General features: G+C 40.0%; 2 protein-coding genes across 3 annotated transcripts; both read right to left on the bottom strand.

The window, feature by feature from the left end:
• Positions 1-18,703: 18,703 nt before the first annotated feature.
• Positions 18,704-19,981, bottom strand: LOC107813236 (LOB domain-containing protein 12-like). The gene is made up of 2 exons (XM_016638476.2): positions 19,733-19,981; positions 18,704-19,177 (listed from the first exon to the last, which is right to left on the bottom strand). The coding sequence occupies exons 1-2, from the start codon at positions 19,889-19,891 to the stop codon at positions 18,806-18,808; spliced, it is 531 nt and encodes a 176-aa protein (XP_016493962.1). The 5' UTR covers positions 19,892-19,981; the 3' UTR covers positions 18,704-18,805.
• A 4,365-nt stretch (positions 19,982-24,346) lies between these two features.
• Positions 24,347-28,778, bottom strand: LOC107813235 (protein DOUBLE-STRAND BREAK FORMATION-like). Of its 2 annotated transcripts, none has more exons than XM_075245147.1 (6): positions 28,594-28,778; positions 28,281-28,488; positions 27,047-27,190; positions 26,158-26,284; positions 24,762-24,961; positions 24,347-24,672 (listed from the first exon to the last, which is right to left on the bottom strand). In XM_075245147.1, exons 1-5 carry the CDS (start codon positions 28,650-28,652, stop codon positions 24,780-24,782), a joined length of 720 nt encoding a protein of 239 aa, XP_075101248.1. In that variant the 5' UTR covers positions 28,653-28,778; the 3' UTR covers positions 24,347-24,672; positions 24,762-24,779. The 2 variants fall into 2 exon arrangements, with proteins under 2 accessions (XP_075101248.1, XP_016493961.1); XM_016638475.2 differs by having other exon boundaries at positions 24,347-24,667; positions 28,594-28,777.
• Positions 28,779-72,089: the final 43,311 nt, after the last annotated feature.

Below are 72,089 nucleotides of genomic sequence, written 5' to 3'. Positions count from 1 at the left end.
AAATAAACGAGGCCGACCGCCTCAAGACAACATTCCCGTTCCTCCCCCAAATCCACCAAGAACGGCTCCACACCGGGTGTTGTCGAATGAAGGGTACGCAAGTGCCATAATCCCGCCCCGTATTAGGGCGGTCAACATTCAAATCACAAATGTTATAGCAACGGGGATTCTTCACCGGGGCTCCGAATCAAAATGCGTACAAGCACTTGAAAGGATTTGTGAACACCTGCTGGGGGAGTAAATAGACCAACGTTTCCGAGGATGCTTTAAGGTTGAGACTATTTCCCTTTTCTCTACGGGGGAAAGCCTTGGGCTGGTTAGAAAGATTGCCAAACCATTCTATCCATATATGGGATGAATTGGCGGAAAAATTCATTGCCAAGTTCTTTTCTCCCGAGTATATGGCTAATCTTAGAGACGAGATTCTAGCATTCAAACAAGAATCCAATGAGCCTTTGCACGAGATATGGGAGAGGTACCGCACTATGGTAAAAGAGTGCCCGAATAATGACATGACCGAGGCTATGATTCAACAAACCTTCTATAGGGGGATCAATACTACCAATCAATGCATGGTCAACCAACTTGCCGGTGGAAATTTCATGACAACACCATATGCCGAAGCTTGTGAAATCTTAGATGAAATGGCAGATACTTCATCGGCATGGAAAAGTAGAGCAAATGTTCCTCAAGGTGATCCAAATGTGATTCACCTACACAAAGAATTGCATGATCATGGAAAAGCAATTGCCAGGTTGACCACTACAATGAATCAATTGGCCAAAACTCAACTTCAACAGGTTCAAGGTCCTAAGCAAGTAAATGCAATGGAAGGTGTCAATATGATAGTGAACAAGTGAAGGCAAAAGGGTCAACAAGTGCAAAACCGTGTGGAACAATTTGTGCAAGATGATAGTGGGTTCGACCAAGACGAATCATACAATGAGCAAGAGGAAGAAGTGCAATATGTGAATAACTACCAAGGGAAAGGAAAAACTCTCAAGGCCCGAATCACTAACAATGGCGATCTCAAGGAAATTGGAACAATCAAAACCACAAAGGCAATTGGAGTGGTGGTACCAACAATCAAGGTAATTGGAACAATAATAATAATCAAGGCAATTGGAACAATTAAGGCAACCAAGGAAATTGGGGTGGCAACAACCAAGGATATTGGGGAGGAAACAACCAAGGGAGTTGGAACGGTAACCAAGGGAATCGGGGGCTGGGCTCTCAAAGGCCCCCGATGTATCAACAACCAAACAACACGCCTCCTTATCTGTCTCAAGGTTCTAGTTCTTCAAACAATAAGATGGGACGGATTGAAAATATGTTCAAACAAATGATGGAGAAAAATGCCGACTCCGATGCTCAAGTAGCCTCTCACAATACTTCAATCCGCAATTTGGAAGTTCAATTGGGGCAAATCTCGCAAGCTTTTAACACTCATCCTAAGGGGGCACTACCTAGTGATACGGTGGTGAACCCGAAGAGTGGGAACAACACGGGACATGCCATGGCCGTAACAACAAGGAGTGGAAGAGGTGAAGATGCAACCACCTCAAATCAAAGAAGAATTGTAGATGATGATGTAGTGGTTCAATAAGATGAGATTCCAAGCAATGTGGTTCAGGCTAATGAAGAAGTGAGAATTGATATTGATGAGAATATGGAGAAGACCCAAGAGAAGCGAACCCGTCTAGGGAACACGTGATTGACATACCGGAACCGGTAGTGCCAAAGGCCAAGGAACCAATGGCAAGGCCTCCTCCTCCATACCCTCAAATGCTCACCAATAAAAATAGTGAGAACCAATTCAAGAAGTTTATTGATACGATGAAGAGCTTATCCATTAATGTGCCATTGGTTGAGGCATTGGAACAAATGCCCGGTTATGCAAAGTTCATGAAAGATTTGGTGACAAAGAAAAGATCAATGAATTGTGAGACTATCAAGATGACACATCAAGTGAGTGCTATTGTGCACTCAATGGCTCCAAAATTGGAAGATCCCAGCGCTTTCACAATCCCTTGCACTATTGAAAGCGTCGACTTTGCCAAAGCTCTATGTGATCTAGGAGCGAGTATCAAATTGATGCCCTACTCAGTGTTCAAAACCTTGGGAATTGGGAAACCAAGGCCCACTTCTATGAGGTTACAAATGGAGGATCGTACTATGAAGAGACCATTGGGTATTATTGATGATGTGTTGGTTCGTGTTGATAAGTTCATCCTCCCGACAGACTTTGTGATTCTTGATTGCGAAGTGGACTATAAGGTGCCTATTATCTTGGGTAGACCTTTCCTTGCTATGGGGAAGGCTCTTGTTGATGTGGAAGCCGGTGAGCTCACCTTTTAGGTGGGTGATGAAAAGGTGGTTTTCCATGTGTGCAAATCTATGAGGCAACCGAATAGCAACGAAGTTTGTTCGTTTGTGAACTTAGTGACTGAGGTGATTGTTGATGATGCTAGTGCAATGATGAATGTTGATGATACTTTGGAGGCCGTATTGCTTTATCATGATGATGATGAGAAGGATGGCTATGTGGAATGTGTAAATGCATTACAAGGAATGGGGTCGTATACTTATGAACCCCGAAAATTGTCCTTAGATCTTGAGAACCGGAAGACTCCTCCAACAAAGACCTCAATCGAGTATCCTCCCACTTTGGAGTTAAAGCCATTGCCTTCACATCTCAGGTATGAGTTTCTTAGCCCATGTTCTATTTTACCTGTTATTATTCCCTCTTGCTTCACTAACGTGTAGGTAGATTCTACTTTGGCGGTGCTTCAAAAGAGGAAGAAAGCTATAGGATGGGCACTGGCGGATATTCGGGGTATAAGCCCCGCCTTTTACATGCACAAGATTATTTTGGAGGAGGATGCTAAAACCTCCATTGAATATCAAAGAAGATTAAATGAAGCAATACAAGACGTGGTGAAGAAGGAGATCATAAAGTGGTTGGATGCCGGGGTAGTTTACCCCATTTTCGATAGCTCGTGGACCTCTCCGGTGCAATGTGTCCCAAAGAAAGGGGGCATGACTGTGGTCACCAATGACAAGAACGAATTGATTCCTACAAGAACGGTGACCGGGTGAAGAGTGTGCATGAACTATCGGAATCTCAACAAAGTCAATTGGAAAGATCACTTTCCGCTTCCATTTCTTGATCAAATGCTTGATAGGTTGGCCGAACGAGCTTTTTATTATTTCTTTGATGGATATTCCGGTTAAAATCAAATTCTCATTGCTACTGAGGAGCAAGATAAAACTACTTTCACTTGTCCCTATGGTACTTTCGCATTCTCACGGATGCCTTTTGGGTTATGCAATGCACCGACGACTTTTCAACGGTGTATGATGGCCATCTTCACCGACATGGTGCATGATTTTCTTTAGGTCTTTATGGATGATTTCTCTGTGCTTTGGAATTCTTTCAATGATTGCTTGAACAACTTGGATAAGGTCTTGGCAAGATATGAGGAGACAAACTTGGTTTTGAATTGAGAGAAATGTCACTTCATGGTCGAAGAAGGCATAGTCCTCGGCCACAAAATTTCAAAGAATGGTATTGAGGTCAACAAGTCCAAAATTGAGGTGATCTCCAAACTCCCTCCCCCTACATCCGTGAAGGGAGTGAGGAGCTTCTTGGGTCATGCGGGGTTCTATCGTTGATTCATCAAGGACTTTTCTAAGGTGGTGAACCCTTTGTGTAAACTTTTGGAGAAAGATACCAAGTTCCATTTCAATGAGGGAATTGCTCAAGTTCAAGTTGACTACTACTCTTATTATCACCACACTGGATTGGAGCTTGCCTTTTGAGCTCATGTGTGACGCAAGTGATGTGGCGGTCAGAGCAGTTTTGGGGCAACGTATCAACAAAATCTTCCATCCGGTCTATTATGCTAGTAAGACCATGAATGATGCCCAAGTCAACTACACAGTGACTGAAAAAGAGCTCATTGCTATTGTCTTTGCTATGGAGAAGTTTCGCCCGTACTTGATGGGTACAAAGGTGATTGTACACACCGACCATGTGGCGCTTTGATATTTGATGAGCTAGAAAGATTCTAAAGCAAGATTAATGCGGTGGGTGCTTCTATTGCAAGAGTTTGATCTAGAGATTCAAGACCGCAAGGATAGTGACAACCAAGTGGCGAACCACTTGTCTTGTTTGGAAGAGGAGGGGAGGCCACATGACGGCCTTGAGATAAATGATTCCTTCCCCGACGAGCAACTTCTAGCCATTTCAATGACTGGGATGCCATGGTTCCACGATTTAGCCAATTATCTTGTGAGTGGTATCGTACCGAATGAGTTCTCTTCAAACCAAAGGAAGAAGTTCAAACGGGATTGCCTTGACTATTATTGGGATGAGTCGTATCTCTTCCAGATTTGTACCGATGGTGTGATTCGATGATATGTGCCGGAGGAGGAACAAAGGGAAATTCTTGAGGTTTGCCACTCTTCACTATATGGTGGTCACCATGGTGGAGCTAGAACGGAAACAAAAGTGTTTAGTTGTGGATTCTATTGGCCTACTCTTTAGAAGGACGCAAGCGATCTCGTCAAGTGTTGTGATGAATGTCAAAGGGCCAGTGGGATTTATAAGAAGAATGAGATACCCCTCACCACCATCTTGGAGATTGACATTTTTGATGTGTGGGGAATTGATTTCATGGGTCCGTTCGTGAGCTTTTGTGGGAACACTTACATATTGGTAGCTATGGATTATGTGCCAAAATAGGTTGAAGCCGTGGCTTTACCCAACAATGAAGCTTGAAGTGTGGTGGCATTTTTTAAATAGAACATCTTCACAAGATTTGGTACTCCAAGGGCCATTATTAGTGATGGGGGATCACACTTTTGTAACAAAGGTTTTTGATACCTTACTCACAAAGTATGGTGTCACTCACAAAGTGTCGACTCCCTATCATCCTCAAGTAAGTGGGTAAGTCGAAGTCTCCAACTGGGAGATCAAGAGTATTTTGTCGAAGACTGTGAATGCCAACCGGACGGATTGGTCAAAGAAACTTGATGATGCTCTTTGGGCTTATAGGACGGCTTACAAAACACCGATTGGTATGTCTTCGTATCGGTTAATATTCGGGAAAGCTTGTCACCTACTAGTGGAACTTGAGCACAAGGCTATGTGGGCATTGAAGAAGCTTAATCTTGAATGGGATGTCTCCACCAACTTAAGGGTGGCACAATTGAATGAGCTTAATGAATTCTAATACTATGCATATTCAAGTTCGTCCTTATACAAGGACAAGATGAAGTACCTCCATGACAAGTACATCCGAAACAAGGAGTTCAAAGAAGGTGATCTTGTGCTAATGTTCAATTCTCAGTTGTGGATGTTTCCGGAAAAGTTGAAGTCCAAGTGGAGTGGTCCATTTGAGGTTGTGCATGTGACACCCTTTGGTGCATTAGACTTGAAGAATAAAAATGATGAAGTGTTTAAAGTCAATGGTCACCGGGTGAAACATTATCTTGGCAAAGTTGATGATGGCCACGTTGTGGCGTTAATTCATTTCAAGTGATTGATGGTAACCTGCGTCGTGCCACAATGTTAAATCACGCACTTTTTGGGAGGCAACCCATTTATCTTTTTGTTTTTTATTAGATAGGCTTTGTTTTATGCTAACTAGTTTTGAACTGTATGCAAGAATGGATGTGCATTGCAGGGATTGAGTCATAAAATAATTGGCTAAGTGTTGAAAAAGTACGGTCCGCACATTAATTGTGCGGACCACACAATTCTAAAGGCAGCAACAGAAATCACTCTGTTGCCGCACAATTCTGTATGCGGACGCACAACTGGAAGACCAAAATTGCAAGTTCTCTGAAGTTGGTCTGTCAAAATTCATAGCCAATCTGCGACCGCACACAAAATTGTGCGATTCGCACAAATTCTGTGGCCGCACTCACTTTTGTGTGGACCGTAGAGTTGCATCAAGGTTTAGGTAAAGAGTGCGGTCCACACTCAAAATTGTGTGGCCGCACTCACCTTAGGTTTGGGGCGACTTGGTCAACCTATAAATAAAACCTCAATGCACTATTCACAACTTTACCACTCTGAGTTCTTGAACCCTAAGCAAACACAGTGCACGTTCAATTAGTTCACAATCTTCCTTCATTTCATCAGTGTAGATTCTTACATGCATCCTTCATAACTGGTATGTTCAATACATCTTTAGATTTTGCAATTTCTTTAGTTTTTGTTCTTTTGTGGTAGAGTTATTGTTAGACCTAAAATGTCAATTGTTAGTCATGTGTGCTTAAAATCATGTGGGTAATATCATATATGTTCATTGGGGCCAGGGTATATCATTAATCGTGTTTAATTGCAAATACCATGTCTAAATTGTGCAAAACTTGCAAAACACAGAGTCAGTGCTGCGTAATCTCAAATTGTGCGGTCGCACACAAATTTGTGTGGTCCCCAGATCTTAAAATTAGGGCTAAAATGTTGCATGACAAGTGCGGACCATACTCAAAATTATGCGGCCCGCAGAAAAATTGTGCGGTCCGCAGAAAAATTATGCGGCCACAGAAAAATGTGTGTGACCGCACTTTGGAACTTCAGAGAACCAGCGTTCTGGAATTAGGATTGTGCGGCCTCATTCGAAATTGTGCGGTCCGCACTTCAGAATGTGCGACCGCATTTTAAAATTGTGCGGTCCACACATGGCAGTCTGCGGCCGCACTCAAAATTGTGCGGTCCGCACTACCTCTTGTCTGTTTTCCTACAACTGTTATGCATCTGTGTACACTGTTTTGAGCTCTAACTGATTTATGTGCCTCATATTGCAGACAATGGTTCGTTCACGAGGAAGAGGAGATACATCTAAAGGGAGAGGTGAACCCACCCGAGGCCGGGGCAAAGGCACTCAACCTTTGGGGGTGCAAAAGAAAACTTTGACAAAAAAGAAAACCCCGTGGAGAGGCAGGGCCACAGAACCTTCTGAATCAAGCTCATATGTCCCATCTAGGGAAGTCTCCGAAGGTCACACAAAGGGAGAACAACCTGAGGCCCAGTCCCAACCATCACAGTTTGCAGGGAGATACCAACTCTGTGACGAACCCTCCACCTCAGCAAGTTCTTCTGAGGGTTCAGGGTTCAGAGATCTCCTCTACACCTACTCCTTCGGCAACAGTGGCAATAGATGATGATGATGATGATGTCCCAGATGATGGTAGAGGAGGTGACACTCGAGTGGGCGGCCTAGAGAGGTCGAAGAAGAAGGAAGCATGGGAGGATCGGTTTGTGAGTTTGACAGCCTTCAACAGGTTCAGAGAGTGGTAGCCCCAGAGATCGCTCACACTTGAGCGGTAAATCTTACTGAACGATTTGGATAAATACATCCAAATATCCTTAGGTAGTTCAGGGAGCGCCAGGGGTGGATGTGGTTCACCCAGATTGTCAAGGATGCCAAGGAGCACTTGGTACGAGAATTCTATGCCAATGTGGCACACATCAAGAAGGGTACCAAAGTTACCAAAGTGCGGAATTTGAAAGTTAGATTTGATCAGGGCACTCTGAACCAATACTTGGGATTCGAGGAGTTAGAACCAGTCCAGTACTTGGAAAAGCTATCAGAGGGTGATGCAATTTTCCCTTGGCTAGCAGAGATATTGACAGCTCCAGGACCACCACCACGTGGATCATAGCGGGGGTTCCCATTGCTCGGGCCACCCTCAATTTTGAAGCAAAAGGGTGGCAAACTTTTGTGTGTAGCCGCTTAGACCCGAGCAGGAATGAAAACAATCTTCCCCTCCCCCAAGAACTTTTGGTGGCATCCATCATGGCCGAGTACCAAATAAATGTGGGTGCCATCATGTCGGCTAATATGTCGTTGGTGATCCAAAGAGGTGAAAGTTCCTATCCATATCCCAACACACTCACAACATATCTTACGGATACAAATATGGAGCCAATGAGTTTTGATCAAAAGGTGCGGGCTAAACAGCCCTTCTCATGGTACTCTTTACAAGGTCCGGGAAACCCAAAGTTCAAGGGTAAGGCAACTACCACTGGTGGCCAGTCTGATGAGCCAACGGTGGTGGTTACAGATTTAGCTGCCATGCCTTCCACAGCAGCCGACCCTTCCACCGAGACAGCTGACATGCCACCACCTCCACCTTCTAGACCATCTATATCAGTGCCAGTGCCTGCCTCTTCCACATATCCACTTACTGCACTGCGAGTCTCCCAGACATTGGCGAGTATCAACAACTGGATGCAAACAGCTACTTCAAAGCTGTCTGACATATCCAGTGATGTTACAGCACAATCCTCTACCCCAGCAACACCTCAGGTACCTCCGTCAGTGGAGAAAACTTTGAAGAAGATCCTGGAAAATCAGAAGACTATCATGGGTACAGTGGTGGCTCACGGGAGAGCAATTGAGGAGTTGGGCAAACAGGTGAAGAAGATGTGGAAATCTCAGGCATCAAAGAAATCAGTGGAAAGATTGTGCACCGAGGTGGCCAAGCTTGCATCAGCTGGGGATCTTCCCCTTGACCTTCTGATGGAGACAACACGATCAACACCAGCAGTTCCACTAGTACCTGAGGCATCAGAGACAACAACTGGCTAGTCTGAGGAGCCAGACCCTGCTGCCCACACCGCTGAGGAGATGCTCCAGATGTTTACCCACCCCATTATTTCCCGACCGGAGGACGATAAAATCCAGTTGGAGGATCCATAGGTTGCTAATGACGCCATGCACACTGATACCACATAGGGAGTTCTCTTCACTCTCTATTCTTATTTTTGTTAAGCATTGAGGATAATGCTTATTTTCTTTTGGGGGGGGTGGTCTATTTTGGATAGTTTATTATGACATTGACATTGGCCTGTAATAAATTTAATACTCCTTTTCTTTTATCTTTATTCTCTCTTTCGTTATGTATATATTCCTCCCTTTCCCTTGATGTATATATTCATTTCTCCTCGGTTTGTATATTCATTTGTCTTACTTTCAGTAGTTTATTTTATAGCTTCTGTAGTTTATTTTTCTTAGTAGTATAACTTCTTATTTACTTCAATAGCTTCTTTTTTGATTTGGTAGCTTCTTGTTATGTTTAAGTGAGCAATAAACCTTTAGTTTTCTTAATGCCACGGTTCTTTCCAAAGGTAGGTTTTGTGCGAACCGGGTGGCTCTTCCCAACGATGGATGGCGTGACAACCTTCTTAAGAGATTGAGTCCATTTTTTTATGATTAGGTAAAAAACAGTAGTAATGAATAAAAGGGTCTCAAGCATGCTTCACTTGATACTAACACGTTTACCTACGGCCTTATGATTATAAACAAGTTTTTGGCAGAAAATAGCTCTAGTTGTGACCTTTTGACTCTTGTGTTGACTTAAGCATTCATCGAGTGGTTCAGTCGAGCCATTTGTGATTTTCAATCTTAAATAGGGTTGTTGTGGGACCTCGACTCCATTCCCCTTAGCAATCCAGCAGCGTGAGAGGTGAGATATTTAGTTGCAAGTCCAAGTACCCATGCCAATAGTCTAGAACTTGCCCCAAATATTTTTCTAGGTGAAATTCTAAGTTTGGCTTGAGAAATGATTGTAGGCTCTCCTTGATCCAATTTGAAATTTTCTGTAGCCCACCAATGTGATATCCCTAGTCAACCCATTTGAGCCTAAGCCCCTTTTCATTTAATAACCACGTTACAAGCCTATACCCATCTGTAATGTCCCTCTCTTGGCACCCGATCTTTCCTTGGCATTCTTGAGAAATAATTGGCTAAAGCATAAGTTTGGGGGAGAGATGAGGAGTTTGAAAGTGATATAAAGGTACAAAGAAGAGGAAAGAAATGAAGAAAAGGGAAGGCAAAGAAAAGAAAGAAAGAACAAAAAGAAAAATGCCAAAAATAAAGTGAAAAAAGTAAAGAGTTGAAGGGATTCAAATAAAAACAAGGATGAAAGGCATAGAGTAAACAAAGAAGGAGAAAATAAATATCATAACCAAGAAAGAGTGACGTTAAGTCTCTCTAGTTCCCCCGAGGAAAAAGAACATGTGATGACCCAAAAGGTCATCTTATGTTTTAGAACTCGAATCTACGCTCTTAAGCCTTAAAAATTTCATTTTTACCCTTCTCGATTTGCGTGCACAGTCCGGGCAGGTTTTCGGAAAGCTTTTATGTTGAAAACTGATGAAAATAAGAATTTTTGCCTTAAAAGTTAATTTTAGTTGACTTCGGTCAATATTTTTGGTAAACAGGCTCGGATTCATACTTTAATGGTACCGGTAGGTCCGTATCGAATTATGGGACTTGGGCGTATGCCCGGAATCAAATTCGGAGGTCCCTAGCTCAAGTTATGAATTTTTGATAAAAATTAAAAGTCTGAAAATTAATTGTTTTTAAGAATTGATTGATGGTTGGCATTGATAGTACCGGGTCCGTATTTTAGATCCGGAGCCCGGTACAGGTTCATTATAATATTTAAGATATGTCTGTGAAATTTGGTGAGAAATGGAGTTGATTTGACGTGATTCGGACGTCCAATTGAGAAATTAGAAGTTTTAAAGTGTTCTTGAGAATTTCATTTGATTTGGTGCTAAATTTAGAGTTCTAGGTGTTATTTTGACGATTTGATCGTGCGAGCAAGTTCGTATGATATTTTTGTACTTGTGTGCATGTTTGGTTTAGAGCCCCGAGGGCTCGGGTGAGTTTCGAATAGGCCACGGGATGTTTTGGACTTGGGAAAAATCTAGTTTCTATAGATTATGGTGTCTGTCATATCCTTCTTTGCGTTCGCGAAGGTCCTCTCGCGAACGCGAAGAGTAATCTGATGAGGCTGAGACTTCTTCTTCGCGAACGCGAAAGCCTGGTCGCGAACACGAAGTGATGGGGGATTTACCCTTCACGAACGCGACCGACTCATCGCCAACGCAAAGCACTTGTGGGGACCTGGGGAGGGGAGGGGGGTTGGTCGTTCCTTCAGCGCGAACGCGAGCCATTCCTCGCGAACGCGAAGGCCAAAGGGGAGTGATCATCGTGAATGCGAGCTGGGTCTCACGAACGTGAAGGCTTGGCAGCCAGTAACCTTCGCGAACTCGGCAGTGCTCTCGCGAACGCGATGAACACTGTCGCCCAGCACTTAACAGAATCCAAAACGGGATTTTTGCCAAAAAAACTCATTTTTCTCAAAAACCAAACGGTGAGGGGTGATTTTTCAAGAGTCATTCCTTCCCCAAATTGTTGGTAAGTGATTCTAAACCATTTTCTTTTAATTACCCATTACATTTCTTGAATTTTCAACCTAAAATCTAGAGTTTTCATGGTAGAATTAGGGGTTAGGGTGGAAAATAGGGATTTCGGGAATTTTGGGATTTAGACCTCAATTTGAGGTCGGATTTCAAAACGAATTATATATTCGGGCTCGGGGGTGAATGGGTAAAAGGATTTTGGTCCGAACCTCGGGTTTTGACCAAGCGTGCTCGGGATCGATTTTTCGACTTTTTGGAGGAAAATTTGGGAAATTTAATTTATGCAATATAATTGATTCCTTTAGCAATATTTGATATTATTGAGTCATTTTTGAATAGATACGAGTGGTTTGGAGGTGAATTCCAAAGGAAAAGCTATGATTGAGAATTAAGTGGCCTTCGGAGCGAGGTAAGTATTGTGTCTAACCCTGACTTAAGGGAATTAGGAACTTTAGATTATTTGCTAAGTAAAATTCATGTGAGCGGTGTATATGTGAGGTAACGAATACCTATGCGCCACTAATTTACCTGTTTTTCCATGTTTCTCTATTTTTCTGATATTGTCTCATTCCTATGCCAAATTGCTATGTGTTATACTAGCGTTGTTCAAATTATCGTTCTTATCATGTTTACGGAATTTTCTGGTGATAATTGAGTTTTTATTTCAAAGTTAAGATTGATATTATGGAACCAAATGTTGAAGTAAGGTTTGTACTTGTTATTCTATCTCCCTGTTGTTATTTATGCATTGCATTATAGTAAGGGAGAGTGTTAATGCACGAAGGGTGATGCCGTGCCATATTGTGAGTGTTAATGCACGAAGGGTGATGTCGTGCCGTATTGTGAGTATTAATACATGAAGGGTTATGCCGTGCCGTATTGTGAGTATTAATGCACGAAGGGTGATGCCGTGCTGTATTGTGAGTATTCATTGCATTATGGTAAGGGAGAGTGTTAATGCATTAAGGGTGATGTCGTGCCATATTGTGAGTGTTAATGCACGAAGGGTGATGCCTTGCCATATTGTGAGTGTTAATGCACTAAGGGTGATGTCGTGCCATGATATGAGAGTAAAAGCACGAAGGGTGATGCCGTGCCGTTTCTATTAATTTTATGGTGAGATTGAGAGTAAAAGCACCAAGGGTGATGCCGTGCATTCTTCTTTACTGTATTCACTATTCCTGTTGATTCATGATATATTGACTGCTCCGGTGATCATTCTGTTATAGTTCTTTATCTTGTATTCCCCTCAGTATGTCTCCCCTCCCGACATTTCCTGTTTAGTTCTTCATTCCTGTTATTTGCGTATACACTGTTAAATTATACAGGTTGATTGTAGGTGCCTTGCCTTAGCCTCGTCACTACTTCATCGAGGTTAGGCTCGACACTTACCAGTACATGGGGCCGGTTATACTGATGATGCACTCTGCACTTTCTATGCAGATTTTGATACCGGCTCAGGTTGATCGAGATTTGCTATTGGTCCGCTATCCGGAGACTCAAGGTAGGTCTGTCGGCGTTCACAGACCTTGAAGTCCCCGTCTATCTTTTTATGTCCTACTATTTTCTTTCATTCAGATAGTTGTATTTCTTTCAGACTATTACTTGTAGTAAGTTCTAGAATGCTCGTGAATTGTGACTCCAGATCCGGGTGGTAGTAGTTAATACAGATTTATGATATTCCGCACTTGTTATATTTCATCGTAGTTAATTATTGCTAATTACTGAACGGAAATAAGGAATTGATAAATTATTCTCTAACGTTGGCTTGCCTAGTAAGTGAAATGTTAGGCGCCATCACGGTCCCGTCGATGGGAAATTTCGGGTCGTGACAGAACATGACTCAAAGAGTCGACAAAGTATGAGCCAAAAAGAGAAAATGGAATGCTTAAGGAAAGATGATATTCCAACAAATCCTACCTTAGTCCAAAAGCCTTCATTACATCCCGAAAAAGCCCTACATGATTACAAGTCGAGTGAGCTTACATTAGTGGTGATTTACATAAGGGGCAAGCATATGGTACTTCGAGCCATACTTGCGACATTCTTTTGAGAGAGATGAGCGAACTTTTCACAATCCTTGTATTGAGTATTACATTCTAAAGTGAGATATGCTAACGGAGAGTAGAGGAGGAGAAGTTTGGGATCCACAATGACCTACATGAAAGAGCGAGCTTCCTTGATGAATAAAGTCAACTCTTGATGCTCTAGTGTTACATTAGAACTATTGTACTTACAAAGTCAAATCACTGCATTGTTGATAATTCGTAAGTGTCATGGGTAACTGTTGGTCCCAATTGATGTGTGTTTGATTCACCTTAGGCCAGCTGAAATAGCTCTTTTCTTGTGGAGGTGGGAATTACCTTATTTGCTTGAGGACAAGCAAAAGCTTAAGTTTGGGGGAGTTGATAAGTAGGGATTTTGACTACTTATTTGCACTCTTTTACTTTCGTTCTAGCTCAAAATTGCTTAAAGATATTCCCGAAAATTGATGAAATGTGCTTTATTACAGGAGTGTTGGAATATGAGTCAAAGAGATAAAAATCAACTCAAGAAGGAGTAATTTTGGACAAGGATCAAAACAAAGCTAAAAGGGCAAAATGCGGACCACACAATATTGAGTGCGGCCGCAGAACATGAGGAAGCTTCTCACAAAATTTCCATGCAAAGTGCAGACCGCACAATTATTGTGCGGCCGCAGAAGATGAGGTTCAGAGAGATTGATTCTGGGGTCATGAAGAAGTATGGACCGCACTATTATTGTGCGGATGCAGAATCAAAAGTGCGATCGCACTCAGAAATGTGTGGTCCGCAGAAGTCTTGCATGTCCAAGCTAAAACTCGAGAGTGCGGCCGTACTCAGAAATGTGCGGACCGCTTGAAGAAGTGCGGTCGCAACCCAGAATTGTATGGCCGCCAACCCAGAATCGTGCGGCCACAAAAGTCCATCCTGTCAAGCTAGTGTCAAAGTGCGGACTACACACATAATTGTACGGCCGCAGAATCTCCGCAGGGGCAATTTTGTCCGATAATTTTAGCTGGGTATAAATAGATCTTTCTTTCATTTTTAGGTTAAGTTTGAACTCCAGAAAATAGATAGCCGTTTTTCTTTACTGTTTTGGGCAACTTTGTAATAGTTTATCATTTTAACATTAGATTTTCTTCCCTTAATCATCTATTATGAGATTTATCTTAGTTTTTTCTTTAATTTCTTTATTTTCTATGTGTAGCTAAACCCTTAGCTATGGTTGTGACCCAACCCTAGTATGGGTACTTAATGAGTGATTGAATTAGAGCTTATTTATGATTGGGTATATGATATTTAGCCTAGTTCTTGCTTGAATTTGAGAATTGATGGTTGCAAACATTGATTCATGCTTAATTGACTTAGTCTCTACTTGAGAAAGAGAGACTAAGTCTAGAAAAACTTGGCTAACAAGAAATTGGGGTAAACTCGAGAATTTGATAGCCCCAATTAAAGGGTCGAATCTAGAGATAGTAAGACCCGACTTGAGCACATATCACTTGTTTCGTGAGATACCCATTTGGATTTGAGAAAGCCAAATTGGGAAAAATCATTCAAACTACCAAGAGGTATAGAGTGAGTAATCGCGTGTGATTGCTATATTGTATCCTGACCAACCAAACATGCCCTAAAGCTCTCAATCCATTAGGTAACCAACTAGGAGGAAGTTACAACCCTAGATCTTTTATAACCTGAAAAACAACAATACCAAAAACATCGTCCTTTAGCTTTACAATTACAGCATTAGCATAAGATTTAGAAGTAGAAAAGAAACAACCGAATATGTGGAAGTGTAATCTTGGGCACGTCATATACTTAGACTAGGTATATACCTAATCCAACATAAAGCTCTCTGTGGAATCAACCTCGACTCGCATTGGGTAATTATAATTGCATCGACCGCCTCACAATCCCAATTAGTGGTGTGAGTTTGGGCGACATCAAATATGCAGGGAACAAATTTATCATCCAGCTTTGTTCTCTGCTCCTTTGGTACATGTGCAAAATCTTTGCAATCGAACACTTTTAGATGTGAGTAGGACACCTCATTGTTGGTCCAAACTCTCTCTGGGATGTCAAACTCCAATGGAACTGATGGACTCCTATTGATCAGGTAACAGACTGTCTGAACTGCTTCACCCCAGAATGACTTAGGCAGCTTAGCCATTCTGCGCATACTTCTCACATTCTCAACAATGGTGTGGTTCATCCTCTCAGCTACCCCATTGTGTTGTGGGGTTTCAGGAACTGTCTTTTCATGTCTGATCCCATGACTTAAACAGTACTCTTTAAATTCCCTTGAAGTGTACTCACCTCCATTGTCAGTTCGGATATGCTTTAGCTTTTGGCATGTCTCCCTTTTCACCAGAGCATGAAACTTCTGAAAAACTTGAAACATGTGATCTTTGGTTTTCAAGATATAAACCCACAATTTTCGTGAAGCATCATCAATAAAAGTAACAAAATATTTGTTACCACCCATAGATTCTATTTCCATTGAACCACAAACATCATAATATACTAAATCAAGTATATTCAATTTTCTTTCAGACGATGTCTGAAATCAGACTCTATGTTGCTTACCAAATAAATAGTAGTTACAAGGTTTTACCGTTGTACCTTTGGCAAAAGAGATGAGTGATTTCCTGAAAGAAATTGCAATCCCTTCTCGCTCATATGGCCCATTCTTTTGTTCCACACATCTGCAAAAATCTCATCTTGTGCCGCATTCAATTCACCTCGGTATATTTCTGTATTTGTCCTGTACAACGTGCCACGAGCAACTCCCTTTGCAATCACCAATGATCCCTTGGTGAGTCTCTATTTTTTATTTGTAAAATAGTTCTCGTATCTATTTCGGTCCAAAGCTATTCTCGAGATTAAGTTTATCTGCAAATTAGGTACATGTCGCACGTCCTTTAGAACTAATGTGCATCCGACATTTGTCTTGATATAAATGTGACCGATCCCCACAATCTTTGAGTAACTCGTGTTACCCATTCTCACATTGCCGAAATCACCTGCTACATATTTGCAAAAAAATTCTCTTACCGGTGTGGCATGGTAAGATGCAATTGTGTCAACTATCCATTCCGAATCTGGACCTGCCAAGTGCATGCATTCCTCTTTTTCATTTATAAAGAGGACAACATTATCAGTGTTTTGCACCATGGCGGTTGTGTTGTCATTATTCTTCTGGCCACTGCTTTCACCTTTGCCCTTTCTTAGATTTGGGCAATCTATTTTGATGTGACCCGGTTGATCGCAATTGTAGTAATTTCTGGCTTTTGATTTGGATCGGTTCTTGGACTTTCCACGACCTCCGGATCTACCATAGTTGCTTGAACTCCTTTGGTAACTCCTGCCTCTACCTTCTGTGATGAGAGCATGTCCTTAATTTTCAGGCTTCTTTCTCATCTTCTCATTGAGTAGAAGAGTCGATGTGACATCCTTCAACTCAATAGTGATTTTACCGTGCAGGATGGTTGTTGCCAAATTATCATATAAAGATGGCAATGAGTTCAAGAGTAAGATGACTTTATCCTCTTCCTCGATCTTTACTCCGAGGTTGGTAAGCTGCGTGATTAATCCATTAAACACATTTAAATGTAACAAAAAATGTGTACCTTCACCCATATGTAGGGCATATAACTGCTTCTTCAGGTACAATTTATTTGTCAGCGTTTGGATATGTATAGGCTTTCTAACCTTGTCCAAATGACACATGCAGTATCTTTGTCAATGATGTTATTTACCGCATTATCTGATAAGTACAACCTGATTGCACTAGCAGCATTTTCATCCAAGTCAGTCCAATCCTCAGCTTTCATGGTATTAGGCTTCTTGGCATCACTGTCTAATACGTTGTGTAATCCTTGTTGGATGAGTAGATCCCTCATCCTTTTTTGCCATGTTGAGAAACCGCTATCTCTGTTGAATTTTACTACCTCATACTTTACTCTGGACATTTTATTTTTCACCGAGTATAGTACTACCGATCGTGAACAGTATTTTTATGAATAAGCAGAATCTGTGCTCTGATACCAGTTATTGGGAATAAAACTCCCACATAAATAATATTTACGGTTATAACAACGGAATAATAATGTAGTACCGAGATACGGTAATCAACAAGAATAAAAAGAACAACAAAATTTTTAACGTAGAAAAACCCTTTTGAATAAGGAAAAAAATCACAGATCCGAAAGGAGCAAAGTAATCCACTATAATGAGGAATTTTACACCTAGTAGTCCCGAGTAAATTCTCCAAAAATCACTACACACTCAAAAAAAATAACCTTCTATTGAGATTCCCACCTCACTATAATATTGCTCACACTCTCTATTTTTTCTTCACAGACAATTTTTCTATGAGTGAAAACTTGAAGCTTCGTTGCTTCTGTGTGTCTAAAGAATGAAGCCGATGTATCTATTTGTAGGAAGAGTGGTCTCACTTCCAACCAATCAGAAGCTTGCCTCGTTGCAACTTGCCAATTTGATTCTTGCAAATTGATATCAAAAAGTTTGGCCAAAACTTGTTTTGGTTATATGGCAACCTTTTTTCCCTTTCTTTTTAATGGGTGTGGACCCCATCAATACGATCAGTTCTTGACAAAAGTTTTAATTTTTTTTTAAATTCCCGAAAAACTGGTTTATGGTAGTTTTTGGGTGAAAGTTTTTCTTCCACTCACTAAACTTTAACTTTTTTCAAATAAAATGAATGTCCAAACACACTTCAATTTTCAAAAATTATTTTTCAATACAATTTAAAAAAATCTTTTTTTAAGTTTCAACCAAATCTATGTTCAAACACTAGTTAGCTTAACAATTCATGAAAATGTCAAACCCCTACTTCACTCTTACTCCACAAAATTCCACATGCTAGGGACCTCGGTTTGAGCACATAAATACAAATTAAATAAGTTATACTACCCCTCTTCATCGCTTTATATTCTTTTCTTTCCTGTTTGAAATCTCTAGTCTTTCCATTTCATATTTGAAATTCAGTACGTCCTCTCTATCCCTCTCCATGATTGCAAAAACCCATTAGAAGAAGAAAAAAAGATAATTTCCACCCTCAGACATCGACCTTAGTCCTTAGATTCACAAAATGTTGGCGGAATCCGAGTGATCACCTCCTTCTATAATTTTGGACAAAGAAAGAAAGACTTGCAAATTGTACTTACTCCGTTTTATGTATGGTAGTGTTTCACTGAAAACTGAGTTTAAGAAAGAAATACAGATACTTTTACGCACAGAAAGTACCCTTAGAACTTGTAATTTTGAATATATTGTGACATTTCTACTATCCTTTAAGGAGGTGACATTTAAAATGAAAAATTTAAAGTTAAAGAAATTCTAAACATGAAAACATGTGTGTTTCATTCTAATTTTAAAGATTTTACTATCATATAAAATAGAAGAGAGAGAGAGTAGTAATATTCAACCGTAGAAACAGTCGAAATGCTAGCATTTCATTACTTAAGAAGTCCAAAACATCTAGCCAGCTACAAAACAAGATGACCAAATTAAACAAGAGCTGCCTAGTTTTTATGTCCAGAGAGACTCTCTCTTTACAGGGTCTTGCATTACATGACTAGTGCTAGAGGACGTAAAGCTGAGGTAAGATTGCAGATTATTATTGAAGTTGTAATTAGTAGCGTTACTTGTTGAAAATGGTGATGATTTCTCGACATGAGGTTCCATTAGACACGTTGTTGGCAAGCTGGGAACAGGCTCTTGCTGCATCTGGATGCATAATATCTCTGCTTGAGCTACAGCCAACTGCATTTGTAATTGAGATACTTGATTCTGTAACAAGGAGATTGCACCTACACATCCATAAACTGGGTCTCTCACTCTTGCATTTGCTTCATATACCAAACTGCTTACTGCATCTCCTCTCTGTTGTACTGGAAGTTCCTGCATATAAATGTAAACCAAGAAAAAAGATATCTTACAAAACTTTGCATAACATGAAGAAACCATCCTTCTACGTCAATGGCAGAATCAGAATTTTCACTAATATATAGGAGCCAAAATATAAAGAAGTAAACACACTAGTACATATTAACCTATGTATATATAACAAATTAACCTATCTATACAGTGCAATTTTCTAACAAATAAGTTTCAGTTGATCTCATTCGACAAGGGTAGCTCCGCCCCGGCTCTACATGACCATTCGCCTTTTTGGGTCATTTCAAGTTCATTTGCTACATGCATTGGGGATGTCCGAATAACCGAATTCACACCATTTAGAGCCGACTAAAGGGATAAGTGCTCGGAGTTTCTCCATTCGACATTTTTAGTCATTCCAAAGTTTTATTTTACTTTTAAAAGAAACGTAGATTTAAATGGTTGCATAACCCTACGTGAAAGGTAATTAATAAAGGGTTTAATGTTGTTCTTTTGGGTTGATGTATTATAGAATTACATAAGAAGGATGTATAAAGGGTGAGAGGAAGAAGGAGAAACCTGCAACATCTTGCTAACATTACTAGCACCAAACACCTTGTGAACAATGGCAAACTTGTGGGGATCATCAGGAGGAAAGTAAGGAGCAAAGATGCAGTCCTTGGTACAGCGACGCCTTAATAATTTGCAGGAAGCACAAGGAGAACTTCCTGATCCCATTTTGTGCCAAAAAGACAAGTTAAACTAAGAGAAATTTCTCTTTAATGAGAATTAATTAAGGAAGAGAGATGTAGTAGTAGTAATAGCTAGGACAAAGTGTAGCTTGGAAGAGAATGAGCTGGGAACCTATTTATAACGCGTTAGGAAGAGTTACTCTAGTATAGAATGGATTGATAAATAAAATATATTGGGAACACTGCCAATCAGAAAATATTATTCATGTAAAAATGACATCATAAAGTTAGATCTTCATGGATTTAGAAAACGAAAACGCAAAAAAATCATTTTGAGCTTCATTTTACTCTCTGAGTTAGTTTAAATAGGTAAATAAGGAAGACGTTACACATTTGGTTTCGGCCAAAAATATTAACAGCTCTCGATATACATTGATTACACTAATTATATACGATTATATTATACATGTATTATATATCTATCGACTACTTTTGGGTAGACGACATTTAGGTTAATTACTTTAAAATTAAATCATGATGAGGAATAAAGGTTGAGAGGTTGACCACCGCCAAGATGCGTTAAAGGTCGGCTACTATTTAAAGGTTGGCAACTAATTCAGTTTGATCAAATTCCACGTTATTGTTTGACTCATGTATATTAGAGATCTATATATACTTGTAGCAATATACTAATATTGACACTAACTAGTTGTAATAAATAATGAATAAGGTTGCAAATGAAATATTTTTAAAGAATAGAAGAAGAAGAAGAAGTGCTTTTAATTAAAGACTAGATAAGACAAGGGGCAATAAATTCTTGGTAGAACAACTAGGGTTAGGGTTTAGCAAAATGGTGAGTAACGATGCAAAAGTCCTAGCCCCGAGCAAGAGAAATATGAGCTCGACGTGAATGTTTGTTGGCGGACATTCACATGAAAACATAAAATTTTAGTTAGATAATATGTCTTTCTAATAACTTGTTCAACCATCGTACCACTTAATTAGGTGTGAAAATTGGATACAAATTACCCAGATTACCCAAATGAAGCTAAACATTAAGTAGTTTTTTTTTCTCTGGCCAATTTAGCTATATACAATAACGGTGTACGAGAATAATAACAGTATCACATTTATTGTAACATGATATTTTTATTCTATTTTCCAAGTTAATTACCAGATCATACTTATTAAACAGTTATCTCTTATTGCAGGTAACTAATGCGAGGTCTGAAAAATTATATACTACTAGTGCATACAAGAAAGCAGGAGCCACTAATAAAATTTCAGTCCTTTTTGGAGGCAAAAGAAGCTCGAGCTATATAGTAATAGAAAATTACTACTCCTGTCTATTGAATTTCAAAATACTACTAATTTAATACTGGCGCAAATCGAATTGGGCAAACCTTAAATTTTTCCTCTCATTTTCCACATTTAGACCTTTTAAGGTTTAATTTGTGTCAATTGACTTGTCCACTGGCAGACGAGCAATATTTTGGTAGACATTAATTAAGGACTCTTCTTAAAGGAAATTATTGTTTAAGACATTAATTAAGGACTCTTATTAAAGGAAATTATTGTTTAGGCTGTAAACCATGTGTTAAAGTTGTTTAATCTTCAAAATACAACGTGCTTAACACAAATTCCAACTTCCAGTTACCTCTATAGTAATGGCTGGAAAAGCCATCAACCACCCCTATGTACATATACGAAATATTATGTTCGAGCATATTTAGCAATCTACTGAATTCAAATGCTATGAGCTAAAATCTTGCCTGATAAATTCTTTTTTCAAGCTTAAAGAGGGGGGGGGGGGGTTAGTTGCATAGGGATCTTTACACAAATAACCAGCTTAATTGATTGTTTATTCTTTCTAGTTGGTATACATATATTATTATATATTAATTATATACGGCTATACACATGTTTGTACATATATTATACACTAGCTAGCTATTTTTAATTTAGTGGTTGGTGCCTTGGTGGGAAGCTATTTAGGTTAACTCTTCTATTTTTTTTTTTAACTTTCTTCTTAGAGATACACTATCAAGAGCAAGAAATAATTTTCAAGAGCAAGAAAATTAATTTTGGCGGGTTACTTGTTAATTTCGTCCAAGTGTCGTCTCTTTAACATCCAGGAGTTGGAAAAGTTGGATATTAATTGGAGAAGACCAAAATGACAACAAAAGGATTGTAATTTAATAGGACATGAGTGGTAACTGGTAACATGCACAAAATTAAGTAATTTAACCTGTTACACATCAGATTCACCATTAAGTAGTTGGCATGAAAATGAAAAGATTCTTCTGTAGTTATGGCTTAGCACGACAACTAGAATTAAAAATCTCCACAGTAAATTAGTGCAAAATGTATCACGAGGTTTCTGAAATGATACTCCTAAACAAATGAGAATTGAAGAACCCTAAGGTCGATTCTCACTCTTCAGCATTTAATGCTTTCCACATGATTCCAAACTTCTTATCTTCTATTCCGAGGAAAACAGCTCTCTTTCCCAGCTACTAGAACACAATTGAATAATTATCATATCCAATTTTCTATGTTCACTAGTCTACTAACCAAGTCACTGTTTCCTTTGAATTTAACTTTTATACAATGACAAAGTAAAAAGAATTTATTATAACCATATCACCTAAAATATGGTTGGAACTTTTATACAAGAAGTCTGCCGGATTCGGGGTTTACATTTTTTAGTCAGTATACATAGATTATATAATAATTATACACGATTATATATATATTATACATGTATTATTTTTAATTTAAATTATTGGGTGGACGATTATTTAGATTAATTTTTCAATATAGTTATATGTATCATGCATAAAAAGTAGAATCAATAACCTAGAAAACGAAATAAGTTACCTTTAAAATAAATTTTTTACACTATTAGTGAGTATAAGTTAAATCATTTTCCCCTTCACCCTTACCTCATAAATTACGTACTTTTTCTTCTATAACAGTTTCCAATTTCAATTTTCAAATCAAGTACCCTCTTAGGAAGAAGAGACGTGGTCGACAGGATGAGAACCTTGTAAATATTGTTTATGGGGTTATGGCAATAATCAGTTATTTTAAGGTGATGAATAAAGTAAGGGTGAAAAACAGACATCTTCAGTACCGTCTTAGAGAAAATAAAAAACATGCGAGCTTCAATGCATCCATTAATTGCACTTGGTGATATGGAAGATTCGATTATTGGAAAAATGGATGTTTTCTTCTTTCTTTTGTCTTTTTTTTATGTTAAGACAACTAAAAATATGGAAATTCAAGGTAATCTAATCTTTCACAGCATAGCTACTTGCCTGCTTACAGTTTTGGGGAGTTTGAAGAGACAACTTAGCGGAGATCCACTTGCTGCTGGAAAGTGCTCTTGGGTTCCCAACTCCCAAGGCTTCGGGTTCTATTCGGCTGAGAATTTATCTTTTTTCATTTTTTGGGTCAGTTTTGAAAGTAACCTTGGAGCGTAAAGTTATTTTCGTATCACATATAAGTCACGGGCTTGAACCGTGAAAGCAGTCATTAATGTTTGCACTAGGGTAGACAATCTACATCACCCTTAGGGATGCGGCCCTTTCCCGGACCATGTGTGGATGCGAGATACTCTGTGTACCAAGTTGCCTTTTTTTTATATTGCAAACAGAAATGTAAAGGAAAAATCAAAGGAAAAAAAGTGGCAAACATTGGTGAGAATTATTTCCATGAAGACCACTGCCAAGCTATGTTGTTTGGACTCCAAAAATAGTGTATTTTTGAAGAATCCGATACAGGTGCGGCATCATTTTAGAGAGTCCAGCAACATAGCTGCCAAGGTATTATTGTCTAATGGTATCGTTAGAAGGTGGAGTTTTTTCATACAATAGTGAGATAATTCTTACTATCCCCCTTCCCCTTCCCCTCCCCCTTCCCCCGTGTAATGAAAATTTAAGAAAAAATTTCCACGAAAATCTAATATTTCCTCTGCAATGTCAAGAAAGGGTGAGTTAGGGGCTAAGATCGGTCATAGTCCATAAGAGGTTTCATTAAGAATCCATCATCAATTAGTTGTGAATGTTGGTATGCGTAATTTGATTTCAAGAAATTTTTATATGCCTGAGCCTTTTCTTACTAAGGCAACACGCTGGTTTTGACTCGTAGGATTTACCTAATCCAATTTGCTTAATTATGAAAACTGACAGAAGACTCAACTGCATAGGCACGTGATTGCATGGAGAGGGGCCGAAGCTAATTAAATTTCTAGCTGCAAATATACTCATTGTTTGTTGCTTAGAATTAATTACAGATTCCCTAAGAAACATATTTTATTTGAAGGCTTATCACCAGTATGCAAGGTTCATATTGCAGGACTCAGGTCAAGAAGAGACAAAGTAGGCAGTCTGACCTTGTCCTTTTTAAGTATACTCTAAATTGCCATAAAGTGATGCTGATCACAATTGTCCAGGGGGTGGGGGGGCGTCTAATTATTTATTATATTGCAGGAGCAAATGTTGAACAGGAGAGCGAGTAGATGAATCAAGAGGTTCTTGCCACAGCACAAAAGTTGGCTCTTTTCGCAGGCATACGTATACGACCAAATTTCTTATAAGATTCAAATCTATTGTAGCAATTGAATCGTGCTACAATCAAAGTAATCATCTGTGGGAGAGATTGTACTAACCATATGGAAGGGCAGTTGATCTCTTTGTCAAATTGGTGACCTCTAATATTGTAATACTTATAAGAAAAATCATTCCTGCGCTAAGGGCAGTTGATCTTTTTGTCAAATTGGTGACCTCTAATATTGTAATACTTCTACGAAAAATCATTCCTGCACTACCAAATTGTAATTAAATGATGAAATTAATACGATATTTGGCATTAAGTGGGCAGGGGAAGGAAAGAAAATTGGCAGAATAACCTACCAAAATATTTGGCACGTCTCAAGACGCTTCTTGGTTCTGTTCCAAATGTCGATGTTCATCCAATTGGCGCCTGTGTCGTCTTTTGATTCCATTTCTAAATAGAGTGCTTCCTGAGCTTTTGGCTTCCACAGAAATGTAGGATCCTTGTGAGGTCTGCAGAGTTGTTTTCTTCTTGAAGTACTCTGCTGCCTGCGCCTGAACTAATGTACCACAAGAAAGCAATAGCAATAATGAACTGATAATTGTTAACTTCCCCTTCGCCGCCCCTTCTTGTTACATGCTCTGAAGGAACATTTGCTGACATTCCACTAAATTATAGAATTCAATTCAATAATCCAATCCAATAATTGAACTATGAGATGTCAAGGACATACAATGCATAAGAAGTAAAAAACAAAGCTAAAAGTCCTTAGTTTTTTTGTTTTTTTTGTTTTTTTTGTTTTTTTTACTTTTCAGGCTGCTGCATCCTTTACCTATCCCTGATTTTTTCATATAATTAAGATATATCAACCTGCTCAAATTCTGCTATTATCATCTTCCCTTGCAGTTTCTAGTTTCTTGATGATTCAAAGAAAAGAAGCTAATAGCTATATGTTAAAAGATACTAGTTTCTGGGAGAAAAGTACCTTCTAAAGCTAAAACTAAGGAAATACAGCTATCTTTCCTACTTCCTTTTAACCCTTGAGTAATTATAAGCAGATTCTCAAGTTTTCAAATGCTATGTCCTTATTGTCATTGTTAAATCTTTTTGCACTTGCTTTCGTCAAATCCACCAAAATAGATTCTGTGCTAGGAAAACACCGATGCCATTCTTGAGGATTACAAAAGTTTTTTTTTGGTAACAATTGTGAATATTACCATAACAAACAAATTAATCAATACGTGAGGATTACAAAAGTTAATAACCAAAATACTTGTATTTGCGTAAGATGTGAGTGATGCATACTGTGCAACATGCTGTGGTCCAATCTTCCTCAAGAAAACAGACTACTTTCACGGAACTGAACATTGAGTAGTTATCTTTTCTTGGAATCACAAGACTACTCAAAATGAGTCAATTCAAACAACATAACTCAAAAGCCATGTGATACTTATAATCCCATAGTCAGCCTTGTACATGTATACTCATTACTCTGCGCTAGTAAATAATGGACCTTTCATGAAAATGTTAAATGGTTCACACAAATTTGGTTCTAGAAATTGTAAATGCTCTAGATAACATGAAACATTTTTAGACAGGGTAGCCATAACATTATCTAATCTGCCATTAAGTAAACAGGAAGTGATGATAATAGAAGCAAATCATAGAGCACAGTATACCGAAGTGGAGTACGACTGACGTTAACTATGAAGGTCAACACATGAGTGATCTTAACGAAATGCTAATACTTGATACCTGATCTTGAAGAAGCCGATATTACAGCAACATCTCTAAGTTTCTTAATTTTTTCAATTACAAAGTCATCTTTTCCAGGGTCAACAACGATGTTCATCTCAAAGCATAAAAGTGCCTTTTCACATGCCTGCAAAAGTACAATTCAGAGGCAGATATTCAGATAGGCTCGCTATAAGCTGTAGGATATAATAACATCTCTAGAGTTTTGATGCCATAAGATACAAGGTACATAAAGGCAATGCACAAAATAGCTAGCATCGCGTGATACACAGCTTTTTATTGTCAGCAAGATGTTAAACATGCAATAGTTAAGTAGCTTGACTGATCTAATTCCTACCATCGCAAATTGTCCATATTATTGTAGAAACAGGAGAACTCATAGCTGAGGAGAAGGGGCCAATTATAAGGAGATGTTTTCAGCAGTGAAGTGTAATTCCTAGTTATGTAACCTACATAAAAGAGATTTCCTCCAACAAGAGGCATAGAGATAACCGGAGTTTTGGGTTTTCGCTGAATATCAGATCATATAAATAATATCAGTTATTTCAACCCAGCTAGAACCTATTAAGAAGTTCACTTCTGGCTGATTTACAAACATATCCATAAGGGGAAAACATGATGACACAATGAGAACCTATAAGCTGTGATTTTGGAACTAGTCCTTTACATGCACATAAATGAAGAACAAGAAAACAGTACGAGCAGTACTTTAGTTTAGAATAATGCCAACCTTAACATGCCAGTAGCATACAATGAATTCTAAAGTAGAGATCAAAAACTGATGAAGTGAGCTTAAATTTGCTACGAACTGCACATACTAAAAGTTTTATTCTGTGCCCATTTCCACATGTAATATGCTTACAAGTACATAATTTTGACAGAAATTTACCTTCTTTGCGATGGAACAAAATCCATTCTCCAGTGAATGCTCAGCAAAAGTGAGCCACTCACTATATGAAACAAGAAGTCTCTGATCATTGGTGGCTTTTTGCTCTCTCATAAGCAATGCCTCATATCTCAAGGCCAAGCAACTCTGTGAATATCCAAATAGCCAAGAGTCACGTACTTGGAACAAAAAATAAGATATTACATAATTATTAACAAAAAAAGACAAAAAAGAAAAATGATAAAATAGAAGAAACTAAAACCATTGTCAGTTGTAATGTTTCAAAGTCTCACAGCATAGGATATGCCTACCACTTTGGATGTCAAATAACATTTAAGGCACTGTAACATCTGATAAGCTTTGTAAGCATCTCTGGCAAGTTCCAACAGATGAATTTTGAACCACGGTGCCATGATTCTAATATCAAATAAACTTTCACGACTATGTACAATGACATTCAGTTGAAGACTCAGTAAACTCTTAAATCTCACACTTCAGCCAAATTGTGATGCATAAATATGGGTACGAGTCATAAAATTGATCTCGTCTCCTTCGCTTCGAAGAATTTCAGCTTAAGCCATCAGGTATATAGTGGCACTTAGCATTATTCCTTCATTACACTTACTGGAGAGTCAAATGGTTCATGTTCCTAATATCGCCTATACTAAGTAATTCATTTTCTCTATCTTTTTCCCTAAAAAAGTTTGCATATATATACAAAAGGAAGGATATATTTCCTTTACCGGTACAACCTAATACCAGTTTCTCCAGCCAGCAGCTAATAATTGTTCACATCTTTTGCTACTCACATTACTTCCTGCGACCACCACCAAAAGCACCACCACTTCTACAGCTATATAAGTTATCCGTAATCTACTAAGTACCACATATTAAAGTGCATTCGAACACTAAAATCCTCTAATAAAGCAACTTCCTAAGCAGAAGTTTTCCATGACATATATAGTTCAAAGAGAATACAATTACCGAACACAACGCCCAAAAAAATTCAGTAAGTCTTCTACTTATCATGAAAATTCAGCAAAATACATGGTTTAACGCATCAGACTCTCTTCCACTATATGCATTTGTAGTGTCATCAACATCATCCTACAGAAAACAACTCCTATTTCTGAATAACTCTGTCTGCTAATAACTACTAGTAATAATTTGCCAAATCAAAATAAAAATGTACAATAATACGCATCAATTTAAACACAATAAAGCCAAAGTTGTATACCTCAGTATCTCCAATGAGAGCAAAAACGCGTACTAGAAAATCGACGATCAGAAGCTTATGCTCCGTAGATTTTCCAGCGATTTCCTGAATAATGCAGAGAGATTCGTTTCTCACGAACTGTTTCAAAGCGCGCACCACTCCGTCCAAGTATTTGAAGTCGTTTGAAGCTAAAAAGGATTCGAGAACTCGAATAGTTCCTTCATTGAATCTGCACACAAAAAACCATGCTCAGATCAAGCGCATTTTACTGAATCAGAATGAAAATTATTGATAAATCGGAAATAGAGACAGAGAAAATGAGCACGGAACAAACCTCCGGCTTTCGATTTGGGATTGGAAAAGAGAGATCTGCTGCGAGACTGCAATTGACATCTTCACGAGAAAGAAATGAGGAGCTGAAGATTTGAAACTGCGCTTATTTAAAGGCTTTTCGAATTTTGATTTTTCGTGCTCTTGTAAATCTCCAATAGCTCCTCCTAAAAATTTTCGTTATTAAATTTTTTTTTGTTATAAAATATAACTGAGTAACAATACGGAACAAGCAAAAAAAATAAGCTAAGAAATATATAGAGAAAGAGAGAAGAGATTCTTATTTTTTTTTCAATTATATATATTTTTCTATTTATTACAATGCCTTTATATAGGCATGAAAAGTGATTGAATATGTCATTAAACATAGAAAATATGTCATTGAATATGTCATTAAGCATTTGAGATGAAGATCATGAAGGAAGAGTAGACATCTACCATAATTTGATATTTCTTATAACACTCCCCCTTGGATGTTCATAGATAATGTGCCTCGTTAAAACCTTATTAGAAAAAGAAAAAAAACTGAGTGAAGGAAAAAGAGTACACATGTTTAGAAATACTCTTTTTGGTTGCCTTATTAAAAACCTTGCAAGAAAAATCCAGTGGGACAAAACCTTGTAAGGGAAAAAGAGTACACCGCGTATTAACTCCCTCTAATGAGAGCATCAATTCACATCCTTGAGCCTTCACATCCCAATCTTGTACACTAGTTTCTTAAAGGCTGACGTCGGTAGAGATTTTGTGAACAAATCAGCCATATTGTCACTTGAACGGATCTATTGCACACTGATATCACCATTCTTTTAAAAATCATGTGTGAAAAAATTATTTTGGTGAAATGTGTTTTGTTCTATCTCCTTTTATGAATCCTCCCTTCAATTGAGTTATGCATGTTGCATTGTCTTCATATAAAATTGCGGGTAGTTTGTCACACTTCAAACCATATTTATCTCGAACAAGGTGTATTATAGACCTCAACCATACACATTCTCGACTTGCTTCATGAATAGCAATTATCTCAGCATGATTAGATGAAGTAGCCACAACTGATTACTTAGTCGATCGCCAAGATATTGCAGTGCCTCCGTATGTAAACACATAACCTGTTTGAGATCGAACCTTGTGTGGGTCAGATAAATACCCAGCATCGGCATGACCAACAAGATCCGAGACTGCAATCATTGCCATAAAATAAGCCTATATCTGTAGTCCCTTTTAGATACCGCAATATGTGTTTGATTCCATTCCAATGTCTCCTTGTAGGAGCAGATCTATATCTTGCTAAGACATTAACTGAAAAAGTTATGTCAGGCCTTGTAGTGTTAACAAGATACATTAGTGCACCAATTGCACTAAGATATGGTACTTCAGGACCAAGAAGCTCTTCATTCTTTTCTTGAGGTCGGAACGAGTACTTATTCACATCAAGTGATCGAACAATCATCGGAGTACCTAATGGATATGCTATATCCATGTAAAATCGTTTTAATACCTTTTCTATGTAGGCAGATTGATGAACAAAAATCTCATTTGCCAAATGTTCAATTTGCAAATCAAGACATAATTTTGTCTTTCCGAGGTCTTTCATCTCGAATTCCTTCTTTAAATAATCAATTGCCTTTTGGAGTTCTGTAGGAGTTCCAATAAAGTTTATGTCATCAACATATACGGGAAGTACAATAAACTCCGATGTTATTTTCTTTATAAAAATATATGGATAAATGGCATCATTTATATAACCTTCCTTTAATAAATATTCACTAAGGCGGTTATACCACATTCTTCCTGATTGCTTTAAACCATACAAAGATCTTTGCAATTTGATTGAAAACATTTCTATGGACTTTGAATTATGTGCGTCACGCATTTTAAATCCCTCGAGAATTTTCATGTATATCTCATTATCAAGTCAGCTGTAAAGGTAGGCTGTAACCACATCCATTAAATGCATGTCAAACTTTTCATGGACAATAAGACTAATGAGATAACAGAACGTTATAGCATCCATAACAAGAGAATACGTCTCTTCATAATCACCAGGCCTTTGTGAAAATCCTTGTGCAACAAGGCGTGCCTTATATCTTTGTACCTCATTTTTCTCATTCCTTTTACGTACAAAGACCCATTTATAGCCAACATGTTTAACACTATTAGGTGTTTGGACTACAGACCCAAAAACTTCACGTTTCGTAAGTGAATCCAACTCAGATTGGATTGCTTCTTGCCATTTTGGTCAATCACGTCTTTGTCGACATTCTCCAACTGATTGAGGTTCAAGATCCTCATTATCTTGCATAATGCTAGATGCAACATTGTATGCAAAGACATAATCCACCACTATATTCAATCAATTCAAATTTGTCTCAATATCGATTGGATTTATTGATAGTTCCTTATTTTCTTGAGTCTCAGGCTCATCGATATCCTCATGAATCTCAGGATTGGTTAAATCATGGGTTTCTTTATGAGACTCTTTCGTAGTGTCATCTTGATCATTTATTTTCCTTTTTCTAGGATTTCGATCCTTAGAACCCAATGGTCTGCCACACTTTAGGCGTGCTTTTGACTCATTAGCTATGACACTAGAAGATTGTCCAACAGGGACATCAATACGGATTGGAACATTCTCTGCAGGGATATGTGATTTCGTTATCCTTTTTAGATCGCTAAATGCCTCTGGAATTTGATTTACTATTTTCTATAAATGGATAATCTTTTGCACCTCTTCTTCACAAATAGAGGCACATGGATCAAGATGAGATAATGATGAATTTTTTTATGAAATTTCCCGTTTGATTTCACCAATTTCTCCCCCTAATTTTGGGAAAAATGCCTTATCGAATCGACAATCTACAAATCGAGCAGTAAACAAATCTCCCATTAATGTTTCGAGGTAGCGAATAATGAAGGGCAATTCAAACCCAACATATATTCCTAACCTTCTTTGGGGACCCATCTTTGTGCGATATGACGGTACTATAGGCACATATACAGCACATCCAAAAATATTTAGATGGGATATATTAGGTTCATGACCAAAAACTAATTGCAACGGAGAATATTTATGATAATTTGTCGGTCTGAGACGAATTAGTATTGCTGCATGTAAAATGGCATGACCCCAAACAGAGGTGGGTAATTTCGTTTTCATGAGTAACGATCTTGCTATCAATTGCAGACGTTTAATCAAAGACTCTGCAAGGCCATTTTGAATGTGAACATGAGCTACAAGATGTTCCACTTTTATCCCAATTGATAAGCAATAATCATTAAATGCTTGAGATGAAAACTCAGCAGCATTATCAAGTCGAATAGACTTAATTGGATTATCGGGAAACTGTGCACGTAATCGATTATTTGTGCCATTAATTTTGCAAACGTCAGGTTGCGAGATGACAATAGGCACACATGAGACCATCTAGAAGATACATCTATTAAGACCATAAAATACCTAAATGACCCACTACGTGGGTGAATAGGTCCACAAATATCCCCTTGTATACGTTCCAAAAACGCAGGGGACTCAATCCCAACCTTTGTTGGTGATGGTCTAATAATTAACTTGCCTTGATAACAAGAAGTACAAGAAAAATTATTATTTAAAAGAATCTTTAAATTCTTTAATGGATACCCATTTGAGTTTTCTATAATTCGTCTCATCATAATTGATCCAGGATGTCCCAATCGATCATGCCAAAGTACAAAAGTATTGGAATCAAAGTACAAAAGTATTGGAATCAGTAACCTTTTGGTTTACGATAGAATGTGCCTCAATTGTACTAATTCCTGTCTAATACAGGCCACAAGATAAAGATGAAAACTTCTCAATAATCCTTTTCTGGCCAGAGACATTCTTGGTAACGATGAGATATTCGATATTATTCTCATTTATTGTCTCAATATGAAATCCATTTCGACGGATATCTTTAAAACTCAACAAGTTCCTCTTGGACTTGGAGGAGAATATTGCATTCTCTATGATAAGTATTGTTCAATTAGGAAGAGTTATAGTGGCTCTTCCAGAGCCTTCAATTAGATTACTACTACCAGAAATTGTAGTAACATCTGCCTTACACATACCTAAATGAGAGAAATATTTCTTCTCTTTGAATATTGTATGTGTCGTACATGAATCAATTAAGCAAATATTTTTACAATTGAAATTTGATCCAAGTTTTCTTTGAGAGATATCTATATTTACTTCCCGTGGTTTGACATACAAAAAGAAGTATATGAATAAATATTAGTATTTTCAGAGAAGAAAAGGGAAAAAAAATAAAGTTAAACCAATGATTCAATAGTGACCTTTTAATGCAATTTTGAGAAAATTCTAATTATGATACAAATAATTACGTAGCAAACATAATATAATTATAAGTACATTACACATATGACTAATACAACTACAACAAAATTATTTATATGTATAAGTTATTTACATTTTCCTACACATTGCATGAAAAATAAATGATCCGTGTAAGAAAAGAACATACTAAGATGCTTCTCTTTTCTTTATCCCTAATATTTTATCCATGTGCATGAAAAAAAATTGAGGTCCCGATGTACTAGATTTTTTTTTTCTTCTTTTTTTTTTCAAAGAAAGATGGGAATAAAGGGTCAAGTAACAAAAGTTGTTTTAGGGTGTAACGACCCGACCGGTCGTTTTGAGAGTAATAGCCCCGATCCCCTATTTACTGCTTCTCCCATATCTATTTATGCTATTGTGACTTGCCGGGAGGGTTCGTTTTAGTTTTTAGAGTGTTTTGGGACACTTAGTCCCTAAAATGGGAGCTTAAGTCTTAGGATTTTGACCGTAGTCGGAAATGTGTGAAGACGACTCCAGAATGGAGTTTCGTCAGTTCCGTTGGGTGATTTTGGACTTAGGAGCGTGTCCGAATTGTGCTTTGGAGGTCCGTAGCTTATTTAGGCTTGAATTGGCGAAAATCGAATTTTTGGAGTTTTGGACCGATAGTGAAATTTTTGATATCGAGGTCGGATTCCAATTACGGAAGTTGGAGTAGGTCCGTAATGTTGAATATGACTTGTGTACAAATTTTGGGGTCAATCGTACGTGGTTTGATAGGTTTCGGCATCGGTTGTAGAATTTTGAAGTTTCAAGTTCTTTAAGTTTGAATTGGAGGGTGATTCATGATTTTAGCGTTGTTTGATGTGATTTGAGGGCTCGACTAAGTTTGTATGGTGTTTTAGGACTTGTTGGTGTATTGGGTTGAGGTCCCGGGGGTCTCGGGTGTGTTTCGGATGGTTAACAGATCAAATTTGGTTTTGGAAGAATAGCTGAAGCTACTGCACCTGGTGTAATCGCACCTGCGCAACACTGACCGCAGGTGCGAGCCCGCAGAAGCGAGCCAAGGGACGCAGGTGCAGTTTGGAAGGAAGAGGCCGGAGGTCACATGTGCGGAGGTATAACCAAATCAGCGCATCCGCAGATGCGGAAGATTGAGCGCAGAAGCGGAAGGGGCCAGGGCGTGAGTGATCGTAGAAGCAGAATAATTCCGCAGGAGCAGGCGCGGCCCATTGCTCGCAGATGCGGACCCAATCCCCGTAGGTCATTTCCGCACCTGCGATGGAAATTCCGCAGGTGCGGCGTCGCAGGTGCGACTATGGACCGCAGGTGCGAGATTTCTGGACAGAACACTTAAATGCAAGGGTTCGCGATTTTTGTTCATTTTCAACATTTTGAGCTCGGGTTTGGCGAATTCTTGAGAGCATTTAGAGGGTTTTCTTGAGGTAAGTCCCCTGTGCTTATTTTTGATCAATAATCTTGCTTCCCCATATATTTTTCCACCTAGTTAGTGTGTATTTAAGGTGGAAATTGGGAATTTTAGGCTAGGGGTTTAGAAGTTTGATTTGTGGATTTGGAGGACCATTTGGTGCCGGATTTTAGTAAATTTGATATGGTTAGACTCGTGAGTGAACGGGCTTTCGTATTTTATGACTTTTACCTGATTCAAAGATGTGGGCCCCACGGGCGATTTTTGAGTTAATTTTGGAATTTTCGTTAAAGTGTTGATTTCGTTAATTAGATGAGCCTATATTGTTGTATTTATGATATGTAATTGATTTTGGCTAGATTTGGGCCATTCGAAGCCAGATATTCGTGGGAAAGGCATTGTGACCGATTGATTGAGCTTGGTTCGAGGTAAGTGGCTTGCCTAACTTTGTGTGGGGGAAATTCCCTTTAGATTTGGAACTATTGTGATATGTGAGCGCCGTGTACGTGAGGTGAAGAGTACGTACACGGGCTAGTTATGGTAAAAACCCAATTTTCTTACTGAGGAGTAACATGTTTTCCCTGTTATTTTGAGTTATACCATTTTAATGGGTACTAATCTATTTTCATTCTTAATTGAGTTATTCCAATATGTGTAGCTATCATGTTTAATCTAATACAACATGTCTACGTGTCTTAATTGTTATGTGTATTCTGTGCAATATGCTTAGTGAATTTCCTACTTCTTCCCTGACTAGTACTTAGTCTAAATCGTAAGAATTTCATGAGGTAGTTGTATTTCTATCGTTCGTGCTGCATATTTACTTTGGGTCTACGGAACGGTATTCCGGGAGATTCCCATATACTGCATATTTACTTTGGGACTACGGAACGATATTCCGGGAGATCCCCCTATACTGCATATTTACTTTGGGACTACGGAACGGTATTCCGGGAGAACCCTATGTACTGCATATTTACTTTGGGACTACGGAATGGTATTCTGGGAGATCCCCCTGTATTGCATACTTACTTTGGGACTACGAAACGGTATTCCGGTAGATCCCACTGCACATTTGCGTTTGGGACTACGAGACGGTATCTCGGGAGATCCCCTGTTGTGTTTCTGTGTACTGAGTTGTTACCTTCAATGATTTTGTTATTATTAAATTTCAGCCTTTATTTTATTGCGATATTACACTCTATATTATTTTATTATATATTTATCAGTAGGGCCCTGACCTGACCCCGTCACTACTCGACCGAAGTTAAGCTTGGCACTTACTGAGTACCGATTGTGGTGTACTCATGCTACTCTCTGCACATATTTTTCGTGTGCGAATCCAGGTGCACCTTATCAGCCGCACTATCAGTGAGCCGGGACAACTTTGGAGATTTCAAGGTATATCTGCCGCGTCCGCAGCCCTCGGAGTCCCCTTCTACTCTTTCTCATGTCCATTATCTTCTGTATATTCCTTGTTAGATTCTCATGTATAGAGACACTAGATTTTTTTTTCTGTAGTTTGTGATTCACAATGTTCCGGATTTTTGAAATTGTTGTGTATTTTTGAATAGTTGGTTAAATTTATATTTTTATTTCACTATTCTGCAAAATGTTAGGCTTACCTAGTTGTAGAGACTAGGTACCGTCACGATGTCACACAGAGGGGAAATTGGGCCGTGACAAGTTGGTATTAGAGCTCTAGGTTCATAGGTGTCGTGAGTCATAAACCGATTTAGTAGAGCCTCGTGGATCAGTACGGAAACATCTGTACTTATCTTCGGGAGGCTATGGAACTGTTAGGAAAATTTCACTACTTTGATTCCTTGTCGTGCGAAAATTATTGACTTCAAAGATTCTAAACTTTTGTATTCTATTCTTGCACAGATGGTGAGGACACATACAAACGGATTTGATGACCAGGCACTCGCACCCCCTGCTAGTGCCGCGAGAGGCCGGGGTTGGGGTAGAGGTCAAAGACGTCCACGTGATGCAGCCAGAGCACCCGCACGAGCTGCTACAGAGGAGCCCCCAGTAGCTCCAGCTGGAGGGCAGACACCTGAGGTACCTATTTCTGCACCAGCCCTCCAGGAGACTCTAGCCCAGTTTCTGAGCATGTTCAACACCTTAGCTTAGGCTGGATTGATTCCACTTACTCCTGCCACATCTCAGGCCGGGGGAGGAGCACAGACTCCCGTCGCCGGTACTCTAGAGCAGCGGGTTCAGGTCGGCCAGGTTCCATTGGTTGTACTAATGCAGTCGGCAGCTCCAGCTTAACCCGAAGTTAGGGCATCAACTTCTGAGGTGGAGCGGCTCAGACTTGAGAGGTACAAGAAGTACCACCTACCTACTTTCAGCGGATTGGCTACAGATGATGCTCAGGGTTTTCTGGAGGAGTGTCATCGTATTCTCCGTACTATGGGCGTAGCAGAGACGAGCGGGGTTTCTTTTACTACATTCCAGCTTAGAGGAGAAGCTTATCAGTGGTGGCATGCTTATGAGCTGAGTAGTCCAGCTAAGGCAGCTTCACTTAGATAGACTCAGTTCTCGGACATGTTTTTGAGAGAGTATGTCCCTCTGAGCCACAGGGACTCATGGCGCGCGGAGTTTGAGCAGCTGCGCCACGGTGCTATGACTGTGTCAGAGTATGCGGTTCGCTTCAGTGATTTGGCCCGACATGCACCGGCCTTAGTTGCCACAGTTCGAGAGAGGGTTCGACGGTTTATTGAGGGACTCCATCCCAGCATCCGGAGTAGTATGGCTAGGGAATTAGAGATGGATATTTCTTATCAGTAGGTTGTGAGTATTGCCAGGAGATTTGAGGGCATGTTTGCCCGGGATAGAGAGGAGAGGGAGGCCAAGAGGTCTCGAGAGGCTTGTTATTATTCTGGAGCTCATGCACCAGCAGCTCGCCATGGTAGGGGTTATGTGATCCGCTCTGTTCATTCAGCTCTTCCAGCCGCCAACGGTGTTCTAGCTCCTTCTAGACCCCGGGAGCCTTATTATGAACCGCCAGTATCTAGTATGCCTCCTGTACAGGGTGTTCCTAGCGGCCAGTCCAGCAGACCTGGCCCGAGCCAGTCACAACAGCCACGCCCTCCCATGTGGTGAGGGATTGCCCCAGGATTAGGAGGGGTGCACCTTCACAGACTTCTCAGCCACAACGTGCTCCACCGGGTCCTTGGGCTATGATTACAGCACCAGCTGCCACCCCACCTGCTCAGACAGCTCGAGATGGAGGTAGAGGTCGCCCTAGAGGGGGAGGCCATGCCAGATATTATGCACTTCCTGCTCGTACAGAGGCAATTGCTTCTGATTCTCTCATTACAGGTATTATTTCTGTCATAGAGATGCGTCAGTATTATTTTACCCGGGCTCTCCATATTTTTATGTGTCCTCTTATTTTGCCCGTATTTGGGCGTATCTTGGGATTCTTTGAGTTCCCCTATTTATGTGTCTACTCATGTGGGAGATTCTCTTATTGTGGACCGCGTGTATCAGTCGTGTTTGTTTGCTCTTAGTGGTTTTGAGACCAGAGCCAATTTATTATTGCTCAACATGGTGGACTTTGATATTATTTTGGGCATGGACTGGTTGTCTCCCCATTATGCTATTCTTGATTGTCACGCTAAGATCGTGATGCTGGCTATGCCAGGTTTACCGCGATTAGATTGGAGAGGTACCTTAGAGTATACTCCCAGCAGAGTTATTTCTTTTCTTAAAGCTCAACGAATGGTTGAGAAAGGGTGTGACGCGTATCTAGCTTATGTGAGAGATGTCAGAATTGATACCCCTACAGTTGAGTCAGTTCCAGTAGTGAGGGACTTCCTAGATGTGTTTTCAGCTGATCTTCCAGGCATGCTGCCCGACAAAGATATTAATTTTGGCATTGATTTGTTGCCTGGCACTCAACCCATCTCTATTCCTCCATATCGTATGGCTTCTCCTGAGTTAAAGGAGTTGAAGGAGCAGTTGCAGGAATTGCTTGATAAGGGCTTCATTCAGCCTAGTATGTCACCTTGGGGTGCTCCTGTCTTATTTGTGAAGAAGAAGGATGGTTCTATGCGAATGTGTATTGATTACCGCCAGTTGAACAAAGTCACAGTGAAGAACATCTATCCATTGCCTCGTATTGATGACTTATTTGATAAGTTACAGGGTGCCAGAGTGTTTTCCAAGATTGACTTACGTTTAGGATATCATCAGTTGAAGATTCGGGAGCAAGATATCCCGAAGACGGCTTTCAGGACGAGATATAGTCATTATGAGTTTCTTGTTATGTCTTTTGGGCTGATCAATGCCCCATCAGCTTTTATGCACTTGATGCACAGTGTATTCCGGCCTTATCTTGACTCATTCATCATTGTATTTATTGACGACATTCTGGTATACTCCCGAAGCTGGGAGGATCATGAGCAGCACCTGAGGACTGCACTTCAGACCTTAAGAGAAAAGAAGTTATATGCAAAATTTTCAAAGTGTTAGTTTTGGCTAAACTCAGTGGCATTCTTGGATCATATACAAGTGAGGGGATCCATGTAGATTCGAAGAAGATTGAAGCAGTGCATAGTTTGCCCAGACCGTCCTATGCTACAAAGATCCGAAATTTTCTTGGTTTAGCAGGGTATTACCGTCGCTTTGTAGAGGGATTCTCATCTATTGCTGCACCTATGAACAGGCTGACCCAGAAGGGTGCTCCATTCAGGTGGACACAGGAATGTGAGGAGAGCTTTCAGAAGCTCAAGACAGCTTTGACTACAGCCCCAGTATTGGTATTACCTACAGGTTCAGGGACTTATACTGTATGTTGTGATGCATCGCGGATTGGTCTCGGCGCGGTGTTTATGCAGGACGGTAGGGTGATTTCCTACGCGTCCAGACATCTGAAGGTGCACGAAAAGAACTATCCTGTCCACGACCTTGAGTTAGCAGCTATTGTTCATGCCTTGAAGATATGGCAGCATTATTTGTACGGTGTTCCTTGTGAGATTTACACCGATCATCGGAGTTTGCAGCATCTGTTTAAGTAGAAAGATCTTAACTTACGTCAGCGGAGGTGGTTGGAGCTACTTAAGGATTATGATATCACTATTTTGTACCACCCTGGGAAGGCCAATGTGGTGGCCGATGCTTTGAGTCATCGGGCAGAGAGTTTGGAGAGCTTAGCATATCTACCAGCAGCAGAGAGACCATTGGCGTTGGATGTTCAGGCCTTAGCCAGCCAGTTTGTGAGATTAGATATTTCTGAGCCGAGTCGAGTATTGGCTTGTGTGGTCTCTTGGTCTTCTCTTAATGATTGTATCAGGGAGCGTCAGTATGATGACCCCCATCTGCTTGTCCTTAAGGACACGGTCCATCACGGTGATGCTAAGGAGGTCACTATTGGAGATGATGGTGCATTAAGGATGCAGAGCAGGCTATGTGTGCCAAATGTAGATGGTTTACGTGAGTTGATTCTCCAGGAGGCTCACAGTTCACGATACTCTATTCATTCGGGTGCCGCAAAGATGTATCAAGACTTGAAACAACATTAATGGTGGATGAGAATGAAGAAGAACATAGTAGAGTATGTGGCTCGATGTCTAAATTGCCAGAAGGTAAAATATGAGCATCAACGACCAGGTGGATTGCTTCAGAAGTTAGAGATTTCGGAGTGAAAATGGGAGCGGATCACTATGGATTTTGTGGTTGGACTCAGCAGAGGTTTGATGCAGTTTGGGTGATTGTGGATAGGTTGACCAAGTCGGCTCATTTCATTCCTGTGATGACTACCTATTCTTCCGAGCAGCTAGCTCGAATATACATCTGTGAGATTGTCATGCTTCATGGCATACCAGTATCTATTATCTCTAACCAGGGTATGCAGTTTACATCACGATTCTGGAGAGCTGTACAACATGAGTTGGGTACTCGGGTTGAGTTGAGCACAACATTTCACCCTTAGATGGACGGGCAGTCCGAGCGTACTATTCAGATATTAGAGGATATGTTCTGTGCGTGTGTGATAGATTTTGGGGGTGCTTGGGACCAGTTCTTGCGACTTGCGGAGTTTACTTACAACAACAGTTATCAGTCCAACATTCAGATGGCACCATATGAGGCTCTGTATGGTAGGCGGTGTCGGTCCCCAGTGGGTTGGTTCGAGCCCGGCGAAGCCAGATTATTGGGTACGGACTTGGTTCAGGATGCCTTGGAAAAGGTGAAGGTGATTCAGGATAGACTTCGCACAGCCTAGTCCATACAGAAAAGTTATGCGGACCGGAAGGTTCACGATGTGGCATTCATGGTTGGAGAGCGAGTCTTGCTCCGGGTTTCGCCTATGAAGGGTGTTATGAGGTTTGGAAAGAAGGGCAAGCTGATCCCAAGGTTCATTGTCCATTTGAGGTGTTGCGTCGAGTTGGGGAGGTTGCTTATGAGCTTGCCTTGCCTCCCAGTCTAGCAGGAGTTCATCCGATATTCCACGTTTCTATGCTCCGAAATTATCACAGCGATCTGTCTCATGTGTTGGATTTCAGCTCAGTCCAGTTGGACAATGATCTATTTTATGTTGAGGAGCCAGTGGCTATTTTAGACAGGCAGGTCAGAAAGCTAAGATCAAAGAACATTGCTTCCGTGAAGGTTCATTGAAAGGGGCAGCCGGTCGAGGAGGCGACTTGGGAGACCGAGAATGTTATGCGCAGCCGTTACTATCACCTTTTCACCACTTCAGGTATGTCTTTATGCTCGTTCGAGGACGAACGATTATTTTTAGAGGGAAAGGATGTAATGACTCGGCCGGTCATTTTGAGAGTAATAGCCCTGATCCCCTATTTACTGCTTCTCCCATATCTATTTCTACTTTTGTGACTTGCCGGGAGAGTTCGTTTTAGTTTTTAGAGTGTTTTGGGACACTTAGTCCCTAAAAAGGGAGCTTAAGTCTTAGGATTTTGACCGTAGTCAGAACTGTGTGAAGACGACTCCGGAATAGAGTTCCGTCGATTTCGTTAGCTCCGTTAGGTAATTTTGGACTTAGGGGCGTATCCGGATTGTGTTTTGAAGGTCCGTAGCTTATTTAGGCTTGAATTGGCGAAAATTGAATTTTTGGAGTTTTGGACCGGTAGTGAAATTTTTGATTTCAAGGTTGGATTTCGGTTCTGGAAGTTGGCATAGGTCCGTAATGTTGAATGTGATTTGTGTGCAAAATTTGGGGTCAATCGGACGTGGTTTGATAGGTTTCGGCATCGGTTGTAGAATTTTGAAGTTTCAAGTTCTTTAAGTTTGAATTGGAGGGTGATTCGTGATTTTAGCGTTGTTTGATGTGATTTGAAGGCTCGACTAAGTTTGTATGATTTTTTAGGACTTGTTGGTATATTGGGTTGAGGTCCCGAGGGTCTCGGGTGTGTTTCGGATGGTTAACGGATCAAATTTGGTTTTGGAAGAATAGCTGAAGCTGCTACACCAGGTGTAATCGCACCTGCGCAACACTGACCGTAGGTGTAAGCCCGCAGAAGCGAGCCAAGGGACGCAGGTGCGGTTTGGAAGGAAGAGGCCAGAGGTCGCAGGTGCGGAGGTATAACCGCATTTGCGCATCCGCAGATGTGTAAGATTGAGCGCAAAATCGGAAGGGGCCAGGGCGATGGAAATTCCGTAGGTGCGACTATGGACCGCACGTGCGAGATTTCTGGACAGAACACTTAAATGCAAGGGTTCGCGATTTTTGCTCATTTTCAACATTTTGAGCTCGAGTTTGGCGATTTCTTGAGAGCATTTAGAGGAGTTTCTTGAGGTGAGGCCCCTGTGCTTATTTTTTATCAATAATCTTGCTTCCCCATGTATTTTTCCACCTAGTTAGTGTGTATTTAAGGTGAAAATTGGGAATTTGAAGCTAGGGGTTTGGAAGTTTGATTTGTGGATTTGGAGTACCATTTGGTGTCGGATTTTAGTAAATTTGATACAGTTAGACTCGTGAGTGAACGGGCTTTCGTATTTTATGACTTTTACCCGATTCAGAGACGTGGGCCCCACGGATGATTTTTGAGTTAATTTCAGAATTTTCGTTAAAATGTTGATTTCGTTAATTAGATGAGCATATATTGTTGTATTTATGATATGTAATTGCTTTTGGCTAGATTAGGGCCATTCGAAACCGGATATTCGTGGGAAAGGCATTGTGACCGATTGATTGAGCTTGGTTCGAGGTAAGTGGCTTGCCTAACTTTGTATGGGGGAAATCCCCTTAAGATTTGAAACTATTGTGATATGTGAGTGCCGTGTACGTGAGGTAACGAGAACGTACACGGGCTAGTTGTGGTAAAAACCCAATTTTCTTACTGAGCAGTAACATATTTTCCCTGTTATTTTGAGTTATACCATTTTAATGGGTACTAATCTATTTTTATTCTTAATTGAGTTATTCCAATATGTGTAGCTATCATGTTTAGTCTAATACAACATGTCTACGTGTCTTAATTGTTATGTGTATTCTGTGCAACATGCTTAGTGAATTTCCTACTTCTTCCCTGACTGGTACTTAGTCTAAATCGTAAGAATTTCATGATGTAGTTGTATTTCTATCGTTCGCGCTGCATATTTACTTTGGGTCTACGGAACGGTATTCCGGGAGATCCCCATATACTGCATATTTACTTTGGGACTACGGAATGATATTCCGGGAGATCCCCCTATACTGCATATTTACTTTGGGACTACGGGACGGTATTCCGGGAGATCCCTATGTACTACATATTTACTTTGGGACTACGGAACGGTATTCTGGGAGATCCCCCTGTATTGCATACTTACTTTGGGACTACGAAACGGTATTCCGGGAGATCTCACTGTACTGCATATTTACTTTGGGACTACGGAACGGTATTCCGGGATATCCCTCTGTATTGCATATTTACTTTGGGACTATAGAATGGTATTCCGGGATATCCCCCTGCACATTTGCGTTTGGGACTACGAGACGGTATCTCGGAAGATCCCTTGTTGTGTTTCTGTGTACTGCGTTGTTACCTTCTATGATTTCGTTGTTGTTAAATTTCAGCCTTTATTTTATTGCGGTATTACACTCTATATTGTTTTATTATATATTTACCAGTATGGCCCTGACCTGACCTCATCACTACTCGACCAAGTTTAGGCTTGGCACTTATTGGGTACCGATTGTGGTGTACTCATGCTACTCTTTGCACATGTTTTTCGTGTGCAAATTCAGGTGCACTTTATCAGCCGCACTATCAGTGAGCAGGGACAGCTTTGGAGACTTCAAGGTATATCTGCCGCGTCCGCAGACCTCGGAGTCCCCTTCTACTCTTTCTTATGTCCATTATCTTCTGTATTTTCCTTGTTAGATTCTGATGTATAGAGACACTAGATTTTTCCTTCTGTAGTTTGTGATTCACGATGTTCCGAGTTTTGGAATTTGTTGTGTATTTTTGAATAGTTGGTTAAATTTATATTTTTATTTTACTATTCCGTAAAATGTTAGGCTTACCTAGTTGTAGAGACTAGGTACCGTCACGATGTCACACGGAGGGGAATTGGGTCTTGACAAGTTGGTATCAAAGCTCTAGGTTCATAGGTGTCATGAGTCACAAACCAGTTTAGTAGAGTCTCGTGGATCGGTACAGAGACGTCTGCCAAAAAAAGGATGCTAAAAAAAAGCTGCCACATCCAAGTGGGTGATGTCAAATTTATTGACATAGACAAAATTAGTTTCAGGGCCTTTATTCTTTAGAGATGCTTGATAAAGCTCAAATAGAGAGAATCTTTTATAAAAAGTCTATTCTTATCTAATGAATGTCACATACCCCACATCATTGTCTCTTTTTCTATATATATGAGACATACCCCTAATATACATAATAGTACAAGTGCAGAGAATATCCGCTAGAATATTCTCATTAATATCCCATTTTGAAAACTAGCCGTTACCACTCTGCAAATGGTGCGTTTTGGTATGCGATAAATATTTGCCCAATGCCCTTTTTCACCGTAACGATAATATTCAGTTTCTGAACCATTTGCCTTTGGCCCATTCCACTTTTGGTGGTTATTTTTCTTTGGAGGTGATTAACACCAGAAAAATTTCTTCCTTGGCCACGGCTACGACCACGAACAGGGCCACAATCTTTTCCACGCTTAGAATAATGGGAATACATCTCATTCACTTCTGGCAATGGTGTAGACCCAGTGATTTGATTTTCGTGATTTCTCATGAGCAAGTCGTTGTTTCGTTCAGCCACAAGGAGAAGAGAAATCAATTCAGAATACTTCTTGAAACCTTTCTCTCGGTACTGTTGTTGCAAGACTATATTGGAGGCATGAAACGTTGTGAATGTTTTTCAAGCATATCATAGTCAGTGATAGTATCTCCATAGAGTTTCAATTTAGAAGTAATTCTGAATATCACATAATTATATTCAAAAACAGACTTAAAGTCTTGGAGCCTTAGATGAGCCCAATCATATTGTGCTTGTAGAAGAGTGACCAACTTTAAGTTGTCATATCTTTCCTTTAAGCCATTTCACAAAACAAATGGATCTTTGACTGTGAGATATTCTATCTTCAACCCTTCATCAAGATGATGGCGCAAGAAAATCAAGGCCTTAACACAATCTTGGGTAGATGCTTTATTTTTGTCTTTAATGGCGTCTCCAAGACCGATTGCATCTAAATAGATTTCAGCATCCAACACCCATGTCATATAGTTCTTGCCCGAAATTTCAAGGGCAACAGACTTTCTTTTCATAATATCAGTCATAATTAAAAGAGGAGAAAAGTTATACCTTAGTCTTCTCAAAGAGCTTCTTGAGACGGTAGAGTTTCGTGCTGATAACGTGTTATAAAATATAACTCAAATTAAGTAACAATATAGAATAAGAAAAAACAAGCAAAGAGATATATAGAGAAAGAGAGAAGATATTCTTATTTTTTCTTCAATTGTGTATATTTTTCTATCTATTACAAGGCTTTTATATAGGCATGAAAAGTGAAGAAAATATGTCATTAAGCATTTGAGATGAAGATCATAGAGGAAGAGTAGACATCCACCATAATTTGATATTTCTTATAATATTTTTTTTATTTGAAATATGTAAAAATATGCAGAACATAAAAATTATTTAGATTTATCTTATATAAATCATTTTCTAAGCTCCAACTACGAAACTATCCTTTTCGAAAACTTGCTGATATAAGAATTAAGTTTTGTGTGGAAAAAGAATTAGGGCTTGTTTGTCCATAAAAAAATGATTACCTTTTTTCAAAAAAGAAATTCACTTTTTTCCGGCCATGAAATTTTCGATTTTTACTTGAACATGAATTTCAAAATATTTGGAAAAGTAGATAAACTCCAAAAAGCTATTTTTACAAATTTTCACTTCAGATTACTCACAAAAATTCAGAAACAGCACAAATTTATATTCACGTCCAAACATAACTCTAATTTTCAAATGCTATTTTCACTTAAAAAATTTATTTTTTACCGAAATTTTACAATTCTTATGTCCGAACGCCTAACTAAACTGATTCAAACTAAAATTTGATTTGCAAGGTTGGGATAATCCATGAAGGTTGAATATCTTATTTGCTTTCTTCTGTATTTTCATTTGATTTATTTTCTTGACAACCGTTCTCTTATTGTCTGTATACTATATCCCTTCAAAAACAGGAAAAAAACAACTTTATTGCCTTTCTGCTTACTTTGTTATGAATAATATTAAAATATGGCTATATATATGCAATGTTGTGTGTTAGGGTTGTACTTTTGTGCAAATCTCTTCATTATTTATCAGTGTCCCTTCTTTTGTATGGCTAAGTCTAGCAACAACAAAAAAAGGTTTATATAGTTGCTTGAGTTCTTTCTCTAAAAGTTAGCATCCTTTTATTAGGGAATTAGGTTTATAGGAGGCCCTTATTCAATATGAATTTTCGCAATTCTCTCTATATCTCTTCTGCCTAGTACGTCCTTTATGTATGTGTATTTTAGTGGTTTGGCACGATCAAACGTCATGAATATCTTTTCACTCTTATACTAATTAATGTCCGGAAAGAGTAGGGTCTATATATTATTCTCTCCAGATCCTATTTGTGGTTTTACAGTACTGGATTTGTTGTTATTGTAATATTTTTTCCAAAAATATATTCTTAGATGCTTATTTTGTTTCTTATTGACATTAAATTAGTTGCAGAAGTGCACGAACTCGATGTTACTAGTTTTGTTATTATCTAAGGTACTATTTTGTCAATTATTTGAATATTTGACCTTCCCACCTTTTAGCTATTGCTATTCAAAATAATTCACTAAAAATAGGAGCACTCAAATTGAGTCAATTCAAACAACATAGGAGTAACTCAAAACAGCATAGTCAGCAAGCCTTGTATGCGTATAGTGTATACTCTGCTCTAGTAAAGAATGGGATTTTTTCATGAAAATGTTATACGCTCTTTTTACTTATAGAAATTTTTAACGCCCCGGATAGCATGAGACATTTTTGACAAGGTAGACATAACATTAAATATTTGATCAGCTATTAAGTAAACAAAAAATGATTATGATAGGAGCAAATCAAATTAAGTCTAGCACCTAACAGCTTGTTTGGATGGTTGATACATATCGTTTTATAATGTATCGTATCGTATTGTATTGTATTGTATTGTACTGTATCGTTTGATGAATATAACGTTTGGATAGATTGTATCGTTTGTCGTTGTTTGATGATATCACGCACCAACAAAACTTGCAATATTATAAAGAAAAATTATGATACGGGATAAAATTATTATATAAAAGATATGGTAAATGATAAAATAAAATTATTTAATAATAATTAAGGTGAGATGAGAGAAAAAGATAAGGTAACTATGCGACCACACCAAATCGGTCGTTACATAAAGTGACACATTTCGTCGTTATGTTACGATGAATTTAACGATACGATACAATAAAATTTAACTAACAATCAAAACAAATATCGTATTTAAAGTAACCATAGATTATTTTAAAAGGAGGAAGCAAGCAGTGGGCGATGTCGAAGAGCGACCAAACTTGGCACATAAGGGATTGCCGTTCCCTGAAAAGGCACATAATATAAACTCAACAGCTTTCCAGTTGCAACATCGAAAAACCCAACGCCTCTCTCGTCAAGTTGAATCACCAAAATCTCATCTGTAACAATTATGATGTGCACAAATTCTAATTCTAAGTTATATGCAATATTAGGAGTAGGGGCGGCTCAATGATATTTGTGGTCTAAATCCAAACTTCGATAAGGGGCCTTAAGATATTTGTTGTAGAAGAAAATTCATAATTTTATTTGAAATTTATTTTTCTAGCTTTTTGAGATGCGAAATTATTAATAATTTGTTTATAATCGATTTCTTCTAATAATTTATTTTGAATTGATAATATAACTAATCTATTTAATCTATCTTGAGACATTGCTGATCTTAAATAAGATTTTATTAATTTTAATTTTGAAAAACTTCTTTCCGCTGAGGCAACAGTTACAGGAATTGTTAACACTATTCTATAAGCAATATAAGCATTTGGAAAAGAATCAAGTCTTTTTATATGATTAAGTATATCGATTAGAGTATCATTTTCTACATGTATTATTTCCCTTAAAACTTTTAATTCAGAAAATAAGTCTAAACCATCAATATCATAGTGACTATCATATTTCAAAGATTTAGAATTTTTACTATTCGCTACAAATTTATCAAGTGCTCCTTTTTGGGATTGTATTAGAGCTTTAATCCTTTGAACATCTGGATTCATATTTTCTAATTGATATATTAAACCTCTAATAAATAACTAAAAATACAATATATACTTACAAAGAAAATATATCCAAAAAATTAAAAAAGTAGATGCAAATAATAAAATATAGAACAATCAAACCTGATTCAACAAAATAGATAATTTGATAGGCTTTTGCTACTTCAAAATTCTTGATGTCACGCCAAAATACTTGAGAACAAATAAAACAGATGGTACTTGTGTTCTGCTCTTTTATTCTGTGATAGTGACTCAATGAGATTGGAATGTAGAGAAGGCCAAACAAACAATAGAAGAGTAAAAGTTAATAAACTTTTGCAGAGAAAGATAAAAAGAGATAAAAGAATGTGAGCCCATTTATAATAGCGATGGTACATAAATAAGGCAAGATTGTGGAATGTTCAGGCGTAAATAAGGCATAGATCCCAAAAATATATTCATTTTTCAATTGTTCTGCAACGGCCCCCTTTCTTTGAAACTTGCATTTTTTTTCTTTTCAAATACTTAATATTGTTAAAAAAATAAACAAATACATTAACTGTTAGAAAATTTTGGGGCCCCTACAGATAAGGGCCCCTAAGCAACGGCTTTACTTGCTTGGCCATGAGGCCGGCCCTGACTAGGAGCAGTCACAGTTAACTCTTTGTTCCACGAATTTAAGCTACTCAAATCATTCATATTATGGGCAACATATACCTTGATCAAGAGGGAGCAAATCGGACCATAACTTATGATCACCAAACAAAGCCTTCCTCCCTTTTCTCCTATACTTATTACTTGTTGTTTTAGGCTTTCAAAAGGAACCACAATTATATCAAATTCTTCCTTAGTAACATCAAAACAAATGAGGGTTTTTGTCGTCTTACTTTCATATGTAAGATAATGGGTAGAAGTACAAGTCTTTGTGTACCAATATAATACCCCCTTTACATATGCAAATGTCTGAACTTCCGCAAGAATATGATGTGGAATTTCTTTCAAAGACCTCCATAAATAGTCTTTTCCAATAGTGAAAATCGAAGGTTTAATCTTATCTGATTCTGTATTATCAAGAACAACCACCTTGTATTCATACGAAAGTGGGCAAATTCCTAAGCCCACTGCAGAAGGATCATCATTCATATTCTTACCTGTTATCAAGTAGCAGTAGAATTCTTAAAAAAATAAAAATAAATAAGTAGCAGTAGAATAAAGCAGAATTAGAAAAGGCTCCGAGCCATAAAATTAATTTTTAGGATAGGATACAACAAAACCTACATATATATTGTAGAGTTTTATAGTCACTTCGTAGAGCTGAGTTCCAGTATTTGTAGACACACCTGTTTATTTAAAATTTGAATTCTAAATAAATGAAAATTTTGTAATAGAAATAAAATAAAAATTTTACCTCCTATAGCAAAGCTTTACACCCTATTTATTATAAATAAAAACCCTTTTAAAATATTATTTTATATACTTATCTTTTAGTTTTTATAGCAAAATATATATTTATGGTCACTCCCTACGGTTAAGCTATAAAATATGGTGTCTAATATTTTTCTCTCACATTCTTTCAGTTTATTTTCTCACTAAATTACCGCACAGTTCTCTCTCCACAAAATTCTCTCACAAAATTCTTAATTCTCTCTCCACATTCTCGGTAATGACCCAAATCGGTCATTTTGACTTTTAGAACCCCGTTCCCTAAAATAGAACTTTCCGTATGTACTTTTAATGATTTATGACTTGCGGGGATGGTTGGTTCGGTATTTGGAAATGTTTGGGTTGAAATCGGAACACTTGGTTCCTTAAGTTAGCCTTAAAAGGTCAATTTGACTTCGGTCAATATTTTGAGAAAACGACCCCGGAATCGGGATTTGACGGTTCCAATAGGTTCGTATGATGATTTCGGATTTGGGTGTATGTTCGATTCGGGTTTTGGATAACTCGGGAGCATTTTGGCGGTTAATAGTGAAAATCAAGTATTTGAAGGTTTAAAGTTCTTTAAAATTGATTTGGAGTAGATTTTTAAGTAATTGAAGTCCGTTTGGAATTTCGAGTTTGGAAATAGTTCCGTATAGTGATTTAAGACTTGCACGCAATTTTTCGTGTCATTCCGAATAGTACAAGTATATTTCAGCGCGCTTGGAGTAAGTTTGGAGAATTTAAAAATTCTAAGTTGAATCAATTTGGTTTAAGGTATGATTCTTAGTTTTGATATTGTTTTATACATTTCGAGGGTTCGAGCAAGTCCGTTTTTATGATTATGAACATGTTGGTATGTTCAGGCGGGCCCCTGGGAGCCTCGGGAGTTAACCGGACAAGGCTCAGATCAATTTTGAACCTTGGAGCCACAACTGAAGCTTTCAGCTTCTGCTATAACCGCACCTGCGCTTGGCCAGCCGCAGATGCGAATCTCGCAGGTGCGTGAAGGGCACCGCAGAAGAGGAAAGTGCGCAGATGTGCACGTACAACCACAGAAACGCATCGCAGATGCGATGTACAAGTCGCAGAAGCGGACTCGCAGATGCGAGCCGCTGACCGCAGAAGCGGACGTAGCCGGCTTAGGGGGAACCGCATCTGCGACGCATTTTTCGCAGATACGGAGCCGCAGATATGAAAATCACTGTTGGGAAGAACCTTAAAATGGACGAAGCTCAGTCCATTTTTATTCATTTTTCTTCCATGTTCGGGCGATTTCAAAGCTCTTTGAGAGGATATTTCAACTAGCAATTTGGAGGTAAGTTAATTCTACACCCCTTGAGTTAAATACATAGATTATGGGTAGATTATAACTAGTAAATTATAGAAATCAAGGGTTTAGGTGAAAAACCTAGATTTTTATAAAAATGAGATTTTAACCACGAAAATGGTTATGGAATTGGATAGAAGTTATATATTTGAGTTTTTGAGATTATGAGTAACATTTTCATCCAAATATTTTCGGAATCCGTGCACGTGGGCCCGGGATAAATTTTAGGAATATTACCATTTTGGATAGGGTAATTTATTGAATAGATGAATTTCAAATTTTTGAGCATATATTAATTATCTTGTATAATATTTGGATAGCTTCGGATTTTTCGGCGTCGAATCGAGAATTTTACGCGACGCGGTAATCAGAAAGTGGACTTTGAGACAAGGTAAGTCTCTTGTCTAATCTTGTAAGGGGGAAATTACCTCATAGGTAATTAAATTAAATAATTATTGTTAATTGTGTGGGTTACGTTCGCACGAGGTGACGAGAGTCCGTGCGTAGCTACTATTAATGATAAAATCCGGGTAGTTTAGGACTCAAAGCATGATTACTTGTGTAAATTGTATTCTTTGTTTAATTAATATTAATTGATATATATATATATATATATATATATATATATATATATTAATTGATATATATGAATATATTGTGAATTGTTTGATAAAGATATTAAAGGATGGAAATCTCATATGCTTGATTTTCTTTTTAAATTAAGTAATTGTTAAGAGAAATTGTTCTTCCTCCCGAATTTATCTTATAATAAATATACTCTCTTTTCGGAGGTATATAAGAAAATATCTTCTTTTCTTGTGGAGCGGGCCGAACGCCTCGGTAGGATAGATGCATCTATGGATCGTACCGCACGTCCCTCGGCAGTGTACACGAAACTCTGGATCAGGCCGTACGACCTCAACAGAAATCGTACTTAATAATAATAATAATTACACGATACTTGGACAGTCTATTGCAGCTTGTAAAGCTATTTGATAAATTGAAAATTTATTGAAATTGAATTGCAGCTTTTAAAGCTATTTGATAAATTAGAATTTTTATCAAAATTGAAGGATTTAATTAATAGATTGAAAATTGTTGCATTTGAAGGATTTTTATTATTTCTGCTAATTGAAAAAAATTATTGTTAACTCTGTGAATCATTCTAATTTGAATAATTATAATTTATTCTATTTATTATTGTTGACCATTAGTGAGTGTCAAAGTCGGTCATCTCGTTTCTACCACTTCGAAATTAGGCTTGATACTTACTGGGTACACGTTGTTTACGTACTCATGCTACACTTGCTGCACTTTTTGTGCAGGATATAAGACAGATACTAGTGGAGGACCTATCATCACACATCCTCGTATTCCAGGAGCGTAGTGGTGAGCTGCCTTTCTGAGCCGTCCTGCAGCTACCAGTACCTCTTCTTGTATTATTTTATTCTGTCTATTTTCATTTCAGACAGTATTTGGAGTTTTGTATAATCTACTAGATGCTCATACACTTGTGATACCAGGTCTTGGCACACACATTGGTAGGATTTGGTGTCTTATTATTTTCTTGGATTGAGATTTCATCGATATATGTTTTATTTATTAGTTGGCTTGCCTAGCTATAGTGTTGGGTGCCATCATGACCTATAGGTGAAATTGGGTCGTGACAACATGGTATCAAAGCACTAGGTTCACGTAGGTCTCACAAGTTATGAGCAGACCTAATAGAGTCTTGCGGATCGGTACGGAGACGTCTGTACTTATCTTCGAGAGGCTATATGGTGTTAGGAAACTACCTTTCTTCATATTCCATCGTGCAATTGATGTAGTACTAAATATCCTTCTGTTATTCTCTCACAGATGGTGAGAACACGCTCTAATGAGGTTCCAGACCAGGGAAGAGCTACTCCCCCAGTTGCTAGAGGCCGAGGCAGAGGCCGAGGGAGGGCTCCATCCCGTGGTAGAGGGCGAGGACATCCTAGGACTGTTCCAGTTATTCCACCAGTGGGCCCAGCAGAGGATCCCATTATTGAAGAGCAGGGTGAAGTGCCTGTGGCAGAGCTAGCTCCGGTGGATTTTAGATCTGCACCGGGATTTCAGGATGTTATGGGTCGTATGCTGCGATTCATGGACAATATGACTCAGGCCGGTTTATTTCCGGCAGACCCAGCCACATCCCAGGCGGGCGGGGGAGCACAGACCTCTACCGCGCAGGCTCATGGACAAGCAGTTGCCGTATATCAGACCCAGGGTGTACTACCCGTGGGTGGAGCCCAGCCAGTGGCAACAGCTACACCTGATCACAGGCCAGCTGTAGCCGCTGATCCTCAGAAACTATTGGACATATGGACTAGATTACATCCTCCTGTCTTTGGGGGTGAGCGACATGAGGATCCACAGGACTTCATTGATCGTTGCAGGGACAGACTGCACAACATGAGGATATTGGAATCTCATGGGGTTGACTTCGCTATTTTTCAGTTAGAGGGCAGGGCCCGTAGATGGTGGCAGTCTTATGTTCTTAGCAGACCAGCAGATTCTCCTCGCATAACTTGGGACAGGTTCACCCGTATCTTCTTGGACAGGTATATTCCACCCTCTCAGAGGGAAGAGTTAAGGTTTCAGTTTGAGCAGCTCCAGCAAGGTCAAATGTCAATGACCAATTATGAGGTGAGGTTTTCTGATTTATCTCGCCATGCACTTATGATACTCCCTACTGAGGTAGAGAGAGTGCGGAGGTTTGTTGCGGGTTTACATACCGGCATTCAGGTCACTATGGCTCGAGAGGTTGAGATGGGAACTTCTTATGAGCTAGTCGTGGAGATAGCCCATAGGATTGAGGGTATATGACAGCGTAGCCAGGAGCAGGTTACTAGAGATAAGCGATTTAGGTATTTTGGAGAGTTCAGAGGTGCTCCGTCTGGGGGCAGAGGTCAGTTCGTGAGAGGGAAGTCCATTAGGCCCTCATATCCAGCACCACCACCTCCTCGAGGTGCTCCAGTATGACCTTATTTCAGTGCTATACCAGAGAGTTATTATTGCCCACCGGCTATTCAGGGTTCTCCCAGTGGGTATTCAGTTCCCCAGGGCCAGACTCTTATTCAGCAACCTATCGCACCGAAGAGTTATTACGAGTGAAGGGATCCTAGTCACATACGGAGATTCTGCCCCAGGTTGCGGGGTAGACTAGTGCAGCAGGGTCAGCAGCCTATGATTACTGCACCAGTAGTCCGACCACCAAGAGGTGGAGGTCAGCCAGGTGGAGGCCAGCCAGTTAGCGCTCCACCTCGATTCTATGCTTTTTCGGCCAGACCAGATGCAAAGGCCTCAGATGCCGTGATTACAGGTATTATTTCTGTTTGCGGCAAAGATGCCTCAGTATTATTTGATCCAGGATCTACGTATTCATATGTGTCATCTCTATTCGCTCCATTCCTAGGTGTTTCTCATGAGTCCTTGAGTACTCCTATTTATGTGTCCACTCCTGTGGGTGATTCTGTTATTGTGAACCGAATCTACCGGTCTTGTATTATTACATTCTGTGGTTATGAAACTAGATTAGATCTCTTATTGCTCGAGATGACCGATTTTGAAATTATTCTGGGTATGGACTGGTTATCTCCATATCATGTTATTCTAGATTGTCATGCCAAAACTGTTACCTTGGCTATTCTATCTTTGCCTAGGATAGAGTGGAAGGGTTCGTCTGTTAGTTCATTTAATCGGGTTATTTCTTTTATGAAGGCTCAACACATGGTTGAGAAGGGCTGTTTAGCTTATCTAGCTTATGTTCGGGATACTATTGCAGAGACTCCGGCTATTAATTCAGTGCCTGTAGTTCGGGAGTTCTCAGATGTATTTCCTTCAGATCTTCCAGGTATGCCACCCGATTGTGATATTGATTTCTGTATTGACTTGGCTCCAGATACCCAGCCTATATCTATCCCACCGTAATGCATAGCTCCGAAAGAATTGAAAGAACAGCTTGAGGAGTTACTAGCCAAAGGGTTCGTCAGACCGAGTGTATCGCCTTGGGGTGCACCAATATTATTTGTGAAGAAGAAGGATGGAACAATGCAGATGTGTATTGATTATCGCCAACTGAACAAAGTCACTATTAAGAACAAGTACCCGTTGCCGCGTATTGATGATCTATTTGACCAGTTGCAGGGTGCTAGGGTATTCTCTAAGATTGATTTGAGGTCGGGGTACCATCAGTTGAAGATTCGGGATTCGGATGTTCCGTAAACTTCTTTTCAGACTAGATATGGTCATTATGAGTTTCTGGTGATGTCCTTCGGTTTAACTAACACCCCCGACAGCGTTTATGGATTTAACGAATAGGGTATTCAGGCCATATATTGATTCGTTTGTCATTGTCTTCATTGATGACATCTTGATCTACTTGCGCAGTAAGGAGGAGCATGAGTAGCATATGAGAGTAGTGCTTCAGACATTGCGGGAACAAAAGCTATATGCTAAGTTCTCTAAATGTGAGTTTTGGCTAGAGTCTGTAGCATTTTTGGGGCATATTGTATCGGGTGATGGTATTAAGGTTGATCCCAAAAAGATTGAGGTAGTTCAGAATTGGCATCGTCCCACTTCGGCGACTGAAATCAGGAGTTTTCTGGGTTTAGCAGGTTATTATTGTCGGTTCGTGGAAGGTTTTTCATCTATTGCAGCACCTTTGACCAAATTAACCCATAAGGGTGCTCCGTTCCGATGGTCCGATGATTGTGATGTGAGCTTTCAGAAGCTCAAGACAGCATTGACTACATCACTAGTGTTAGTGTTACCATCCAGTTCGGGGATGTATACAATGTATTGTGACGCTTCACGCGTTGGCTTGGGTTGTGTACTGATGCAGGAAGGGCGAGTTATTGCATATGCTTCATGCCAGCTGAAGCCCCATGAGAAGAATTATCCGGTACATGATTTGGAATTAGCTGTGATTGTTCACGCTCTTAAGATTTGGAGGCATTATCTTTCTGGGGTATCTTGTGAAGTTTACACTGATCATCGCAGTTTGCAACATTTGTTCAAGCAGAGGGACCTAAATTTGAGGCAGCGTAAATGGCTTGAGTTACTAAAAGATATGATATTACTATCCTATATCATACGGGCAAAGCAAATGTGGTTGCAGACGCCTTGGGTAGAAAGGCAGAGAATATGGGTAGTTTGGCTTTCATTTCAGCAGAGGAGAGGCCATTAGCTTTGGATATTCAATCCTTGGCTAACCGACTTATGAGGTTGGACATTTAAGAGCCCAGCCAAGTTCTTGCATGTGTTGTAGCTCAGTCTTCACTATTTGAACAGATCAAGGCTCGCCAGTATGATGATCCACACTTAAAGGTTCTTAGAGAAACGGTACTAGGAGGTGGTGCCAAGGAAGTTACTATTAGTGCGGATGGTGTTCTACGACTCCAGGATCATCTATGTGTTCCTAATGTGGATGAACTGAGGAAAACGATCCTGGAGGAGGCACACAGTTCTCGGTATTCTATTCATCTAGGTGCTACGAAGATGTATCGTGACTTGAGGCAGCATTATTGGTGGCGGCGAATGAAAAAGGACATAGTTAAGTATGTAGCTAGGTGTCTAAATTGTCAGCAAGTTAAATATGAGCACCAGAGGCCAGGTGGCCTACTTCAGCAAATGACTATACCGTAGTGGAAATGCGAACGCATTACTATGGACTTTGTAGTTGGGTTGCCGCAGACCTTGCGGAAGTTTGATGCAGTTTGGGTGATTGTTGATAGGTTGACCAAGTCGGCACACTTTATTCTTGTTGTGACTACATATACTTCAGAGAGGTTGGCCCAGATTTATATTCAGAAGCTAGTTCGGTTTCACGGTGTGCCAATTTCTATTATATCAGATAGAGGCCCTCCGTTTACTTCACATTTCTGGAGATTAGTATAGAGTGAATTGGGGACCCGTGTAGAGCTCAGCACAACCTTTCATCGACAAATCGACGGGCAGTCAGAGCGGATAATTCAGATTTTGGAGGATATGCTCAGGGCATGTGTGATTGACTTTGGAGGTCAATGGGATCGTTTCTTGCCTTTGGCCGAGTTTGCTTATAATAATAGTTACCAATTCAGCATCGAGATGGCTCCATTTGAGGCTTTATATGGTTGGCGATGTCGTTCGCCCATCGGATGGTTTGAGCCGAGGCTAAGTTATATGGTACTGATTTGGTGAAAGATGCCTTGGAAAAGGTAAAGTTGATTCAGGAGCGACTTCGTACAGCATAGTCTAGACAGAAGAGTTACGCGGATCAGAAAGTGCGCGATTTATCATTTATGGTTGGTGAAAAAGTTCTTTTGAAGGTTTCGCCGATGAAGGGAATCATGGGATTTGGGAAAAAGTGGAAGTTGAGCCCAAGATTTATAGGCCCATTTAAGGTGTTGAGACGAGTTGGGGAGATTGCTTATGAGCTTGCATTGCCTCCCAGTCTATCGGGAGTTCATCCGGTTCTCCATGTATCTATGCTCTGGAAGTATCATGCCGACCTGTCACATGTGTTGGACTTCAGCACAGTTCATCTAGATAAGAGTTTGAGTTATGAAGAGGAGCCAGTTTCTATTGTTGATAAACAGGTTCGCCAGTTGAGGTCCAAGAGGATTTCTGCAGTAAAAGTCCAGTGGAGGGGCCAACCAGTCGAGGAAGCGACTTGGGAGGCCGAGGAAGATATGCGGAGTAGATACCCACACTTATTCAGCACTCCAGGTATAATTCTAAACTCGTTTGAGGACGAACATTTGTTTAAGAGGTGGAGAATGTAATGACCCAATCGGTTATTTTGACTTTTAGAACCCCGTTCCCTAAAATAAAACTTCCCATATGTGCTTTTAATGATTTATGACTTGTGGGGATTGTTGGTTCGGGATTTGAAAATGTTTGGGTTGAAATCGGACCATTTGGTTCCTTAAGTTAGCCTTAAAAGGTCAATTTGACTTCGGTCAATATTTTGAGAAAATGACCCCGGAATCGGGATTTGACAGTTCTAATAGGTTCGTATGATGATTTCGGACTTAGGTGTATGTTCGATTCGGGTTTTGGATAACCCGGGAGCATTTTGGCGCTTAATAGTGAAAATCAACTATTTGAAGGTTTAAAGTTCTTTAAAATTAGTTTGGAGTAGGTTTTTGAGTAATTGAAGTCCGTTTGAAATTCCGAGTTTGGAAATTGTTCTATATAGTGATTTAAGACTTGCACGCAAATTTTCGTGTCATTCCGAGTAGTACAAGTATATTTCAGCGCGCTTGGAGTAAGTTTGGAGAATTTAAAATATCTAAGTTGAATCAATTTGGTTTGAGGTATGATTCTTAGTTTTGATGTTGTTTTATACGTTCTGAGGGTTCGAGCAAGTCCGTTTTATGATTACGAACTTGTTGGTATGTTCGGGCGGGCCCCTGGGGGCCTTGGGTGTTAACTGGACAAGGCTCAGATCAATTTTGAACCTTGGAGCCACAGCTGAAGCTTTCAGCTTCTGCTATAACCGCACCTGCGCTTGGCCAGCCGCAGGTGCGTGAAGGGCACCGCAGAAGCGGAAAGTGCGCAGATGCGCAGGTACAACCGCAGAAACGCATCACAGATGTGATGTACAAGTCGCAGAAGCGGACTCGCAGATGCGAGCCACTGACCGCAGAAGAAGACGTAGCCGGCTTAGGGGGAGCCGCATCTGCGATGCATTTTTCGCAGATGCGGAGCTGCAGAAGCGGCTTATGAGACGCAGATGTGAAAATCACTGTTGGGAAGAACCTTAAAATAGACGAAGCTCAGTCCATTTTTATTCATTTTTCTTCCATGTTTGGGCGATTTCAGAGCTCTTTGAGAGGAGATTTCAACTAGCAATTTTGAGATAAGTTAATTCTACACCCTTTTAGTTAAATACATAGATTATGGGTAGATTATAACTAGCAAATCATAGAAATTAAGGGTTTAGGTGAAAAACCTAGACTTTTATAAAAATGAGATTTTAACCGCGAAAATGGTTATGGAATTGGATAGAAGTTATATATTTGAGTTCTTGAGATTATGGGTAACGTTTTCATCCAAACTTTTTCGGAATTCGGGCATGTGGGCCCGGAGTGAATTTTAGAAATATTCCCATTTTGGATAGGGTAATTTATTTAATAGATGAATTTTAAATTTTTGAGCATATATTAATTATCTTGTATAATATTTGGATATCTTCGGATTTTTTGGCGTCGAATCGAGAATTTTACGCGATGCGGTATTCGAAAAGTGGACTTTGATACAAGGTAAGTCTCTTGTCTAATCTTGTGAGGGGGAAATTACCTCATAGGTCATTAAATTAAATAATTATTTTTAACTGTGGGGGCTACGTACGCACGAGGTGATGAGAGTCCGTGCGTAGCTATTATTAATGCTAAAGTCCGGGTAGTTTAGGATTCAAAGCATGAATTACTTGTGTAAATTGTATTCTTTGTTTAATTAATATTAATTGATATATATATATATATATATATATATATATATATATATATATATATTATATGAATATATTGTGAATTGTTTTGATAAAAATATTAAAGGATGTACATCTCATATGCTTGATTTTCTGTTTAAATTAAGTAATTGTTAAGAGAAATTGTTCTTCCTCTCGAATTTATCTTATAATAAATATACTCTTTCTGGAGGTACATAAGAAAATGTCCTCTTTTCTTGTGGAGCGGGACGAATACCTCGGCAGGATAGATGCATCTATGGATCGTGCCGCACGTCTCTCGGCAGTGTACACAAAACTCTGGATCGGGCCGTACGAACTCGGCATAAATCGTGCTTAATAATAATAATAATAATTACACGATACTTGAACAATCTATTGCAGCTTGTAAAGCTACTCGATAAATTGGAAATTTATTGAAATTGAATTGCAGCTTGTAAAGCTATTTGATAAATTGAAAATTTTATCGAAATTGAAGAATTTAATTAATAGATTGGAAATTGTTGCATTTGAAGGATTTTTATTATTTCTGCTAATTGAATAAAATTGTTGTTAACTCTGTAAATCATGCTAATTTGAATAATTATAATTTATTTCATTTATTATTGTTGACCCTTAGCGAGTGTCAAAGTCGGCCATCTTGTCTCTACCACTTCGATATTAGGTTTGATACTTACCGGGTACATGTTGTTTACGTACTCATGCTATACTTGCTGCACTTTTTGTGCAGGATCTAAGACAGATACTAGTGGAGGACCTATCATCGCACTTCCTCGTTATCCAGGAGCGTAGTGGTGAGTTGCCTTTCTGAGCTGTCTTGTAGCTACCGGTGCCTCTTCTTGTATTATTTTATTCTGTCTATTTTCATTTCAGACAGTATTTGGAGTTTTGTATAATCTACTAGATGCTCATACACTTGTGACACCAGGTCTTAGCACACACATTGGTAGGATTTGGTGTCCTATTATTTTCTTGGATTGAAATTTCATCGATATATGTTTTATTTATTAGTTGGCTTGCCTAGCTATAGTGTTGGACGCCATCACGACCTATAGGTGAAATTGGGTCGTGACATTCTCTCTCTCAGAGTATTGTCCTCCCCATTGTTGAAGCACGATTCTCCTTTATCAACGCCATTGTCTTCCTCAATTTTTAATTTCTTTTGCTCCAAAAAGTTATGGTAAGTGTTAAAGTTTTTAGCTTTTGGCCGGTTAAAGCTTCTTCTTTTTCTCTTTAATATATATTTTTTAAATATTCACCATTGTTTAGTTTTCACCAGAAAACTTGAAATTTTCTCTTCAATGGCTGATTCAACAACCCAGAAGAGGGTTACCAGAGGTATACCCACCAAAACACTAAATTTCGATAGGCCATCTTTCGATTTGCAAATCACTCAAACGGAACCAGTATTTGCAGGTTCATTTGTAATCACTGAAGCCGAAAGGAGAACAAAAATACACAGTGACCCTATGAAACAAGGTCAAGTTGAGAAATCTTTAAAAAAATCTACACTTCCTGATGTGGAAAAGAGAAGAAAACGCATGGGTGATGCTTCAGGGAGTAAGGGAAAAGAGGTCGCTAAAGGAACTAGCTTGGAAACACAGAACGATAAGGTAATTGTAGATGTATTTATATGTATTCGAGTCCTCATACATTGATTATTAGCTTGTACAGTTGTTGTCTCTTCTTGTATGTAGATGTATTTATATGTATTCGATATTTCCTACATTGATTTTTACTTTTTACTGTGATTTTGGATTGTTGTAGTTAGATGTATTTATATGTATTTTAGTTCATTCAACAACATTTTTAAATACACCACTTGTTCTGTATTAATTTATGTATTCACCCTAAATGTATTCATATGTATTCTCAAGCCAACCGTATTCTGCTGTATTTAAAATAACAGTCATTATCATAACTCACAATTATTTTGGTAAATATCAGTGCATTATGTTGTATTTCATGACTGAGTTATGTATTCAATATAACTTTATCATCTTATATATATGAATTGTATTTAACTGTGTCAATCTTCTTTTTTCAGGGATTGTGGGTTGTATGTCACAGCATACGCAGAGTATTTGAGCACTTATGGATTGGTTCCACAAACAACCTTTGATGCCAATTTACTTTGTCAAAGATATATTGCCCTCCTTTGGGACTATGCTATGTGGAAGATAGACGCCAATGCCATAAGCGACAATGAAGCACCCGCAAAGATTGTTAGGCAAATCACAGCTTCAGATACTTCTGTGAAGATAGTTTTAGAACAGTTTTCTGTAAATCGGATTGTATTTGCAGCTTATTACTGAATACATCATGGTTTTACTCAACATTTGTTGTTTTTGAATACATGAATGTATTTTGTCTTTAAGGTGTTAATGAATGAAACTATAACAGTCTTTAAGTTATGCTATTAATTCATATATTATGTTGTATTTATGTATTAATAATCATCCACATACTTCTACTATGTATTTATATGTCATAACCCAATTTTCCCTCCGTGTGACGTCGTGACGGAATCTAGTCTCTACAACTAGGTAAGCCTAATATTTTGCGGAATAATGAAATAAAAATAAAAATTTAATCGACTATTCAAAAATACACAACAAATCCCAAAACCGGAACATGTGAATCACAAACTAAAGAAGGAAAGATCTAGTGTCTCTATACATCAGAGTCCAACAAGGAAATATACAGAAGATAATGGACATGAGAAAGAGTAGAAGGGGAATCCGAGGTCTGCGGACGCGGCAGATATACCTTAAAGTCTCCAAAGTAGTCCCGGCTCACTGATAGTGCGGCTGATAAGATGCAGCTGGATCTGCATACGAAAAACATGTGCAGAGAGTAGCATGAGTACACCACAATGGTACCCAGTAAGTGCCAAGCCTAACCTCGGTCGAGTAGTGACGAGGTCAGGTCAAGGCCCTATCGGAGTAAATATAATAAATTAAATAGTAAAAGATATAAGTAAAGTTTACGGTAACACACTTAAAGAAATTCTTGAAAATTTAATAGTTAAGGGAGCCCTCAGCTCAGAACAAGGTAAACACAATGTGGAAACTCCCGGGATACCGTCCCGTAGTTCCGAATGAATATGCAGTACAAGGGGATCTCCCAGAATACGTCCGTAGTCCCAAAGTAAATATGCAATGATGGGGGATCTCCCAGAATACGTCCGTAGTCCCAAAATAAATATACAAGACATGGGGATCTCTCGGAATACGTCCGTAGTTTCAATTTAAATATGCAAGACAGGGGGATCTCCCGGAATACGTCCGTAGTCCCAATTTAAATATGCAAGACAGGGGAATCTCCCGGAATATGTCTGTAGTCCCAATTTAAATATGCAACGCAAGATGAAATGACAGGTATGTCATCGAGTTATACAGTTTACACTGAACACAGATAAGGAAAGTAGGGACTTAACTAATCATGGCGCATAGAATGTCAAATAGGCAGTTAAAATATGTAAGCATATTTCTCTAATCTAAGCTAAACAATTAAACGTATTAGTGCAATTTAATAAGGAAAGACAGTTTATGATTTAGAAAGGAAAGACGAGATTTTTGCAATAATAGCCCGTGTACGTACTCGTCACCTCACGTACACGGCACCCACACATCAATTAATATCAAACATCCTAAAGGGGAAAGCCCCCAACACAAGGTTAGGCAAGCCACTTACCTCGAACCACTCAAATCAACTCGATATCACGTTCTTTCCACGAGTATCCGACTCCAAATGGCCCGAATCTATTCAAATTAATTGCATAATATAAATATAACTACAAGTAACTAATTTAACTAACTAATTCGAAGGTAAAATGTGAAATTAGGAAAAACGCCCAAAAGGTCTCCCCGGGCCCACGTCTCGGAATCAGGTAAAAATTATAAATTATGAACACCCATTCACTCATGAGTTAACTCAAACAAAAATCATTTAAATCTGACGTCAAATTCCCATTCAAATCTCATGTTTTCAGTTGGGGAACCTTTTCCCCCATTTCCAAACTTCTACCCTCAAATTCCTTAATTAGACGAGGAAAACAACAATAGATTAATGAAATATACACGAATTAGAGTTAAGAATTGTTACCCACTGATTTCCTCTTCAAAACCCTTGCGAAATCGCTTTCTCCCGAGCTACAATTCGAATTGGTGAAAAATGAAGAATGAACCCTCGAATCTGCCTCTTCAACCCAGCGATTTCTGCACCTGCGGACCTAGGACCGCACCTGCGGTCACGCACCTGCGGTCACGCACCTGCAGACAAACCCATCGCAGGTGTGAAGTCCACTTACTTGGGCCTGGTCTGCACCTGCGACCCCTGGACCGCATCTGCGAGCTTCTCATGCGCACCTGCGAGCTCGCAGGTGCGGTCAAACTTGTGCACCTGCGCTCCATCACTAGCTCCACCAGTTCCGCATCTGTGCACTCCCTCCGCACCAGCAGCTCTCGCACCTGCGGCCTCCCTTCCGCAGGTGCAAAACACCAGAACCAGCAAAGGCACCAGATTTTCCTAAGTCCAATTTCATTCCGTTAAGCATCCGAAACATACCCGAAGCCCCCGGGACCTCCACCAAACCTACCAACCAATCCTATAACACCATACAAACTTAGTCGAGCCTTCAAACCACATTGAACAACACCAAAATCATGAATTAAGCACAGACTCAAGCCTAAGAATTTAGAATTTTCCAAATTCTACAAACGACACCGAACCACATCAAATCTAGTCTGAATGACCTCAAATTATACACACAGGTCACAAATGACACTACGAACCTACAGCCACTTTCGGAATTCCATTCCGAGCTCGATATCAAAATTTCCACTATCGGCCGAAAAACTAACTTTCGCCAATTCAAGCCTAAATCTACTACAGACCTCCAAAACACATTCCGGACGTGCTCCTAACCCCAAAATCACTCAACGGGGCTAACGGAGTCGACGTAATACCATTCCGGATCTGGCTTGACACAGTTCCGACTACGGTCCAATTTCTAAAGCTTAAACTTACAACGAGGGATTAAGTGTCCCAAAAATTCCCGAATTCCATAACCAATCACTCCGGCAAATCCCAAAAGTAGAAACAAATGTGGGGAAAACAGATATTAGGGGATCAGGGCTCTAATTATCAAAACGACCGGCCAAGTTGTTACATCATCCCCCTCTTAAAACAATCGTTCGTCCTCGAACGAGCATAAAGACATACCTGAAACTGTGAAAAGATAAGGGTACTGGCTGCGCATATCCTGCTCGGTCTCCCAAGTCGCCTCCTCGACCGGCTGACCCCTCCACTGGACCTTTACTGAAGCAATATTCTTTGACCTGAGCTTTCTGACCTGCCTGTCCAAAATGGCTACTGGCTCCTCAACATAAGATAGATCCTTGTCCAACTGGACTGAGCTGAAATCCATTACATGAGTCGGATCACCGTGATACTTCCGGAGCATAAACACATGGAATACCGGGTGAACTCCTGCTAGGCTGGGAGGCAAGGCAAGCTCATAAGAAACCTCCCCAACTCGCCGCAATATCTCAAAAGGACCAATGAACCTCGAGCTCAGCTTGCCCTTCTTCCCAAATCTCATGACGCCCTTCATAGGCGATACCCGAAACAAGACCCGCTCACCAACCATAAATGCCAAATCACGAACCTTCCGGTCTGCATAACTCTTCTGCCTGGATTGGGCTGTGCGAAGTCTCTCCTGAATCACCTTCACCTTATCCAGGGCATCCTGGACCAAGTCTGTGCCCAATAATTGTTCCTCGTCAGGCTCAAACCATCCTACTGGGGACCGGCACCTCCTACCATACAAAGCCTCATACGATGCCATCTGAATGCTGGACTGGTAACTGTTGTTGTAAGCAAACTCTGCAAGTGGAAAGTATTGGTCTCATGACCCTCCTAACTCCATCACACAGGAACAGAGCATATTTTGAAGAATCTGAATCGTGCGCTTGGACTGCCCGTCTGTCTGAGGGTGAAAGGTTGTGCTCAGCTCCACCCCAGTACCCAACTCCTGCTATACGGCTCTCCAAAACCGTGATGTGAACTGTGTACCTTTGTCTGAAATGATGGATACTGGGATACCATGAAGGCGGACAATCTCTCTGATATAAATCTCAGCCGACCTCTCAGAAGAATAAGTGGTGAACACTGGAATAAAATGAGCTGACTTGGTCAGCCGATCCATGATCACCCAAATAGCATCAAACTTTCTCAAAGTCCGTGGACGTCCAACTACAAAGTCCATGGTGATCCTCTCCCACTTCCACTCTGGGATCTCTAACCTCTAAAGTAATCCATCCGGCCTCTGGTGCTCATATTTGGCCTGTTGAAAGCTGAGACACTTGGCCATAAACCCAATTATATCCTTCTTCATCCTCCTCCACCAGTAGTGATGTCTCAAATCCTGGTACATTTTCGTGGCACCGGGATGAATGGAGTACCGCGAGCGGTGGGCCTCCTCGAGAATCAACTCTCGAAGCCCATCTACATTGGGCACACAGATCCGGCCCTGCATCTTCATCACGCCATCATCACTGATAGTCACATCTTTGGCATCACCTCGCCGAACCCTGTCCTGAAGAGCTAGAAGATAAGGATCATCATACTGGCGCTCCCTGATACGGTCATAAAGAGAAGACCGAGCAACCATACAAGCTAATACCCGGCTAGACTCTGAAATATCCAATCTTATGAACTGGCTGGCTAAGGCCTGAACATCCAAGGCTAAGGGCCTCTCAGCTGCCGGAAGATATGCCAAACTCCCCAAACTCTCTGCCCGGCGACTCAAGGCGTCGGCCACTACATTGGCCTTCCCCGGGTGGTATAATATAGTGATATCGTAGTCTTTAAGTAGCTCCAACCACCTCCGCTGATGCAAATTAAGGTCCTTCTACCTTAGCAAGTGCTGCAAACTTCAGTGATTAGTGTAAATCTCATAAGGAACACTGTACAAATAATGACGCCAGATCTTCAGGGCGTGAATAATAGCTGCTAACTCGCAATCATGGATCGGATAATTCTTCTCACGCACCTTCAACTGTCTAGACGCGTAGGCAATCACCCTACCGTCCTGCATCAATACCGCTCCAAGGTCAATCCTCGAGGCATCACAATAGACAGTGTAGGACCCCGAACCTGCAGGCAATACTAATACTGGGGTAGTAGTCAAAGCTGTCTTGAGCTTCTGAAAGCTCTTCTCACACTTCTCGGTCCACCTGAACGGAGCACCCTTCTGGGTCAGCCTGGTCATAAGTGCTGCAATGGATGAAAATCCCTCTATAAAGAGATGGAAATACCTCGCCAAACCAAGAAAACTGCGGATCTCCATAGCTGGTGACAGTCTAGGCCAACTCTGCACTGCCTCCACCTTCTTCGGATCTACCTTGATCCCATCACAAGACACTATGTGGCCCAAGAATGCCATTGAATCAAGCCAAAATTCACACTTAGAAAATTTTGCATACAACCTCTTCTCCCTCAAAGTCTGAAGCACGGTCCTTAGGTGCTTCTCATGATCTTCCCGAGACCGGGAATATACCAGGATGTCATTAATAAACATAATGATGAAGGAGTCAAGATAAGGCTGGAACACACTGTGCATCAAATGCATAAAGCCTGCTGAGGCATTGGTCAGCCCAAATAACATGACAAGAAATTCATAGCGACCATATCTGGTCCTGAAAGCAGTCTTCGGTATATACGGCTCCCGAATTGTCAACTGATGATAGCCAGAACGCAAGTCAATCTTGGAAAACACCCTGGCACCCTGTAACTGATCAAATAAATCATCGATGCGAGGCAAAGGATACTTGTTCTTCACTGTAACCTTGTTCAACTGCCGATAATCAATACACATACGCATAGATCTATCCTTCTTCTTCACAAATAAGATTGGAGCACTCCAAGGTGATACACTGGGCCTGATGAAACCCTTATCAAGCAACTCCTACAACTGCTCCTTCAACTCCTTCAACTCAGGAGGAGCCATACGGTAAGGAGGAATAGATATGGGCTGAGTGCCCGGCAATAAATCAATGCCGAAATCAATATCTCTATCGGGCGGCATACCCGAAAGATCAGCTGGAAACACATCAGGGAAGTCCCTCACTACTGGGACTGACTCAACGGTAGGGGTATTAATACTGACATCTCTCACATAGGCCAAATACGCATCACACCCCTTCTCAACCAGTCACTAAGCCTTAAGAAATAAAATGACCCTGCAGGGAGTATACTCTAAGGTACCTCTCCACTCTAATCTTGGCGAGCCTGGCATAGCCAGCGTCATGGTCTTAGCGTGACAATCAAGAATAGTATAATGGGGAGACAACCAGTCCATGCCCAAGATAACATCAAAATTTACCATACTGAGTAATAACAAATCAGCTCTGGTCTCAAAACCACTAAGAGTAATCAAACACGACCAATATACGCGGTCCACAATGAGAGAATCTCCCACGAGAGTAGATACATAAATAGGGGAACTCAAAGAATCCCGAGATATCCTCAAATATGGAGCAAAATAAGAAGACATATATGAATAAGTAGAGCTTGGGTCAAATAATACTGATGCATCCCTATGACAGATAGGGACGATACCTGTGATGACTGAATCTGAAGCAACGGCCTTTGAACGGGCTGGAAGGGCATAGTACCTGGCCTGGCCTCCCCCTCTAGGGCGACCTCGACCTCTCCGACCTCCACCTTGAGCTAGCTGAAGAGGTGGGGTAGCAGCTAGGGCTGGAAGAATAGCCGAAGGATCCGGTGGAGCACGTGAAGGCTGATAAGTCTCTAGAGGTGCATCCCTCCTGGCTCTAGGGAAATCTCTAACCAGGTGACGAGTGTCACCACACTCAAAACAACCCCTCGGAGGACGTGGCGGCTGAGACTGACTCGGACCTGGCCTGCTGGACTGGCCGGTAATAACACCTCAAGTAGGAGGCATACTGGATACTGGCGGCACATAATAGGGCTCCTGAGGTGTAGGAGGAGCTGGAAAACTGCTGGCTACTGGAAGAGCTGAATAAACAGGGCGATTCACAAAACCCCTACCATAGCGTGCTGCTGGTGCACGAGCTCCTGAATAATGACCAGTCTCTCGAGACCTCTTGGCCTCTCTCTCCTCTTTGTCCCGGGAGAACATGCCCTGCACTCTCCTGGCAATGCTCACTGCTTGCTGATAAGTGATGTCCATCCCCAACTCCCTGGCCATACTCGTCTGAATACTGGGGTGGAGTCCCTCAATGAAGCGACGAACCCTCTCTCTGACTGTAGCAACCATAGCCGGTGCATGGCGAGCTAACTCACTGAAATAGACTGCATACTCCGACATAGTCATAGCACCCTGATGCAGCTGCTCAAACTCTGCGCGTCAAGCATCCTGAGGCTCTGAGGAACATACTCACGCAAGAACATCTCTAAAAACTGAGTCCAAGTGAGTGAGGCTGCCTCGTTTGGACTACTCATCTCATAGGAACGCCACCACAGATATGCCGCTCCCCCCAGCTAGAAAGCGGTGAAAGAAACCCCACTCGTCTCCATAATGCCCATAGTGTAGAGAATACGATGACACTCCTCAAGAAAACCCAGAGCATCATCTGAAGCTAGTGTGCTGAAAGTAGGTGGGTGGTACCTCTTGTACCTCTCAAGTCTGAGCTGCTCATCCTCAGAAGCAGCTACCCTGGTCTCATGCTGAACCGGAGCCACTGGGGGCATATGAATATACTCTGGGGCCTGATCAACCTGGACCCTCTACTCAGGAGTGCGGGCTGTGGGAGTTTGTGCCCCTCCCCCGTCCTGAGATGTAGCGGGAGCTATCAGAAATAGTCCAGCCTAAGCCAGAGTGCTGAACATGCTCATTAACTGAGCTAAAGTCTCCTGGAGGGATGGAGTAGCAACAGGGATCTCCGGTGCTAGCCCTCCAGCTGGAGCTGCTGGGGGCTCCTCTAACGCAACTCTCGCAGGTGCTGGGGCTGCACCGCCTGGTCGTCCTCTACCCCGACCCTGGCCTCTGGCGGCTCTGGTAGGGGGCTCGGGTGCCTGATCGTCGGTCCTCCCAGTACGAGTCCTCACCATCTACGAGAAAGAATAGAATAGAATTTTAGAATTTTTTATGTCAATAACTCGCACGACAAGGAGATCAAAGAAATATGATTGTTCTTAATAGTTACGTAGCCTCCCGAAGATAAGTACGAACGTCTCCGCACCGATCCACGAGACTCTAATAAACCGATTTGTGACTCACGACCACCTATGAACCTAGAGCTCTGATACCAACTTGCCACGACCCAATTTCCCCTCCGTGTGATATCGTGATGACACCTAGTCTCTACAACTAGGTAGGCCTAACATTTTGCAGAATAATGAAATAAAAATATAAATTTAATCGACTATTTAAAAATACACAACAAATCCCAAAACTCGGAACATCGTGAATCACAAACTACAGAAGGAAAGATCTAGTGTCTCTATACATCAGAGTCTAACAAGGAAAAATACAGAAGATAATGGACATTAGAAAGAGTAGAAGGGGACTCCAAGGTCTGTGGATGCAACAGATATACCTTGAAGTCTCCAAAGTTGTCCCGGCTCACTGATAGTGCGGCTGATAAGCTGCACCTGGATCTGCACACGAAAAACATGTGCAGAGAGTAGCATGAGTACACCACAATGGTACCTAGTAAGTGCTAAGACTAACCTCGGGTGAGTAGTAATGAGGTCAGGTCAAGGCCCTACCAGAGTAAATATAATAAATTAAACAATAAAAGATATAACTAAAGTTTACGGTAATAGAGTTAAAGAAATTCTCGAAAATTTAACAGTTAAGGGAGCCCTCGGCTCAGAACAAGGTAAACACAATGTGGAAACTCCCGGGATACCGTCCCGTAGTTCCGAATGAATATGCAGTACAAGGGGATCTCCCGGAATACGTCTGTAGTCCTAAAGTAAATATGCAATGCTGGGGGATCTCCCGGAATACGTCCGTAGTCCCAAAATAAATATGCAAGATAAGGGGATCTCCCAGAATACGTCCGTAGTCTCAATTTAAATATGCAAGACAGGGGGATCTCCCGAAATACATCTGTAGTACCAATTCAAATATGCAAGACAGTGGGATCTCCCGGAATACGTTCGTAGTCCCAATTTAAATATTCAACGCAAGATGAAATGACAGGTATGACATCGAGTTATATAGTGTACACTGAACACAGATAAGGAAAGTAGGGACTTAACTAAGCATGGCACACAGAATGTTAAATAGGCAGTTAAAACACGTAAGCATGCTTCTCTAATCTAAGCTAAACAATTAAACGTATTAGTGCAATTTAATAAGGGAAGAAAGTTTATGATTTAGAAAGGAAAAACAGGATTTTTGCAATAATAGCCCGTGTACGTACTCGTCACCTCACGTGCACGGTGCCCACACATAAATTAATATCAAACATCCTAAGAGGGAAAGTCCCCAACACAAGGTTAGGAAAGCCACTTACCTCGAACCGCTCAAATCAACTCGATATCACGTTCTTTCCACGAGTATCCGACTCCAAATGGCCCGAATCTATTCAGATTAATTGCATAATATAAATATAACTACAAGTAACTAATTTAACTAACTACTTCGAAGGTAAAATGTGAAATTAGAAAAAATGCCCAAAAGGTCTCTCCGGGCCCACATCTCGGAATCGGGTAAAAATTACAAATTATGAACACCCATTCACTCATGAATTAACTCAAACAAAAATCATCTAAATCTGACGTCAAATTCCCATTCAAATCTCAGGTTTTCAGTTGGGGAACCTTTTCCCCCATTTCCAAACTTCTACCCTCAAATTCCTTAATTAGACGAGGAAAACAACAATAGATTAATGAAATATACATGAATTAGAGTTAAGAATTGTTACCCACTGATTTCCTCTTCAAAACCCTTGCAAAATCGCCTTCTCCGGAGCTAAAATTTGAATTGGTGAAAAATGAGGAATGAACTCTCGAATCTGCCTCTTCAACCCAGCGATTTCCGTACCTGTGGACCTAGGACCGCACATGTGGTCACGCACCTACAGACAATCCCATCGCAGATGCGAAGTCCACTTACTTGGGATGGGTCCGCACCTATAACTCTTGGGCCGCATCTGCGATTCCTCTTCTGCAGATAACCATCCGCACCTGCGAGCCCAGCTTGACAAGCCCATTTCCGCATCTGCGAGCTTCCCATGCGCACCTGCGAGCTCGTAGGTGCGGTCAAACTTGTGCACCTACGCTCCATCACCAGCCCCACCAGTTCCGTATCTGCGCACTCCCTCTCCCAATTTTAATATGCAAGACAGGGGGATCTCCCGAAATACGTCCGTAGTCCCAATTTAAATATACAACGCAAGATGCAATGACAGGTATGGCATCGAGTTATATAGTTTACACTGAACACAGATAAGGAAAGTAGGGACTTAACTAAGCATGGCACACAAAAGGTCAAATAGGCAGTTAAAACACGTAAGCATGCTTCTCTAATCTAAGCTAAATAATTAAACGTATTAGTGCAATTTAATAAGGGAAGACAATTTATGATTTAGAAAGGAAAAACGGGATTTTTGCAATAATAGCCCGTGTACGTACTCGTCACCTCACGTACACGGTGCCCACACATCAATTAATATCAAACATCCTAAGGGGAAAAGTCCCCAACACAAGGTTAGGCAAGCCACTTACCTCGAACCGCTCAAATCAACTCGATATCACGTTCTTGCCACGAGTATCCGACTCCAAATGGTCC

This window comes from Nicotiana tabacum, chromosome 22 (assembly GCF_000715075.1).
Source record: "Nicotiana tabacum cultivar K326 chromosome 22, ASM71507v2, whole genome shotgun sequence".
In the NCBI taxonomy this organism is placed as follows: domain Eukaryota; kingdom Viridiplantae; phylum Streptophyta; class Magnoliopsida; order Solanales; family Solanaceae; genus Nicotiana; species Nicotiana tabacum.
The sequence above is the reverse complement of the archived record's forward strand: the minus strand, read 5'-3'. Positions and strand labels throughout refer to the sequence as shown.

Bases quoted from the DNA above. Each gene is read 5' to 3' on its own strand.
- LOC107813235 (XM_075245147.1), bottom strand. From the start codon at position 28,652: ATGTCAATTGCAGTCTCGCAGCAGATCTCTCTTTTCCAATCCCAAATC. The intron at 28,489-28,593 runs GTTTGTTCCGTG...TTTTGTGTGCAG, and splicing joins TCCCAAATCGAAAGCCGGAG to ATTCAATGAAGGAACTATTC. The intron at 26,285-27,046 runs GTAAATTTCTGT...GTACTTTTGCAG, and splicing joins TTTGTTCCATCGCAAAGAAG to GCATGTGAAAAGGCACTTTT.
- LOC107813236 (XM_016638476.2), bottom strand. From the start codon at position 19,891: ATGGGATCAGGAAGTTCTCCTTGTGCTTCCTGCAAATTATTAAGGCGT. The intron at 19,178-19,732 runs GTTTCTCCTTCT...ATTTATATGCAG, and splicing joins ATGTTAGCAAGATGTTGCAG to GAACTTCCAGTACAACAGAG.